The following is a 72,089-nucleotide window of genomic DNA, read 5'->3' as shown; positions in this document are numbered from 1 at the left end:
GCAGGTAGTGGCGGTCACCCACGAGGTAACGCGCCTCACAGAATAGCGCCGCTCAGGGGAGCAGTCCAGGGCCCCTGCGCAAGGCAGCCACGCAGCCACAGCACATACGATAGTGCGTCCAACTCCTGATGTGATGCAGGGGTCTGCAATGAACAAATGCGGCTCGTGATGGCGGCGCCTGATGCTATGAAGCCGGTCACAACTCCCGGTCAGCAGACCCGACAGCCTGCGCCGCCCAGGTCAGGATCAGCAGCGAGGTGGAGGGCCGGTACAACAGTCCGGGGGACCTGCAGTCTCTCCCGTCGTGCGAGGAGCAGCCCCCCCCCCCCCCAGTGCCAGCAACAAGAACCAACGGTAGCAGGGGGAGGGGGGGAGACTCGCGGCAATGATAACAGCAGCCGCCTACCTGCGTGGCAGCCCCCGCACAACGTTGCAGCAGGATCGCAGCAGCCGCGGTGTGATGCGGCCTAAAGCCTCGTGACAGTCCCCAGGGTCGCGTGAACAGCAGCGACCGGACACCCGCTCACCGCAGCTCCAGAGCGAGAGTCGGGCAAAGTTCAGCAGTTTGTAGCTCCGGTCCTGAAGCACGCAGAGCCCTCAGAGTAGGACCGAGTGCGGATAACAGTGTCCTGAAGCAGAATCCGAACTTTGGGGGTGTTACAGCACCCCGTGGCGCAGGATGTATGGAGGATTATTCACCAAGGAACGGGAGCTGCGTATCTAGGCAGCCATTCCGCAAGCGCGCCCTCTAGCGCCCCCCGATAATGGTATGTTTAGTAAAATATCGAAGTAGAATATATCGAATGTTAAAATATTGTAGTGTGAAAATATCGTTACAGTGTAGTATTTTGTGATTGTTATTTTTGGGAATTTTTTATATACAAGTGTTTTAAAATGTTATTTTGAATGTATTAAAAAGGTATTTTTTATATATTAAATAATTTTTTTGTATTTCATATATAATTTTAGGGGTGTTTATAAGGGATAAGGGTGGGGAGTGTTTTAAATATATATATTTTAAATTAAATACTATTTAACATTTTGAAAAAAATTGAATTTATTTATAAGTAAAACATTTTATTTTGAAATTTAAATTTGAAAGTTAATTTTAGGAGTGGAGTGTTGGGTTTATAGGGGATAAGGGTGGGGAGTGTTTTAAAAAATATATATTAAAATTAAATATTATTTAATGTTTAGTAAAATTCTGAATTTATTCATAAATAAAAAATGTAATTTTGTAATTTCAATTTGAAATTTAATTTTAGGAGCGGGATGTTGGGTTTATAGGGGATAAGGGTGGGAAGTGTTTTAAATATATATTTTCAATTAAATATTATTTATAATTTTGAACAAATTAGAATTTATTCATAAGTAAAAAATGTAATTTTGACATTTAAATTTGAAATTTAATTTTAGGAGCAGGATGTTGGGTTTATAGGGGATAAGGGTGGGGAGTGTTTTAAATATATGTTTTTTATTTAAATATTATTTAAAAATTTAACAAATTTAGGATTTATTTATAATTAAAAAATGTAAGTTTGAAATTTAAATTCGAAATTTAATTTTAGGAGTGGGATGTTGGGTTTATAGAGGAAAAGGGTGGGGAGTGTTTTAAAAATATATATTTTAAATTAAATATTATTTGATTTTTAGTAAAATATAGAATTTATTTATAAATAAAAAAATTAATTTTGTACTTTCAATTTGAAATTTATTTTAGGAGCGGGATGTTGGGTTTATAGAGGATAAGTGTGGGGAGCGTTTTAAAATATATATTTTCAATTAAATATTATTTAATTTTTAGCAAAATTAAGAATTCATTTATAAATAAAAAATGTAATTTTTAAATGTATTTTTAGGAAATTCCCCACCCAAATACATGTGCATGAGGGGTCCGACCCCTTTTGAAGGTAGCCAATGATCTCTCCAACTCGTTTACAACTTTATAGCAGGAAGAGTTAAACATATTATTATAAAAATTCACCACTATAAAGGGTTGGTTCTTTACTTTTATCAATATGACTATTTGGAAATAGGGAGAGCCATTTTTACTGCTTTCTGAGTACTATTGGTGCTGTGGTTGAAATGAAAATGGCCAAACCCCCTTAGCTCGTCCAGAGACTGATGGTATACCTGGGGTTAAGATGGTGACATAGCCATTAATATATGGCTCTTCAGTATGCCAGGTCTCCTGAGTGGTTTAATACTTTTCCTTATCTTTTAGTTTCCTTTTAATCTTGGCAATGTTCCATGACCTGATCTTTATTTCTGATGTTGTTTCAGTGGCTATATTTAGTTGTTCATTGTTAATATACATCTGCAGAGTTTCCCCCCCGAGAATTCGTCTCTCTCCCCCACAGGTCATTTTGTCAGCCCTGTTCGGCTAGGTTCGGCATTGGTGCATAACGGTTAAAGCAGGGAATTATAGGTCTCCTATTGGGTGTATGTAACAGATTCAGTCTTCTCTCAGTTAATGGATAGATGGCTGGGGGGGTTCTAGAAAAACCTAGTGGGACAGCAACTACTTGTTCAGCAAAATTAGATCTATACTGCTGTCTGGATTGGATCTTCCTAAGCAAAGAGCTTGCCATCTCTGGATGTCGAAAATTGACGACTATGCAGTCCCATATGCCCTTTTTTACTGTAGCTCCCACCCAGTTCACACGTCTCACCATGATAATCTCCTCACAGAGGAGCATCATGTTTAAGTTAAAACCTGCCATCCAATGTACCACTTTGTTTCTCAATTCTATTCAGGATTATTTCATTTGGGGGGCTAGTTTTGCTGCTCCTTTTAAGATTATAACATATGGAGTTACATCAGTGGGAAGATGTAATCTCATAGGTGTTTTACACCTTATTCTGGTTGTTATTGGGCTTTGATGTCCATTATTAACTGTCTTATTCAATAAAGGCTCCATTCTAAATGCTAGCGGTTCAAGGGATTGGTTAGGCCCAGGATGTGGTGTTTCCTTAATACACTGCTTATCCGAAAGTTGTCCGTCAGATGTCATATTCATCTTGGCAATTCCCACTGTTGGTACCCTCCCTGTATATATAGGGGCACCTTTTAATGCTTTTAGTCTGTCTTTCTTTGATATCATCATCAGTTATAGGGAACGTAGTATCACTCCCATACCAGAATCATTGCTGAAAATGCTGCATTGCCACAATTTAATCAATTATGTATATTTATTCCATTATTCTAATTTTCACTTTTTCATTCCATTTCATCCGTCACATGAAAAAACCAATACGTAGTCAATTCTGATGTGGTAGATATGCCCATCCGGGCAATTTTCTAAGGCAGGAAACATACATAACATCCTCAGTAGTACTTGTATCCCAATGCATTTGGGGCTATTTCATTGCCCTTCTGCAAGGGTTCACTACAAATATAAAAAATGACATTTAGACTTTATATTTTAAAACTCATATCATGCCAATAAGAACATTACTCATTGTATACATATTTTGAAATTCAATGCCTCAATCTGCGTTTTTTCTCTAATATCTCCCAACGCTAAACTAATCACAGTGTACTCCCCTCCTTCTTTATCACAGTTACACGCTAAGGAAAATGTGCGGTCTTATCTCTCCCACTGCCTCAGTTCACAAACCTCCCCATTTCATTCACACCAAACCTCGTGGAGTCCCTCTCATACCTGTGATGCGATACTTGAACTCATTCCTCCTTACTGAAAAACGGCTAAGAGCTCTCACGCACCTGATGCCCTTTTTGAACTCTTTTAAACACATCACCTTCGTAACCCCTCCACTTCATCACACTTATTCCACTTTACTACAAAACCCATAATACATCTAAGTGGCACCCACGTGGTAATATCAGAACACCTTTGTGTGAAACCTTTGTCAATCTCCTACTTTGGATAAACCAACCCCCACCACTGTATTAGTAAATTACTCCGCCCACCCTTACGATGTAAAGTACTATGCCCATCGAACTGATGTAACACTAAACATTGATCAAAAGAAATTACAATTTATAAAAAATGGATTTCAAAGTTGGAAACCAATCCGCCGAGTAACTATATAATATGAAATTGTTCTCATACCTGTGAATTTTAATCGTCCGTCGCGTCCATTCCCACTGGAGCAGTTTGAACTGGCTCCCCCTTATGAGGAAAGTGGATTGAACATGTGACCGTCTCTCTTATTCACTTTATTCATTGTTATCCGTGGATGCTACTCCAAGTTGGGCTGAAACAGTACATCTCACAAATTGATAGGTAGAGTGCACTCTACCTATCAATTTGTGAGATGTATTGTTTCTTTGATACCAGCCAGCTCACCTATGACTCTCTGCTCTACTTTCTCTAATTTGACATACATGTATTTAAGAGTCCCTCCAGGCTACCCAAATTGTTTACTTCTTTAACTCTGGCTACTGTCTTCTTTTTATATGTTATTTTTTCACCCAGATACACTATCACCTATTTTGTGGTTTAGGGGGGATACCATAGCCAGGTCTCCTGGTTGCTTACTTTTCTTGGTCGGAGGGGGACTTATATCTTGGGAGGTAGATATAATACTCGATTACTGCAAAGGATTGGCGGGTGTGGTGCGTTCTGTTTCTCACCAGGTTGAAGCTGTTACTCTAAATCTGTATCAAATGCAATGCCACGACCTCAGTCCCGGGGATTGGGTGCTTATTTAAAAGCACGTCCTGAAGACTTGTTTGAACCAAGATGCAAAGGCCCCGTCCAGGTGATCATCATTATTACTATTGCCATTAAGTGTGCTGGAGAATCACATTGGGCGTATGCATCGTATACTTAAAGAGTGGGAGATCCACAGGAAGAAATAGTGTTCTATGAACCAGGAACGAGAACACAAGTGACTGGATCACCTCAAGTTGAAAAATAGCAAAGAGTGATATCACAAGAAGCACAGCAGTACAGAAAGGGATGAAGAATTATAGGCAGTTGTACCAGTCCAGTTCCCTGGGATTTCATAGAGTGGTATTGAAGTCTCTGAAGGATAAGAAGAAGAAGAAAAGACAATAATGCAACCAGAGACTATTAGTGAGGCAATTCCAGAATCAACAGGCGATCTGGTTGAAGGAACAAGTACTGGATCAAGAGTTCCTTATAATGCTAAACGGCCACTGAGCAATAGTCGAAAGAAACTCAAATCAAGTGTGTCAGTTGAATGCATACTGCCAACAGTTTCTGCTGGAACAGAATCAAGCAGTATACGTGATGCAGAAGGATAAGATCAACAGACACTAAGGGCTCCATTAGGATGGTGGGCGGATCGCCCCCGCCTGGCTGGTGGTAGTCACCAGAGGGGTCTGCGGCGGACGGAAAGACCGTCCGCCGCTTTTCTGCCCGGTCGACAAGTCGACCGGGCGGAAAATGGTTCAATATGGATCCAGCCCATATTAGAATGTGTGCTGGGCAATGCCGCCACGGAAAGGCATGCGTAGTCTGACTACGGGGGCTCGTTGCGGGCCCCCAGGTACTCCGGGGGGTGGGGGTGCAAATGGGGGGGGGTACCTATGGTACCCACCTGCAGTTCAATGCACAACATTGCAGGCACCACGTGGTGCCTGCCATGTTGTGCATGGAAGTGCACGACATGCCTTCCTCGCATTGTGGTGGGCGGTGCTGAGTGCACCGCCCGCCGCAATGTCAGGAATGCAGGATGCGCCCACCAGTGTGGCGGGCACATCCTAATCTCTGCAACGGGACCCCCGCACCTATGGCGGGCAGTCCCATTCCACGGGATGCCATCCTAACGACCCCCTAAGAAGGTCAAAAAGAGCACCTTCTTGGAGGTATTCTGCACCTGACAGGACTTACTACATGAACCAAGCACTAAACACACCAATAACAGAATTGATTGATCTGAGATCAGAACTTTTCAAACCCCCATGACAGCATTGTAAAGAAAATGTGAATACATTATTGCAAAAAGCAGAGACTGGGAAAGAAAACTGACATTTAAATAAAATGAAGATTTCCCTAGGCCCAAGTTTGCTGTAGAAGAGTCAGAATAACACTGTGAGAAGAAAACAGAGCAGGGATAGGAAACACTCTACACATATTTCTGTAAAGTAAAACGTAAACTAACATACAAAAAGACATTGAAAAAGAAGCTACTCAACTAAAAACAAGAAGCAAACTGTTTGAACTATTGCTGCTACAATCGGCTGATATATTTTTTTATTCAACGTTCTGACCACAGACAAACATGTGTATCCTATATAGAGCTATGTGCAGGATCATTATGGGAATTACATTCTTACTAGTAGTATTAGTGGTTATAACAGCATTCCTTGTGCTTTACTTCATGGCAGTAAAAGAGTAGATTATCTCAACTATTACACATATAGCATCTGCACACACAGTACTTCCCAGTGGGAGATATAGCACAAGCCGCCAGAGATGAAATTATATCAAAATAAATTTATGTTGGATGTAGCGTGACCAGTGCGATCAGATGTTTGCTGTTTATTCCAAACATAATTGCTCATAATGTATATGGGTTATGTGTGTGTATGTGTCCCCATCTATAGGGCAGAAAACTGCATGTAATTACCCATGGTGTTACCCATCAACTTACATTGCTAATTGTATTCCAGTTTCAATATGAGTGACATCATGTAACATTCCTTAGTGAATCAATGGCGGAATTTGGAGCGGACAGGTGTGGTTCAGTATATTTCAAATGGCCATCCATTAGGATTGCATGTTGGGACAGTAATAGATTACATGCATCGCTACTGCATCTCCATCTTCAACAGGTCAAGCGGTGCAATAGGCTAGTTCTGTGCAATTTCAGGAGAGCCCAGGACCAGTGATTCAATATTTTGAAATTCATGCACTTGAGCCTTTCTTCTAGATCAAATCTTATCATGAAGCCAAACTATTTTCAGAATGTGATAATCTCTCTGTGCTCCCTCTACCAGTTTCTTACTCATACCATCAGTAATCTTCTTTCCACACTTTTTGTCTCACACACATGGTACACTCTATGTATCTCAGACTTTACAGCATGCTTCTTCACCAAATTCAAAAATATTGAGGCCACCCAGGACTCCCTCTCATCAGCCTTATCTTCATCGTCAGACTTTCCACGTTCTAGCCTCACTAAAGCCAACAAACTATAAGTCTTCTTTTTGATGTCCCCAGTGGAACATATTTCGATACTTACGAAGGTTAACCCCCTCATGCGCACCATATGACCGGTTATGTCTTGTAAACATTAAACTTCTTTCCTTAGTATCTCATTTAAAGTTCCACCTACTAGGCTTGGAATGTGGCAAAACTTATTCTTATCCATGCGCTTATACATTTCTAGGACTTTCTAACATCCCCTTATATAGATATGTTGATATATATTGACTAATCTGTGTAGTGTTTTAATGGTATGACTGTGTGTAGTCTATTTATTGTCAAAATTCACTACTCACCATGGTTTAGTTATTTATTTGCAGAGTTTTATGAAGCACGAACATGACCTATTAGATCTGTACATATAGCAGTTAGGTCATGCATACAAGAAAGTGCAATACAAGAGGGAAAATGCAGAGAGCAATGCAAATACAAACACAGATAAAAATATACCAGAACAGCTAGGTGGATCCATGATTATGAGGAGTCCACATGAAAATGACCCACCTGAAGTGACTAGAGATAATTAGTGAAGGAATCTATTCATCAAACTTTTTTTGACTTATTTTTTGAAGAAGGTAGAGGAAGGATTTGTCCTAGTTTCTGGCGGCTATGCGTTCCATATTCTTGGGGTTAAACCTGAGAAGGTGCGGTTGTCAGTCTTTTTTTTTGTTCTTACCTAAACACTTCTGTCCATCACCCGAATGCTTTACATCCTTATGCACTGTGCTTCTGTTGCTATGTAACATATTTCTTGCCAAAATACTAATTTCTTGCTCAATAAATAACTAAATAAATAAGGAATAAAATAAATAACATGATGATGAGTGTTGTAGAGGAAATAAAACTGTGCCCATGGCTAAAACCACTATGATGGCAAATTCAGAAAACCTAGAACAAAATGATATGGTATCCAATGCAGTACATATGCAGAGCACACAAGGTCCATAAATGGCTACAGCTTGTGAAGCTTGAAGAGGGCAATGTAGCGAGAACAGAGAATCACAATTTCCTGCCATAATCAGACAATTAATGTATATTATATCAAGGCACTCTGGCAACTACCATGTGACTGGAACTTGCAAGATGAAAGGGGTAATGTTTATGAGTGTGTTTGCTGACTTTGCAAACACCAGGGAAATGCACTAGCCTGGGGGTGTTGTTGACACAAAAGACCAGATACTGAGAGCACACTACTGGTCACAAGTACTGGCTTGCCAAGCAGTTTCAGGATCTGCTCACTCAACACTTCAATGGAGCAACAAAAAATAAATGAAAATAAGAAAGTTGGTCGAGAGAGCTGTGCTCACCAGTCACAATTGTCTCACCTGCACATGCAGAGGGTGTGGCTTAAGGGCAAAGGCGGCCGACCTTGGCGCTGGGCAGTGCCGGCTTTAGGGCAGTATGACAGGTGCAGCCGCACTGGGCGCTGGCCTGTGGAAGGGGTTCTGACCTCAGGTGGGGGTGCTGTTTTTATCAATAACTTATGATTGGAGAGATGAGGGGCACTTTTGCAGAGAATCTGAGAAGGCGGTCATGGGCTGTCGGGGCGCCATAAAGGATTGTTGCACCGGGCACCACCAACGCTAAAGGAACCAGGTTCGAGTCTTGGGGAGGTCCAAACATCCTGTGATTCTGGGCAGATCATTTAATCTCTCTGTGCCTTTAAAAATGAATGTGTCTGTCTATAATGCAACTGATGCTCATGGAAAGAGCTCTGATACCTTCAGGTCAAGCTCCTTCATATAAAACTGCAAAAAAACAAAAAGCAGCAGAGTTTTGGTAGCCAATCTCTGCTGCTGATGCAGGGTCCATTGTGCACCAGAGATGTTCACAAACAGTAGTTTGATGCTTCCTCCGTCCCCGACCCAAACATCATTGACTTACGCGGATCTAGGTACAAAGGTTATAGTGGGCCTAACCGTGGTATTCTGTAGAACACAGACAGATGCAGTCAATACATATGTGCCTTTGTCTTAGTTTCTGTATCTAACCCACTTTTATTTATTGACTTTGCCTTCCTTCACAAACCTTTTACTTACCACTTGCAGTGTCAATGTAGGTGATTGGATTTTATGACTTCCTCTCCCTCGCTACCAACAAAGAGTATTTTTTTTAAATGGGTGTATTAGTCAATTAAAACCATAAACACTGCACAATCATATGAAACAAAGAATAAAAAAACCTCATCAAATATCAGCTTCAACCATTAAATATAATAATGAAGGATGTACGACATTACAACGCATGCTTTTACATCGCATGCTTTTACAACGCAAGTTTTACAACGCATACCATTACAACGTATAGTGCTTTGGGGCGCTGGATAGTGAATTATTTAATTTACTATTCCAACTCCAGTCCCCGTGGATAGTAGGGAAGATGTTGGATAGTAAATTAAATATATTCCCTATCCTAGAGCGCCCCCCAGCGCAGTGCGTTGTAATGGTTTGCGTTGTAAAAGTTGCGATGTAAAAGCATTGCGTGGTAAAAGTTGCGTTGTAAGTGATGTTTCCCAATAATGAATGATCTTTACATTTTATTTCAGATCTTCCTATCTAAAAAGATGAAAATGCCCACAACAGGAATTAGATATCACTGGATGGCTGATCAAACACCGACAAAAACCCTAGATGGACTAAAGTAAAAGTATGCGGGGGTGCAAATTATCGTGCTCCTAAAAGTGCTTATGTGGAGGATCAGGGAGCGGATATAAGTACCGTGCTAAATGAATAATGGATATCAACAAGATCAGATGCCTTTATGCGAAACTGGGCTTTATTAAAGTGCCAATGTGCAAGGCAAAAAGCCAGGTTGTGCAAGTTAACCATGGCAGGACGGGCTAGGGAACCACGACTATGGGGGACCCTAGCAGCCTGTTCTTGCCACCTACCTGCTCATGCAAATTCAACCTAAAAGCGAAGGGGGTGTCGTGGCTTGAAATCAAGTTCCAGGCCCTCCGCCCCCCTAGGTTCACTCAACACTCAATATTAATCCCTTTTCTTTTAAAAGATTTTTTTAAATGGCCAAAAACTGCACAAGCCTAATGTTCAACTTTATATTGACTGGTTCCAATGACTCCTACAGGATCTGATTCCCAAGTCAAGAAATTCTCGCCTTAATAGGCTTCTACCATAAACAGTCAGCATAGGGCAAATACATATTACTTGGAGCAGTCTTGATATCCCGATAGCACAAGCGATAGATCCAGACTTCAGATAGGCCAGCTATCCTCCATTTTGGCATGAGGTCTAGTGGGGTAATCTCTTCAAATCTGAGAGCCAGAAATGACTGTTTTACCTCCGAGTCGTAGTACTCTGCAAGCAAGAGCGATTCCCTGTTGAGATTGAATAAGATTTCAACACCAGCCCCCATGATGCCATTTGGAAAGCATTTCCTTATCTGCGGCCCAACTTTGCAGCCTGGTCAGTTTGTTTACCACTTTCTTAAAAGATGGTCCGGTGATATTAAAGTTCCAAAGGTTGCCCAACTCAAGTAGCCCAATACTATTATCAAGATGTTTCTTGTTGGAGCTGTTTCCCCGTTGTAAATTAGTCTCAGACCAGACTAGACTTGCCAAGGTGTTTTCAGCCGCTGCACGCAATTTATAACAGAGCTTTACAAATGCCGCCGGCCTGCAAAAGAGACTGTTTTGTGAGACAGAATTCTAGACGGAGTTGAGTGGGCAAGGCTGACCTTGATAACCTGAAGGTTTGTTTATAAGCTCTTATTAACAATTTGTCAAGCAGAGGAGCCTCGTCGCCTAGCATTATCTCTGATCCATATGTGAGGGTTGGCAACAATTTGGCTTTCATGAGTGCTCCCATAGATTTCATCTCATGACATTTAATGGATCTGGCCAAAGTTGAAAATCCATAATTAATGGCCTGAGCTTTTGCTCTGATCTCCTTCTTCTGATATGCAAAGGTGCTGTTTGCATTAGTTTTGACCCCTAAGTATATGTAGGAGGGAACTTCATCAAGTATGTTGTCATTGAGATGCCATTTGCGATTTTTGTTGGGACCCCGATTGCAAGCCCTCACACTAGTTTATTTATAGTTTACTTCCAGGTCATTCCTTTCTGTATAAGTACCAAGGGAATTAAGCAACCTTTAGAGCCCTATTCAAGTGCTACTAAACAACAGTAGCTCATCGGCATATAAAATGTGAGACATTGGTCGTCCTCCAACGCTCGGTGCATTCTCACTCTGCCCGTCTAGCTCTGCTGAGAGATCCGTAAAAATACAAATTAACAAGAAGGGGGACAAACACAGCCCTCTTTTAAGCCAATTGTCGTTTGCACTTTCCTTGATATATACGTGCTGTCACCAATTTTTATCTTTAGCCAAGGGTCCACATAAACCAGCCTAATTGCACATAGGCTGTTGGGTGGAATGCCCAATCGCTGAAGTTTGGTCCAAAGTTTGTTCTGTGGCACACAATCAAAAGCTGCCTTAAAGTCTACAAAACACATGTAGAGAGATGTTCCTGTGGCCTTTGCTCTATTGTGAACAAAGAGTAAGAACAGGTGAGTTTGACTGCTACGCATAGAGAGACATATTCTTCAGGAAACTTTAAAAAAAACTGCCATATGTAATGTACACATGATTATGCGTGTGGTCAATGGTGTGTTTTGGGGAATTTATAGGATGTACAGTGCTGAACTTCGCCAGCTCACCACTACAACTCCCTTTAATAAATAGTTTTCAATCGTACTTTCATAATTTCAAAATAGTTGATAAAAGAATGGGTTCTCTTACTAATATTCTAGAAAGTGACGCTTCTAAGATCATAGTGTGTCTGCCCTCTTTTGAAATTGGCTTGTAGACATAAGAAACCTGTCCATTGTCCAATTGAGGGTATAGCTAATGGTATTATTCCTGCTGTCCGTATTTCTAATTCTATAGCACGCAAAAGAAGACTTTACATTGATAGAATAAGATTGTGATTCCTAAAGGACCCTATAGATTGAAAAAATGCCCGGATTACCTTTTTTGGGCACTTTGAGGGCAAAAACATGTTGCCATTACATAGATAGGGTCCTAATCACTGTTTTTTTAAAATACCGATATAAGGGTGGACAAATAAAAAAAAAACATTACACAGTTTTAACGTCAGGCCCCAGAAGCAGAATCTAATAGAGTACTAGGATGTATGGAGTACCCCCTTTCTTATAGACACGCAAAAAGACACTGAATAAGGCTTTTTCTGAACTTGTGCTGAATGAAGAGCGGTCCGATGATGAGGCATATCTCCTTGGTTAATAAGGGCATTGCATTTGTTTTTAAACGCAAGACAAACATATAAACTACATCGGTATTTTTGTACAACATTTACCACCTGAACTCTTTGTCATTAGGCTCTGAGGCTCTCATTCTTGTAATATAACTAGAGATTTATCATTGATACATCCTATTCGCCCCCATGTGAAATATTATTATGTACACACATCGTATGGAATTACCTGTTGCGTTCAATCACACAGTTCATTTTGCGGGATTTAGGGGTAATTAAAATAATTAAGTAAAACTGAAGGTATGGTCTATTCAGTTCAGAAGGACATTAGCATTCGTATTTATTTCGAGATTTTGTCAGTAATTTTGTGTCAAAACTTAATTAGCTAGCCTGGCTGATGAAGGGTGATGCCCTGAAACCGGTTCCAGGGTGCTTGTTTCCGGTCCAGGGAGGACCTGGCTTGGCAGTTCGATCTGGACTGTTCCCATGAGGCACAGGGTCAAGACTGATTTTGGATATGGCTGGGTCCAAACTGGGGTGGTGTGGTGAGCAAACGAATGATGGATTAAACCCAGATCCTTGTGACTGGGGGTGAATGTTAGCATAGTCCCGCATTCCGTCCATCCATTGTTTCTTTTGCAAAACTTCATTTGATGTCACAAGTTATGCAAATCCAGTTCCATGCTAAACTAGACAAATCATGATGCTTTCCTGGGCTGCTTATGACTTCTCAGTCTGCCCCTGTCGAGGCTTGCAGGCTTCAGTCTGTAGCTAGTCCACAAATCTTTAGAAGAGCTACATGGTCCATTCCTTACACCTTTATCACGCACTGCAAGCCAATGGTAGCAGAGCAATGGTTTACCAGGTCCCTCAATGAAAAGTTTCTGTTAAGTTTACAGATTTCATAATAAACCTAGGAGTGTGAGAAGCAATCAGATACAAGTGTCAGCAAAGGCATTTGTCACATCTAAGTACATCTTCACTGATGAAGGACTAGGAAACTGCATGATGTGATCAACATCATCACATTGAGCCCTTTCTTTCTCATCCCATTTCCAGTTCCTTTCCTCTCCCTCTAAAATGTCCAATGATCTTTGTATGGCAAAGAGAATTATTTATGAGTACAGCTTAGTGGGAACTATTGGAGCAGGTGTTTGATGGCCTGTACCCTCCTCTTACAAAAGGGAGTGGTGATAAAAGGCCCACCCAGGCTCTTTCCATACTGTATAGAATAGATATATACATTTTGTACATATGTATACACATTGTATAGAAAATAATCTATAAAAAGTGCTTTAGATAAAATCACTATATATAATTGCACATTTGTATGCGAGGTGTCTGTGTGGAGTTGGATTCTTCTCATTAATAAGGAACAGGGAAGAGCAATCAGTGTCATGAAATGAAACCTTCGAGTAACCCGAGATTTTTCTCTCAGACCAGTTATTTAAGTCGTGATCCCGCTTGGCGTTAATAGGCTGCACTCGCATCTCCGATTTTCTGACTGTAGGGGAACCGTGATAAGCCTGATTTTAACATATTTGCCCTATAACATTGGATTTAAAGTTTCAAAATAGTATCCATAAATTTAGTTGTCACTCCTCTGATGGGATTTGCAGCAGCATCTCAGTAACACTAATATGCCTGGTAGGCTGCTTCGCAGATACACAGACCAGCATTAGCGAGGAGGAAATAGAGACAAGTTGAGACAGACATTAGCCTGTTAACAATTAAGATGGAACTCCTTAGTGGATGAGGTCACTTTAATTACCGAAGCAATGCGCGCGGCTAAATTAAAATGAGAAGAAGGGGATTAGAATAACCTCTGTTGGTCAGAGTGAACATTGCAAGGCATCAATGTGCGGGCACGTGAGCGTGGTTACTATGGTTACGCACGCGAGGAATCCCCGTGCAGGGGGAAGGGAACAGGGTCCAGGCAACCTCAACAAATATATCATAAAATGTTTTATAAAGGCAGGACGAAAATGATGCTTCGCAACAGCAGCCAGCTCGATGCCGCTGGAGATTGCTGTTGTGAAGGCATTTTTTTTTTATTGCGGCCAGTGCACAATACAACTGTAAAAGTATTTTTACAATGTTTAGTAATTCGAAAAAATAACAGAAGCTAGGGGATGCTAAACATCGCGTTTTGTGTCCAGGAAGCTGTTCCTTCGACAAGTAAGAAGGTTTCTCGCCAACTCAGTGGCCCTTTATCATGGAAATGAGTCAATTAGTTACACAATCTGCTTTACAGGGCTGCCTATACGTGTCATGTTACCTAGATTTTAATTTGCACACCGATGCAATTTTATGGAGAAAAAAATCCTGGATAAATTATTTTTGACTGTCAGCTATTTCATCAAATAAGCGACTGCACTTACAGTGGGCAACTAAATTATTAAACCAGCGGGCAAATAAATTGCTTTATAACCACGAGCTATGCCTGGGGTAAAGTATACTTGTCGAGAAGATAGGTTTGGAAAGATGCACAAAGAGAAGGAAGTGTCTGATATTTGAATTAGACCCTGTAGTTTCAACCGGTCTTAACTGTGGGTAAAATTTGCAGATGCGCTCGGAGGAGGCAACTTTTTAGGTTGAGGAGGTCTGATCAGGATATTACTTTAAGGAGGTGGTAACTGCAACGCTACCTCAGGCTGCTATGTACTGGCCTAATCTGACTTGCTGCGGGGGCAAACAGAATACAGATGTCCAAGGAGTGACCACTACACTAAAAGCATCTGCCTCACCAACCATCCCACTGAAAAAAAGGTTTTCATTACAGTGAGCTCAGACCTGCTACTGTTTCCTGGTACCCTCATTAGGTATGGCGTGACAGGACAACTGACTGTAAGACCTGCTGTTACCATTTTTAAAGTGCATCTAGCATTAGGTTTGGCTCTGCCCAGAAGAGTATTTCTTTCTCACCCCTCTTTTGGCTGTTTGGTGTACCATTCCACCTCCTTTTGAGTACTTGCACTACAAAGCATGATAGACTTTTTTACATAAGAATTCTTCGGGTCTAAGTGCAAAACTGTACAAGAAAAGAGACGGCAAAGATTATTTCAGGGTACTTCTGGGGGAGTTCCTTAATTAGGACGAAATCACATCACCCATCAAGATGGCATGTTTCATCATTTGGGATTCTCCTCTTGACGGGGACACCTAGTCCCGCCAAGGGCTACAACCCCCTCACTGTGAGGGAGGAGCACAGGGATGTGTTTATTCCTACTCTGTAAAGGATATACTCAGTGGTGGCTGGTGACATTTGAAAGTGGTGAGGCGTAAACTTGTCATTCTGCACCGTAGCGAGCGTGGGTGCTGGTAACCAGTGAGTGAGGGCTGCGGGGGAACAGAGACTCATTGGACAGGCTACCCAGAGAGCCGTAGAATGATGTGGTGCTGTGGGAGCCTGAATACCAGATTTGCCTCTCTGAAGGACGAAAAAGGAGCAAGCCAATACCTTCTCTCAGGAGGTGGCAGGCCCTACTTGCCTTACGTGAAGGAGACACCTGTGATGAGACCTGGCCCCTACACCAGAGCACCCTCACACTCCACGGGGGACGTGCCCCTGCATCAATGGATTCAGTTGATAAGCAATGAGTGCGTCCTCCCAACATGCAACCTGGGCCACCCGGGGGGCACCCCTTGCGCATTCTGACAATACTGGCAGGACAAAGCATAACTCAACAAAAATCTCCGAAGGTGACCATTGCAGAAACAGCCAAGAAGACCTTAATGCCATCGAGGACCCAGGCTGTAACTTGCAGTATTCTGCGCATTTCTCATTGCAGAAGAACTGCACCAGCATCAGATATGAGGGCTGTGCTGTACTTTCTAATCCTTGGTCCGAGTGGCATTTCAAACTATAGACAAGACCAAGCAAAACAAGCCCCAGCACGGAGAGCTGCACATGGAAGGGTGGGAATCACTTCAACAACAGGACGTGCTGCTTAGCTACATGGAGTGCACTCTGGACGTGCACACCAGCAGGTTTGTCAACTTCCTCCTAAGTACCATACAGGATGCCAAACTGTCTTCCGGCAAACATATCCACCATGGTGTGCAACGTAAACCTGTTATCAGCAGATCACAAACAGTTAGACTAGAGAATCGATGTTCCAGTTTCTCACATTGTGGTCCAGGTTGAATGTTTTTTGTACCTAGCTTTTGGAGCTCGTTTCCTGAAGATGTGGCAGCCGGGATGAATAAAAACACTAAAAATCTACAAATTCAGTTCCAGTGCGAGGGGCACGCTATGCTACTTAAATACCAAGAAATGTAAGCCAACTTGGCTGCCTTCCCTTTCTTCCACCAAATGCATAGTTTGGAAGAAGGTTAGTCAGTGCCAGCGAACTAGGCCATCGTTTTAATTGAGTTATTTGACAGTGATAAGTGGGGCGCCATGATGCAGAAAAGTGCAGACTCAGAGCTTGTACGTGGCGGCGAAAAAAAAAAACCTGTGTCCATTTACATTTCTAAACGCTGGCTTCTAAAATAGATAACATAGTTCTGTTTATAAATCGTTATCGTCGCATGAGCAAGGAGGATGAGTCTAATTCCAAGTCAATAGGGCAGTGTGTCTCAGATATCCCTAGAAGCATCGATGTTTAGCCATTTGAAAAGCTAAGGAGGGTTTCACTCTGGATGGAACCTCGCAGCCGGCATGACTCATGGGTACGCGCGGGAGGGGGGTTGGGGGGGGGGAATAAACCTACAAGGATAAGGCATGACTCGGAAGGGGGAGGGGGGAAATAAACATACAAGGATGAGGCATGACGCGGGGTACGCGTGGGGGGATCAAATACACTTACAAGGATAAGGCATGACTCGGGGTAGGCGGGGGGGGGGGGGGTTAATTATAAAACAAACAAACTTACCAGGATGAGGCATCTCCTCAGCCGGTCCCGCGTCGGACTCCGAGTCCTCTCATGGCAAGTGGCAAATCATGAGACTGGATCCGACTGGGGGCGGCTACTCGGAGGAATCCTGCCATGTGACAGGGCATGGGGCGACTGTACGTCACCGCCCAAGCAGGATCCTATCTTCAGGCTCCTGCACTACACTAGGCATGCGCAGCATGCCTTATGTAATGTGAATGGAGTAGTAGTGCTAAATAAAAAGCGCCCCTTGCAGATGCGCAGTAGGAGTGCTGGCTGCTCTCGCCTGCGTGCGTGCGTGCGTGCGCTTGTTGAATGACTGTCATGCGCAGTACAGGCTGTGAAGCAGCTGCCAGCACAGGCCAGAAATGTAAACAGACGAATTGCGTCTGCCGTCTGCTTACATTTCTTGCTGCCTGTGAGCAGTTTTTGTTGTTTATTCTGTCTAGTGGGGCGCTGCCCCGGCGCCCCTATGGACCAGCCGCCACTGGATATACTAAATCCTGCAGATGAGGAAACATTGAACTAGTTGGGTAATGGGCGCAGCGCAAAAAAAACTAATCTGAAATGTGAGGATAGTGATGCTAAAACTACATACCAGGAGCGATTGAAACTTTATTGACCCGTTCCTAGTGCCAGGATTAAAAACAATGTATGAAACAAAAAATAGGCTTGGTCCTGTCACTATCTGGCCTAGACCACTATTATATGAGTAACAAGAAAATGACCAGATAGGTTGTTCAACAATTATTTAGCACTACCTAGACAATAAATCATAAGTATGAGTGATTTATTTCACATTAATTTTCAAATTCAGAACATTATACATGAAAACATTTCATCATGTCCTCCACAGAGACACAAATTGCAATATAACACATTTACCAACAAAGTGTCTGTGATTACTAACGCAAAATAATTGATAAAGACATATACAAAACATACATACCATACAAAATATGATTTGCCTCCAAAATTCATTAGAGGGCACCAGTCCTTGTAGACCATATCAAGGAACAGAGCACCTGCAGTGTGAAATAATAATTCCATGTGACAGACGAAACTAGGTCTACATGTTTCAGCCTTAGCTTTTCCCGCTGTGTGCGGCAATTTTCGAATTACCGCGTTACATGACGAGCTCAGCTCGTCATCCGCGTACGGCAGGTTACGCTGATGACGAGCTGAGCTCGTCATCAGCATGGAAGGGGTTAAAGACCCAAAAAGGTGTCACTGATTTCATCAGGACCTTGGAGAAAAGTGCTACTGTGAAAAATATGAAGTGAACAGTGATAAATAATGAAAGGTAAATACACCACCAGTTATCCCTCTCTTGGTGTGCTCGATTTACTGGTTGTACCCGTTGTTTACGGATAAGAAACCTCACCTCATCCTGGCAATAGCTCAGGGGAGAGGCACTGCTCTCTCCGTCGGTACCCCAGGTGGTCTAAGAGTCTGAACCGGAGGTTGAGGTGAGGCTTCTTATCCGTAAACTACGAGTACGACCAATAAATCGAGCACACCAATTTATTTTTATTGTGTATTTTATATAGCACGCAGCTACCCCAACGAGGGTGATCACTGATAACTATAACTTACGCCCCACATTACACTGTTTATGACCTCACATATTGCATCACTCATGACATGGTCAGTGATATCACTGATGACATCACTGATAGCATCTCAAATTGAATCACGAATGACATAATTGATTACATCATCCAGTGATTGTGAGTGTTTCGTAACAGTTTCTGAGTGATATTGATCTGTAGTAAGATACTACAAATGTTAAATTAGCAAACTTTGTGTACTACTAATGAATGATACTATTTGTAATACATAATATGTGAGTGGTTGTGTGACTGTGTATACCCATGTGTGAGTAGGTGTCTGAGTGACTCTATGGGTGTGTGAATGGTTGTGTGGGTGAGTGAGTAGCTGTATTGGAGTGTCAGTGGGTGTGGGCGTGTGATTGGCTGTATGGATGAATGAGTGACTATGTGTGTAGCTGTGTGGGTGAGTTAATGGGCGTGTGAGTGGTGTATGGGTGAGTGAGTGGGTATGTGAGAGGCTGTATAGGTGATTGATTGGGTGCATGTGTAATTGTATGCGTGAGTGAGTGGGTGTGTGAATGACTGTATGGGTGAGTGAGTGAATGTGAGAGTGCTTGTGTTAGTGACTGCATAGTACATGTGTTAGTATATGTATGATTAAGTGAGTGGGTGTGTGAGTAACTTTATGAGTGAGTGAGTAGCTGTATGAGTGAGTGGATTTGTGAGTGGTATTATGGATCAATTAGTGGGTGTGTGAGTGCTTTTATGGGTCTGTGAATGGGTATGTGAGTAAATAATCTTTACCTGACCTGGTGTTTGACTTGGCACCATTGGCATGGGTCTCCCCTGCATTTTTTGCTTTTGCCTCCTGTGTTTTTGGTGTGTTTTGAACTCTGTTAGGTTGGTCTAGATGCTTTGGGCACTTTGCCACTGCTGTTCAGTGCCAAAGTGCAAGTGCTCCCTTTGTAAATTGTTGTTAAGGATTGGTGTTTCCATGATTGGCTATTTGATTTACTAGTAAGTCCCTAGTACAGTGTACCGTGTGTGCCCAGGGCCTGTAAATCAAATGTTGCTAGTGGGCATGCAGCACTGATTGTGCCACTCCATTGCAGAGCCTGTGTGCAGCCTGGGACTGCCATGTCAACTTGACAAGTGCACACACTTGTCAGTCTCTAACCTTCCCTTTTCTTACATAGTCACTCCTAATGTAGGCCCAAGGTACCCCTGTGGGCAGGGTGCATTGTATGTGAAAGGTAGGACATGCTCTGATGTGTATTGCATGTCCTGATAGTGAATTACTGCCAATTTCGTTTTTCACTATTGCAAGGCTACCTGCTCCCATGGGATAGAATCGGGAAATTGTTTATAACATCTTATAAACATATCTGCCCCTGGGAACCAGGTAGAAAATAAAGTTTGATATGCCTGAACTCAGAATGTTAAAATGCATCTTTTAGTGAGGGTGATTTCAACATTCATTTCTTGCCTAACCATCCAGTGTGCCTCTGCTAGGTTTGTGTATTGCATGCCTGGCTTTTGGATGACAGAGGATGGGGAGGAGCAGTGGCTCCAGAGATCCTGATGAATCAGGGTTGGGCTGAATAGACCTGGACTGCATTTAGAGTAGGGGGAGGAGATTTCCTTTCACTTGAATGGCCCTGGTCTGCCTTCAACAATGCTGTCCATACCTCCTGCCAAGAAATGGCACCATTGAGGATGGAACTGGTTTTGCCTCGGTACAGACACTCTCTGCCTTTAGAGAACAAAGGATTTTTGTGTATAAAAAGTGGGGTCCAGACCCCAGACTTTTAGATCAATTCTGGGAAATCAAGAGGAACCTTTGCCAAGGAGAAGAGCCGGAGTAGCTGAGTAGGAATACTGCCACAGTGCCGTTTGCCGCCTGGGGTTGGCCTGCAGTGGCTGCTTGCTGCCATGGAAAGGAGAAAGAGACTTTGCTCTTTGCTTTGTCACCTGCTTGAAGAAAAGATCTCCAAGGGCTTGAAACTGAGCTTGCTTTCCGTTCTGAAGTCTCAGGGAGACAAAAACTTCACCACCAGCTCCCCTGAACTTCCTTGCTGGGAGTTCTGACCTGCAAGAGGTGTCTGCTGTTGTTTTGGGCCTCTAGAGAACTGTTCTCCACTGGGAGCTGAGAAATCAATGCAACATCGCAGAAGCGTGATGCATACGTGCCATTTTCCTCCGCATCGCTGAGGAAACTGTTGCAGCGCCTGCCACGTCATGAAGAATCGCCGCACAACGCATCGGGTGCAACGATGTCCTAAGTCCGAGATCACCGCACCAATCCCGACACAAGCCCTGCAGTGTGGCTGCAAGAATCCATGCATCATCCTGGATTGTTGCATTGCATCGAGGTACCAAGTCTGCCACATCGTGGGGGAAGCAGTAAGAAACCAACACATCACCACCCCATGCAGTAAGAAACCGATGAATCAACTCCTCTCCGGTAAGAAACTGACGCATCACCTCCCCTGTGCTGTAGTAAGGAACTAACACATCACCTCTCCCGGAGCAAGGAACCAACACATCACCTTCTCTGAGTGTAAGGAACTGATGCAACACCTTCTCTGCTGCCCGTTTTTTGTTGTTTGCATGACCCATCCAAGGAACTTTGTGTGAAAAGTGTTGTACCTGCAATTGGCTTTGAACTGAACTATTTCTACGATCTGAAAGTCATATTTTTTTTACTGTAGTGTGGATTTTTGTTGTTTGGTCTTGTTTTCGTTTAGATAAAGATTACTTATTTTTCTAAACAGGTGTGGTGTCCATTTGTAGTGTTTTCAGTGTATTACTGTAGGTGTTCACAAATGCTTTACACACTGTCTCTCAGAGAAGCCTGTCTGCTCATGCCAAGCTACTAAGGGGTGAGCAGTGGTTATTTTAGAAGTGTATCCCCCTTACCCTGACTAGAGCAAGGGTCCCTATTTGGACAAATGTACCTAACTCTGCCAACAAGAGACCCCCATTTCTAACACCTGGTTAGACATTCGCACCACAGTATTATAAAGAAGTCAAACATAGCAGACACATCCTCGGGGGCCCAAGCCGGCCAAAGGGAGAGGTTGGTCCTCAGCGCCCACCCCCGAATCAACATCAAAACTCGCAAGAAAGTTGGGGCTCCTAAAATTCTTTTATTTAAAAGATCCAATTGCAGCGATCTACACGCCAACAGCTGAAGCCAGCAACTTACCAAACCCAATTTTCCCAATAAATGTTCTATCATCTCTGGACAAAAACAAGCCAAGCATGAGCGACGGGCCAAAGCCCTGCACACAATCTAAGGGTCCCACACCCAAGGGAAGTACACTGACTATAACCGCACAAGTACACCATCTAAACCCCCACTCAGTGGAAATTGACCACGCAGAAACTCGAAAGCACACCTCGGCGGATGCCACCATAAAGGACTGCAGCCGGAAAACTCCTGACAGCACAACACTTACCGATGTGGTGGAAGTAAACGATCCTAAATGTCCAATAAGACCCAATGAGGGTCCAACAAGCCTTGGTAACCTACACGCAGAATCCCCGTGCGATAGTGACCCATGGCACAAACCATTGTTTTTGTCAAACGATTCCGAACTGGAAGAACTGACGGAAAGAATATCAATGTACCTAGAAACTCAAGGCAGAGCATTATGATCTGAGCCAAGTCCGAAAAATCTCCACCCAAGTCTAGTTCTGGCGATGTCTACTCTTCGAGGGCCAGTAGAAAAAAGAAACCATCAAAACCTTACTATAAATGACAGTAACATCTTGACAATAAATGATCCTTACGTAAATTAAACTGCACCAATAACCATCTCGTCGGGCAGCTCGATGGACATTGATACTAAAGCTCCAAACAAGACTCAAGGAGATCAGTCGTCCAATTGGATTAAGACCTTACTAAGCTCTTTAGATCAAGCCATAAAAGTTTTGAACTTTCAATCAAATAAAATGGAGGTGCAAATCGACCTCATCACCCTAGTGGCAGGCCACATTGCAGGCTTAAACTCAAAAATGGACGCACTTACCTCACTTTTAAAAAATCAGGGGAAATTAGAGGCCCAAACAGGCTCTAATAAACAACAGCTTTGTTGTGGTTGTGGCTCAATAATTGAAAAATTAGCAAGCTTGCCGGCCATTCTAATGGACGGGAGGTAAGACACCCTCACAATCCAGCTGAAAAAAACACAAATCTTACCCCGGAAAAATCACACTCTTCCAACAGGCCTATCACAAAGGAGCACTTAACCAGTAACTACCTAAAGGATTTAGAACATTTCCCGAGGGAAGCGGGGCTAGAAATATCAGCACAAGACCAGGAAACTTCATCGCCCCCCCCCAAATATCAGTTGAAGAGGAAAAAATTGCCGATAAGAGGAAAAAATAGCAACCAAGAGACAAAAGAAAAAGGCCAGGAAAGCCAGATTAAAGTACAAGCAGCAACAAACTACAGACCCAGGCAAGCTGTTTCCGATCTTCAACGCAAACTCCGCTCAGGACTCCAACTTCGATTCTCCTACCATGCCGCAAGACGGCAAGGAGGGCCCAACTCAGCCGCCAGTAAAACGAGAGTCCCAAATCCCCTTAAGGGAGGACAATCCAAGGCAGAAAGCGACAATAACATCTGTCAACCAATCCTGCACAATGAACTTGGTACCAGCGAAAGTTGCCAGCGACCCAAAGGAAAAAACACCAGTACCAAAGAGTGTCCAGATTCACAGGGAAGGAATTCTTAACTTTACCCGGATTGCCGAAAAGGGAGGACCAAATAAGGACCAGAGAAAACACGGGAGCCCACATAGAGGGACAATGTCCGTCAAATCTGGTCGACAATAACAGCCCGAACTCCACCAGAATACAGTCCAGCCGCCTGATACCGGTATCCCTCCAAAATGAAAAGTCAGGAGAAAATCTAGGACCACAGTTAAAAATTGTATCCACCCGTATGTGCGTTACCGTTTCGGAAAATGAGCGGACCTGTGCCTTATTACAAGCTCGGCAAAACTCTTTTTCAAAGGAGCATCATAACCCAGGTCTAAACCAAAGTCCAACTAATCAGACGACGTCAGCAAAAACGGACCGGGAACGAGACCCTCCCCTCTACAATTCCCAAACCTAATGAATTTATGAAGCCTCAACAGTCTGAAGATTCCAACGATCAACTGGAAACTATACACCACATCCTAACATTCATCCCGGAATACCCATCAGAGGGGCCTCAGGATTTCTTAAACCGAGGTAACCTGCTAAAACTGTTCCAGGAAATAGAGGAGCTAAATGAGATAACATCACAGGACCTTCTGACAGTCGAATTTAAAAGAATCCCCCATCATACAGAGTCTGAAGTCACCATCACAACGTGGGCCTCAAAAGCCATCGCTGACAAGATATTCGCCATAAAAGATCACTTCGAAACATGGGGCATCTGGCTTGTACGAAACACACGCCCAAGATATCCATTTCCGTTACAAGTAAACATCCACAACGAATCAAAGGGCAACGGAAAAAAACGTCATCCGTTCTCCTGTTTATTAGGAGCACGTGCTACCTCACCAGCCGCTGCAAGCTTGGCGGATGGGGAAATCGTGACAGACACCAAGCAACCAACCAGGCAACACGGCCGGGATATAACAGACTGGTCCTGGGTCCCCACGTTCCTGTGTAAAAAGGGACCCTAACACGGAGAAACATATCTCATCGTCTTCATGTAGGATGGAGGAAACGCAGAGTGCTAAAACAACCTCAACAAAGATCTCAGTATGCGCATGGAACGTACACGGATTCCAAGAAATGGAGCTGGACTATGATACACAATTCTTTTTTTCCAACCAAGACATAATACTGATTCAGGAGTCATGGAAACTAGCACCAAGCGTAATACCAGGCTTTAAGACCCACCACATCCCGGCAGAAAGACATTCAAACTTTGGGCACCCCGGGGAGGTCTATCAACTCATATAACTCAAAAATTTAACTGGTCATCAGAAGTACTGGATGTAGGCCTCAATTGGGTACAAGTGACCAGAATCACTGAATCCATGTCAGTTGGGCCCAAACAGTGGCAAATCATAACCCTCAATGTTTATATCCACCCGGACCGGAAGTTACAATAAGAAAAACAAATTAGCCTGACGTCGCTGATTAAAATGATGCAAAAAACCTATCTAGGATGTCCACTATTAATCGCAGGGGACTTCAACTGCGACCTAATTGGTAAACATAGGGCAAAAGGAATCATGCGACAGCCCAAAGGAGGCCCCAGGTTAGCCCTCGATCTAAGAGACCTGGGTCTGACAATCTTGAACGGTAACACGTCGGGGTATAGGCCGGCAGGTATTACGTACCTGAGTGGAAGGGTCCACTCAATTATAGATTACACAATAGTAAGTGACGACTTAATTCCAGGCATTGAGTCCTTTAAAATTGTCCAACGGCCAGAAAGTGACCACTTCCCCCAAATAACTTCCCTAAACTCTGCGCCCAACGTGGCACCGAAAATATCAAGTTTACTACACCAAGCCTCTAAATTCAATTTAAAGAAACTAAAATGGCGAGGAGAAACGCTGGAAAAAATCCAGCTCGCCGCAACAGCTCGAAAACTCGAGTTAGGGCTACAAAAAAAGGAGGACCTGGTAAAAAATTGGGAGCAATTGGTCCTGGACCTTCTCCACAAATTTCCAGCAACTTCAGGTGTACCGAGTAAGTCTACCCTTAAAAAGGAGCCCTGGTTTTCCAACGAATTAAGAACAAAAAAAAGGAGGGTAGCGAAGGAGGTCCGACTTTTAGCTCGGCAAAAAAACTGGGGTTACAAACAAATAAGGGGGACCTGATAGAAGCCAGAAACGCTTATAGGAAGTCACTAAACATCGCAAAATCTGCCTATAAGGAGAAGCTATGGAATAAACTACTAAGTGCAGGAAAACACCCCAACAGTCGAGAATTTTGGGGTATCATTAACGACCTAAATAAAGGACCAAAACTCTTCCAGGAAGCGGGAGTAGGAGCGGACTCTTGGACCCAACATGTGCAATCCCTCTACAGCATAACAACAGCAGGCCTCCCGAACAATACACGGGTAACAAATCCAGTAGAGAATGGCCAGTTGGGAAATTACAACATAGGTACAATAGGACCGGGGTTAAAGAACAGCTCAAAAGAGGAGACGACAGTCCCAGATCTAACCACCAGAGGGGAGCTCTGTAAAATCATCACAAGGCTAAAGGCTGAACGAGCACCAGGCCCGAACGGGCTGCCCAACGCCATCTTTAAACACGACCCGGAATTCTGGGCAGAAATCCTAACGCCACTTTTTAATCAAATCTATCAAGACACACAGGTACCTGCATCTTGGAAGGGCAACGTGATTCATCCAATATTCAAACATGGCGACCATGGCAACCCAACAAATTACAGACTTATATCGCTGAAAGACGTCGAAGCAAAGCTTTACGCCTCTTGTATTCTCCTAAAGCTGCAAGACTGGATCGAAGAATCTCACAGAATCCCCTGGTTTCAGACAGGCTTTAGGCGGAATATGGGGACAATTACCAACTTAACTTGCCTGTCACTATTAATGGACAGAACAGCAGCAAAGGGTGCACAATTGTATGCCTGTTTTGTAGATATTAAATCTGCCTTCGACAGAGTTAACCGAGAGCGTCTATGGGGTGAATTGCAGCATTGGGGGACGCCAACAAAACTAATACAAGCAATAAAAGTTTTACATGAAGACACATGGGTAAAGGTCAAATTGGGAAATGGAGCTTACACAACGAGGAACATACCAACACACCAGGGCCTAAAACAAGGCTGCGTTTTAGCGCCCACCCTTTTTAACCTTTTTCTTTCCGACTTCGCAACAGTGCTGGACACAGATGAAGTGCACCCACCTTCATTGGCAAACTTGCGAATTCCCTGCCTGCAATACGCAGATGACATAGTCCTGCTGAGCAAAACCCCAGTTGGTCTACAAAGAGCCTTAAACATACTATCAGCGTACTTAAAACAAGTAGGTCTGGATCTAAACAAAGAAAAAACCAAAGTGGTCTGTCTAGTTGACCCAAAAAAACTTAGATACACATGGACGTACAACGGGACGAAGGTGAACGAACAAGGTTCGTATAAATACCTTGGAGTTACAATTTCCCAGGGAGCAAAACAAACGGAGCATATAACTGCAATACGCGCCAAAGCCCAAAGCCTAATTTTTGCTTATTGGTTGCTAAAAACAAAAATGGACTGTCCGAACCACAATCACCTCCTGAAGGTTATGTCGGCACAAATTTTACCATCCTTGTCTTACGGTCTCGTCACCTGGTGTGGCAAGGAAATAGACCTACTAAATGAGTTCCAAACCAAAATCTATAAAGCAGTTTCTAACCTTCCAAAGTGTGCTTCAGCCTCGCAAGTTAGGCTGGAATTTGGTCTGCAAAACCAGAAATATAGGAGCATGAGCGGCTTCATAAAACTGTGTCACAAGTTAAGATCAGCAGATCCGGATTCAATGGATTGGTTAAACTGGGAAGCTATAAAAAATCAAGGAGCGAAGGGAACCCTGTGCCCTTGGGGAAAACATCTGAAAATCTGTGTAAAAGAGCTGGGGTTGGAAGGCACATGGGAGTCCGTGACGGACAAAGCAACCATAAGTAGATTAGCCAACAAGACAGCAAGGAGGAAATCTTTTCAAGATGACAAAGCGTCACTTCTCAAACGGCGACATGGTTGGACCATAATCAACTCCTTTAAAGCTGGACTACCGCATGCATACTTATCCTCTCATTTCAATGTGCACTTAAAAAGAGCCTTCACAGACTATAGGATGGGTATGGACATTTCGAAGGATCTAGCACCATCCTGGAAAGGTAACTACCAGACGGAGAGTTGTAGACTATGTGGATACAAAACAGAATCACTAGCTCACTTTTTGTGTGTTTGTCCGGCTCTCCTGGCACTACGTCGTCGATTCTTAAAACAGATCTGCAACAAGTTAAAAATCCGCACCTGTAGGCAAACGGTAACTTGTTGGCTGGGAGGGAGTTCAACTATTTTGGCTTGCCGGGGAATAAAATTCTTGGCAGAAGTGAAAAAATGCCTGAGTCTTGTGGAAAAAGGACAGGGCTAATGAGGCGGGTCACCAACGCTGCCTCGATCCTAATGACTGGTAAACCCTGCACAATTCACATAATAACATTTTGACCCTAAAGCCTGCGGGAGTATCCCCGGATGAAAATTTTTTAAACTGTGTTACGTCATTTTAATAATGGAGTAGTCTAATTTTTTAGCAAGCATTTTGTCTTTTTGTACCATAAAATTATCATGTGGAAATTGTAATGATTTTAATTAATTATGCAATAAATCTTTTTGACTTTGACTTTTGACGCAGTATTGTCTCATGGGACTTATTGTATTATCTCTTCCCCTCCCCTCTTCCCCATTGATCTTTGTAGACTTTGACAATTGTTGTATTGCCTTGGTTGAGGCTGAAGAAAATAAGGTAAGATTCTGACACTGAATGACATTATGGTAATATGTGTTATGTTAAAAAATGTATAATATATTTATAGAGTTCTAAATTACATGAAGGTGAGCTGGCGCTGACTCAGAGTTGGACAAAAACGAAAAAGAAGGAACGTAACTGCAAACAGTGGCCATGTCATTGTGCCATTTGCTGATACAATACAGTAGGAGCAAAAAGCATTGTTATTTACCTGTGCTGTTCTGCATCTGTGTTGGAAATTGGGTTACTGTTTGAGGGGAGTAAAACCCTACCCAAGCAGCAACCACAATCCTTGTCAGGGTAAAGTCACAAGCAAACCCCAAATTCACCTGTGCTCAACCCTCTGGTAGCTTGACACTTAACTTAGAGGCAATATGTAAAGTATTTATGCAGCACTTCAAACAGTAATAAAATGAAAACACTACACAAGAAAACTCCTACATCAGATTAGAAAAACAGAGTATGTTTTAATAAATTAAACAAAATCAACATGACAAAAAATCAATCAGTATAACCAGGGGTCTGCAATTTTAAAGATTTCAGTGAATGTTGGTTGCAACAGACCAGGCCGAAGTCACAAGGTCAGGCCGACTGCAATGATTACAGGGTCACAGTTAGGCCTGCTAATCAAAAGAACCTTAAATCCTGGTTGTGGGAATTATGAAGTCTTTGCATTGAGTTGCGCTGGCCGGCGTTGAGAAATTGTCAACGTGGAACTTGGGATGCTAGGTCCTGCACTAAGATGCATTCTGCAGCAAAGCCAGTAACCGTCAATCGTAGCTTGCATTGTGAGGTCCAGCGTCATCATCAAGGAAGCTGCTGGGGCTTGATGCGTCTGTACTGAGGTCGAGGTGTGTTGCACTGGGCCAGTGAAGCCGTTGGGGCTTGTGGGGACTTACATTGAGATGCTCGATGCTGCGTTGTGCTGGGTAGGGTGTTGGCATCGAGATTCATCATGCTGGGTCAGGCTGGTGGAGTTGTTGAGGCAATGTCAGGTCCTGTGTTGGAGCTGTGAGGAGTTGTGGGGATAGTTGCCGGTTACAAGATGCACCACACTGGATCAAGCTTGCGGAGTTGTCGAGGCTTGCGATGTCCTGCATCAAAGATGCTTGGCACAGAGAAGCTTGTTGTGTCCCTGTGGCTTGAGAAAAGGAAGTCATCTGGTCGATCCTTGGAGATCTTGGAGTCCTGGGCCACACAGGCAATCTGGTTTCAGCAGGGCACCTCAAGCAGACGAATCCTGGTGCATCAATAGCAGTCCGTGAGCAACAACGCTGGTCAGCAGGGCAGACTTCATAGCTGGACAGTCCTTCTTCCTGGCAGAGTGTACAGGTCCTGAAGTGAGTGAACTGAAGAGTTTGGGACTGAGGTCAACCTTTATGCCACTTTAAAGTAGGAGAACATTTTCTAGAGTTCTCCATCCCCCAAAGGGACTTGGACGTTTCTGCCTCCCTGCCCTGGCCCCATGTTGTCTTGAGTCATGATACATTTGTGCAAACACCTTTGTTTGCAGGGCTTTGTGAAGTGTGATAGCTGACAGGTCCACCCCTTTGTTAACTCAGAGTGGCCCATCCTGCCAACTTCTATTTTCCCTTTGTCTCACTGTCTGGTAGCAATACACAAGGACCAACTGTCAACTACACCTAGTCATGTGCCCAAGATGCAGGCAGCAGATGCCAAATGTTGGGACAGGAAAATGCCAAGTTTCTAAAACCGGTATTTTCAGAACTGTGATTAAACATCCGACTTGACCAATAAAGGGGGTTTTTAATTGCAAGTCTATAGACACCAACGTGGACTGTCTACCTGCTCCCAAATGAAAGTTATCACTTATTAAATGTAATAAGGGAACCTAATGTTATCCTAAGGAAGAGGTAGGCATTTCAGTAGTGAAAACCAAATGTAAGAGTTTTTCACTATCAGAACACATAAAACTGAAAAGTACATGCCCAACTTTTTTAATACACTGCACCTTGCCCTCTGGGCTGGTCAGGGGGCCTACTCTAGGGATGACTTATAGGTATTAAAAAGGAAGGTTTGGGCCTCACAAAATGTATATTTTGCCAGGTAGAAATGGCACTTCAAAACTGTGCATGCAGGCTGCAATGGCAAGTCTGAGACAGGTTGGGAAGGCTAATTAGGTGTGTGGTACAACAAGTGCTGCAGGCCCACTAGTAGCATTTAATTTACCGACCTTGGATACATGAAGTATTACTTTACTAGGTAAATTTGATATGCCAATTGGGGATAAGTTAATGTTACAATGTTTATAGGTATAACCATGTGAACTTTAGCACTGATTAGCAGTGATAAAGTGCACAGAGTCCTAAGGCCAACACAATGAGATCAGAAAAATATGGAGGAGTAAGGCAAAAAGTTTGGGGGTGAAAATGCAGAGAGGGCCAGTTCCAACAAACACCTAAGAGCATGTTCAAAGCCAGTAGGTCCCAGACCTATTAGCTTTGCCAATTCTTGTTTTTCATTTTGTCAAAGCTAGCACCTGCTTTTGCGCATTGCGACTAGTGAGGTTGCACAGGTGCCAGATTCTCGGGTGAGGGGCACTGCATTTAAAAAATCTTACGAGGTTGAATGCAGGTCTTTGTGTGGCATCAATTTTCAGGCAATATTCAAACAAAAATTAACTGGTAATTAATGTAGTTGCTATTGAGATATGGATTTTGTCTAACGACAGCTTTGACTCATCATACGCAATGAGGGTTTTTGTGGTTGCTGCAAAGCACAACATGTGACATGTAGATCACAGATTTGTATTTTATGTAGATAGCCCAGTGTTTCACTGCTTTTGCCCTAGAGAACCTTTTGTTACTCATATGGATTACAATCCCTGTAATATAGAACAGAAAGTTATGAACCAGCATCAAACAGCTGAATACAAACTTCAAAGCATAGACTTAGCACCTTATTTTTTCGAAATCGTTTCATTACATTTTGACATCTGAAGTACCATGACACTGATAATGGCAAACAAAAGCTTAGTTTCCAACAAAACACCCGTTCAAGGCCTGCTAGCTCTGTCATTGTCTAAAAATGTTCAATTCTCAAGACACATATGGATACGTTACTGGCTATGTAGATATCAGCGGGTCCACTCCCAGCAGGAAAGTACCCTGAATGGCCCACTCTATTCCGTGACCCTGATGTTCCCCCCTCTGGGTCCAAGTCCTCTACGAAGGGTTCTTGAGAGATCTCAGAAGCCCCTGTCCTCCACCGCCTGGCCAGGGCCCCAGCCCCTCACCTGGTACACCAGTTTCTCAGCCCTCATGCTCCACTATGTATAGTCAGGACCATAATACTTCCCCATCTCTGGATCAGATCATACAGCGATCAAGGCGCCAGTACAGAAAAGAAGCATGTAGAGATTCAGAGTCTGGCCCCCCAACCTCTCAAGGCCACCAGCCTTGGGGTGAGGTCTATTGTTATATCCAGAGTTGCTGAGATGCTACCCTGCATTCCCTCTAAGAAACCCCAGCTCTTCGGTCATCCTCAAGTCATGTGTAGTATTTATTTTATTTATTTATTTTTTAAACTTGTATGGTGCAACAGCTACCCAAAAAGGGTTTCCCGGTACCTCTTTGCCCACAACCCCACACACAAAGGTCTGTCCCAGTTGTACCCAAGCTTAACAACCTGCCCCTGATGGCAGCCCCTCGCCTGGCAAACAGGTATCTGGGCCCTCATGAACCAGTCCATACTGATCTCCCATTCCTATATCATCTGGACCTCAGTACTTCCCCATCTCTGGACAAGATCACACAGCACCACCATTAAGGCAACATTACAGAAAATGAATGCTTAGTGATCCAAGGTCTGCCCCCCCCCCAAACTCCTAAGGGCCGCATCTTCGGGTGAGTGCTGTTGTTGTATTCAGTTGCTAAGATGCTAATATGACCCTCTCCCAAAACCCCAGATCTTCAGGCATTTCCAAATCATGTATAGTAGTGTACCTCTTTGTCCACAGCCACGCACACCAAGATCTGACTCAGTTCCATGCATGGTCCTGGTAAAGTACGCCTGGTGTAGAATCTTCAATTGTATCAGCTGAAATGCTGCTCTTATTGCCACCTCACGGGTGTAGCGACATGCCACACCCCAGTTATCATTCCCCAACCTACCCAGACCATTCTCCCATTTACCCATAGGACAGTCAAGAGGGGAGAGACTGTTGTCTAGCAGTGTTGAATATGGTTCCTTTGGATAGTAATACATTCTTATTAGTTTATAGAACAGCAACCAGTGCCTTACATTTTACATTCTGCTGCTCTGTTTCTCCAGGCCAAGTACTCAACATTCAAAGTGAACCAGAACAGAGGATGTCGGAAGGTGGAGTGTTATGTGGTGTTGCTGGTTAGGCTTCACCATTCAATACTCTCACAAACCCCAAAGGTGGTCATTGGATTCACAATAATAAATCCTGTTAGAGTGGCAAAAAGTAGTCAGGCTTTACTAAAGGAACATGTATTAAGCATTTCAGGTTACCAACATGGATGATAAGTAATTGACAAGAGTCGAAAGAAACTTGACACCAATTTATGAAAATAATGCAGATTTTTGACTTAATTTAGACACCAAAATAAATGAGCTCAGATACATATAATCGGAGCTATGGGTTTTAGAAGAAAGCATAAATCACAGCAATTCACTACTGCAAAACATTTGCATTGCAGGCAATGGGAAAAATGTAATTATAGAGATAATTAGCCACTTACAGGTTGAGTTGTATGAAACCCAAGGAGTTTAGAGGTGATGCGGGTCCCAGGACCAAGCCAAGACAGTCAAGTTACCTGGCTTGAGAAGCCTCAGTGCAGAGTTGTCCTGACTGTCTTTGGTATTGGCACAGGAGCCAAAGGAGATCAGGGTTTACAACTTACACAGTGCTGGTTTGGAACAGGGTGCGAAATGTTAACAATGAAGCCACTGCTGATGTCAGATGAAGGTTTTGTGGATTTCCATTGAGGTGCAGCGTAGAGTAAAGGTGGCAGTTGTCGGACTGGTGACCACTAAGCCTTGGCAGCAGTAAGCACAGCAGAAAGTTATTTCAACATCCGGAGGTCTGGGGGAACACGGTATCTGCCTGAAACTTAGTGAAGGTAGGACTATGTTTCCCACAATGCACTGTACCATCTACTTCTGGGCGATTCTTCGGAGGGCCAGATGGCCAGCGATTCTTCGGTTCCAGTGTGTTGTTTTTACCTGTGGCTGCAGGGAATTAGTGCCATTAATCCAAGGGAGTCCGAGGTTGCTTCTGGCTCTTACAGGGGTCCCTCTGTCTATAGGACGGAACTTTAGCCTAGGACGAGCCTTAAGCGTGCAATTCCAGGAGTGTTGCCTCAGGTGCAGAGTCCCCCTCTTTTTGTTTGTACAAGTCCTTTTGGTGCAGACTCGGGTCTCTTCTTTATCCTTTTTGATGCAAGTTGGATCAGAACTTAGGGTCTGGTGGCCCTCAAACTCTGGATTTAGGAGCGTTAGGGGTGTGAGTGCAAGTGGCCAGTGGGCTACTGGCCCTAGGAGCTAATTTGCTCCTGAAGTGACCACATCCGGGGGTGCAGCTCACCTATTTATATCCAGAACCCACTATTCTACCACTTTAAAAAGGCAGATGTTTTCTTCAGCCGTACAGACCAGATAGCCCACCCTAGTGGTGTTGCTAGCCTTCTGGGGGTGTACACCTCCCGAATACCTACTTTTTCCACCTGCCTGTTTGCAAACTTGCCTGGGGGCAGGGGAAGGCCTGTTTCCTCCTTTTGAAGGCAGCCTACTTGCATATCACAGGCGTTGCAGCCTTTGTAGGTCACAGCCTTGATGTGCCACTTCATTAGCCAGCCTGTCATGAGTGGAGGTGTGACCTCCTTCCTGTTAAGGCCATTGTGTCTGACTCCTGGGAGAGTCCACACCTCCTGGCAAACGATAGATTCCTTTCTTGGGGGCAGAAAGCACTGACTGGCAGCCAGAGCACAGCCAAGCATGGGGCAACCTCTAAGTTAGCCACCTGGGTGCATGCCCTATCGTGCTCGACACAAGATTCATGTCAGGGGTGAGGAGGCACATTGGTTGAGATCAAGCATGACATACTTAGGCGTTCCCATAATGAAGCTGCCAACCTCGGCTTTGCCTGGGTGCCAGCCTGTGTTATCCTATGGACCGTCTATCACTTATAGTGTCCTATAATGGTAAAGGCCGCTATAGGGACATATAAGCTTGCACTTACATGTACACCCCTGGGCTTTAGGAGCTTTCTTAGGGGTGACTGGCATAAATTCAAAATAAAGCATTGACTGTGCCATACATGGTAAGGGCAAAGTCGAGTTCGAGCAGTTTACACTGCTCTGCCAATCCGCAATGGCAGGCCTACTCTCAGTAGTTTACTTGGGTCACTCGGGGTGGCGCAAACAGTTGTTCAGGCCCTGGTGAACCCCTTTAATACCCATGCTCTGTGCACCACTAGTACCATATACTAGAGACTTAAAAGGGGGTTAAAGTCCTTGTCAGTTGGGGTTACTAATTCACATATAACAGTTTAAGGGAAAGTGTATTGGCACTGCCGCCTGGTTAGCAGTCTTCAGTGCACTCTCAGAGTCGAAAACCAGCATCTAATAGTTCAATTGAGGGCAAAAAGTAGGGGGCATCTGCAAAAAGGCCTGTTTCTTACAGATGAAATGCGATTCCTACACCTTGTAGTCATCATTTCCTAAGCACTGATTTACCCATTTATTGTACAGAGACAATGAAACATATACATTTGTGTGATGTAAAATGCTTTGGCACCCTACCTTAGGATTAGTAGCACTATAGGATTAGTAGCACTATAAAAAAATGTATATGAGAGAGGGAATAAAAAGAGACGAAGGACGCTATTGCTGGTTGGTAGTGAGGGAATCCATGGAGAATAAGGTCATTGTCGGGTCGCCAACAAATATTGTCACCCCAGGCGCCACCAGCCCATGAAGCCAGCCCTGCTCACAGTAACTCTAGGGAGGTGCTCGTATCCGGTAGGAGGCTGCAGACAGCTCTGTATTAAACAGAACAGACTTAAACCCCAGCAGCATGAGTTTGAGACCACACTATCTTAATGAATGTGCCCCGAGGTGTCCTTACAAGAGAAGTTCAACAATATTGCTAATGCAAAGGCTTTTAAAAGGTTCGGCAAATTAATTTTAGATGAAGCTTGCGTTTTATCCTCCAGATCTGAGCGGCGTGATTTCAGCAGAGGGCACTCCAGACACGCTTCTCAGACTCCAGCCGCAACGAGCAGGCTACAGACACCGGGCGACGCAGCTCCAGTCAGACACCAAGATGCAAACCGAGGGCAACGCACATCTTCCGCCTCAGTCAAATTGGACATTAAATGGCAATCTACCCGCTGCCAGCGGAGTGAAGGCCAATTCCAAACACTGACCTTTAAATGACATATAAACCTGATTAAATATGCGTGTGAAATAACTGGGTAATCGTGCATCCCGCACTGATACTAATGACTTAAAAAAAAAATACAAGAGTAAGCATCAATTATAGGAATCCCACTCCCAATAAATAGGACATTTCAGTTTACTTAACTTTAATGAAGGGCGTTTTTGTTAAATAAATGCGAAGAAGGCCCATCACCACTGTGTACTGGTTAGCTTCACCTTTTACATTCTTACTAACTATGTGTTAAAAAAATGTGTACAATACATGATCTTTGTTGCCGAAGTATACAGCCTGACTTGCATGGAGCACGATAAATTGCTCTAGCTGACTGCGTGACTCAGTTCATAAAAATGTATTGGCTGCCTGCAGGACTTCTCGAGGTGCTGAGCAGTCACACATCGTAGTTCTTTTGAATGTGAACTATGCCTGTTCCTCCAATAGGCGCCCTGTTTTAGAAATACATTTCTCTCTTTCTTGCTGAACAAGCTATTCCTTCGGGGTCTATAAAAGTACAATCCATACTAACGCCTGCTTAATCCTATCCAAGCGACTTGCACAGGCCACCACCAGGTCGAAGCAGGATTGTGGGTCAATACTACTGTGACGAGACAGCGATGTCTCGCAGGGGCGTAAAACAGGCATCTGCAGCCCCTGTGGTGTAGTGGGGCTCCCAACCCTTCAGGCAATCCCATTCAGGCCTGAGACAAAGAATATCTGTGAGATATGGGGGACCTGTGGGCCCCTCGTGACAGTCTGTTGGGGTGGGGGCATCATTTTGGACCACATGTACTAACCATTGTTTAGATCGCAAAGGGCCCGATTCTACAATCGGGCTATTTGCGTCTGCAAAAATACTTTTTCTGATGTTGCAAAGCCCAATTTGTGATTTGGTAACTTGTTACGGAATTGCAATCTAGGTTTTACCATTCCATATTTGGAAGGGGGGCGTTGAGAGTTTCACTTTCTTATACCAAATTGGAATGCTAAGTATGAATGTTTAATCCATTTGCAAATAGGACCCTTTCCGATTTGAGAATGGTTGAAAAAATATTTTGAAGGTGTCCATTCCTGAACATAAATAATGGCACCTGCAGCACAGGCATCCTTACAACATGGTGAAAGGGCTCTGAGCTGGCGCTAGGCAGATTTTTTAGCACCAGCTCTAGGGAAAACGCAGGGGTGGCTGTATTTTTGTAAATACAGCACATCCCTGTGTTTAAAAAATATCAAAGCACAGCATTACCAATTTTGGAGTAACACAGTGCTCCGACATTTTATTGTAAATATCCCCCTCTGTGTTGGAATCAATGCCCAACTGATAAGAAGACTTCAGAGCATACAAAACCTTGGTCCCACCTACCTCAACAATCGCATCAACATCCACACCCCTCCAACACCTCCGGTCAGCCAGACTCCTACTCGCTCACACCCCCTGCATATGTAGAACCAGAGCCGGTTGCCTGGCCTTCTCCTTCCTCATGCCAAAATCCTTGAACAACCTGTCTTTCAAATCAAATCAGATGTTTGTTAAAGCACGACTACTCACCCGTAAGGGTCTCAAGGCGCTGGGGGTGGGCGGTGCAGGTTCCGGTCCATCAAGGGGGGGTCTTTCGAAGAGTCAGGTCTTGAGGTTTCTTACGAAGATGGGAAGCGATGTTGTCTGTCTGAGGTGGAGCGGAAGGCCGTTCCAAGTCTTAGCCGCTAGGAAGGAGAAGAAACGGTCTCCCAATCTGGTTTTTCTGGTGCATGGGACTACAGCCTAGGAGAGCTGGTCTGATCGTAGGGTCCTTTGGGGTGCGTGGAATTTGAGTTGGCTCTTCAGGTACGCTGGTCCGGTGTCGTGGAGGGCTTTCTGTGCGTGTGTGAGCAACTTGAAGGTAACTCCAGCCTCGATCGGGAGCCAGTGGAGTGTGCGCAGGTGCTGGGAGATGTGGCAGTGTTTTAGCAGGTTGAGGACCAGTCTTGTGGCAGTGTTCTTGATGTTCTGAAGCTTGCGGTGAGGTTTTTGTTTATTCCGGCATAGAGTGCGTTGCCGTAGTCGAGTCTGCTGGTGACCAGGGTGTGAGTGACGGTCTTTCTGTATTCAATTGGGATACATTTGAAGGTCCCCCTTCAAATGGGCCCATGATGAGTACTTCCATTTTGTTGGTGTTAAGTTGTAGGCAGCTGTTTTTCATCCATTTGGTGACTGCTTCCATGCCTTCCCAAAAGTTGTGTCTGGCAGTGTTGGGCTTGTTGGATAGGGAGAGGTTAAGCCGGGTGTCATCTGCATATGATACAATGTTGAGTCCGTAGGTTTTGACTATGAGGGCGAGTGGAGCCATGTAGACGTTGAAGAGCGTTGGGCTGAGGGAGGACCACTGAGGGACTCTGCAGGTGCTTGGTGTAAGGTCCTAGAGGAAAGGGGGGTTCTGACCCGCTGCGTTCTGACAGAGAGGAAGGAGGTGATCCAGTCAAGGGCCTTGTCCTGGATCCCTGCCCCGTGAAGTCCGCGTAGTAGGGTGCGGTGGGAGACTGTGTTGAATGCTGCTGAGAGGTCGTGGATGATGAGGGCTACTGTTTCTCCTTTGTCCAGTGGGGTGCGGATGTCGTCTGTTGCGGCGAGGAGGGCGGATTCCGTACTGTGGTTTTTACTGAAGCTGGATTGGGATGTGTCGAGGATGTTGTGCTCTTCGATGAATGTGGCGAGTTGGCTGTTGATGGCTTTCTCGATAACTTTCACAGGGAACGGGAGCAGGGAGATGGGTCTGTAGTTTTTTAGGTCGGTGGGGTCCGCCGAGAGTTTCTTCAGGAGGGGGTTGACCTCGGCATGTTTGCAGTCATCGGGGAATGAGGCGGTCGCCAGGGAGCAGTTGATGGTGTGGCAGAGCATGGGTGGGATGGTGTTGGCGGCTCTGTTGAAGATGTGGTGGGGGCAGGGGTCTTTGAGGGGCCCAGAGTGGATTGACTTCCTCGTCTTCAGTGTGTCTTCGGTGGTGAGGCCTGTCCAGCTGTCAATCGTTGGCTTCCGGGTGTCGGGGGTGGTTGGTGGGGGTTCCGTGTATTGGCTGTCTTCGTTGAAATTGTCATAGATGGTCTTGATTTTGTGGTGAAAGAGGCTGCTGAGTTTGTCGCAGAGGTCTTGCGAGGTAAGGTTGTCCGTCGACTCGCTGGTTGGTTGGGAAAACTCCTTGATGATGTTGAAGAGTTCTTTGCTGTTGTGTGCGTGTGTAGAGATTCTGTCTTCAATCACTTTTTTCCTTGTTTTTCTGATGAGTTGGTGGTGGGCGTTGGTAGCGTTTCTGAAGTTGTTGTGAGTTTCTGTGGATTTGGTGTTCCTCCAGGCCTTTTTCGAGGTGGCGGCAGGTGCATCTGGACTCTCGAAGTTCGGTGGTGAACCATCTGGCTTTCTTGGCGTGGGTGTTGTTGTGTTTTTTTTAGGGGGATTATGGTGTTGGCGCTGTCAGAGATCCATCTGTGAAAGGTTCGGGCTTCTGTGTTGGGGTCGTCATTTTCAGCAATTGTTGGGGTGGAGTTGCTGGGTGATGAGGTAAGCTGGTCGTCGGTGATTATGGTGATCTAGTTTTTTCGTGGGAGTAGGTGCTGGTGTCTGTGGATGATGGGTGTTCTAAAGGTGAAGTGGACCGTCCATGGGAGTTCGGTGGTGTGGCTGAAAGTGATGGAGTTTCCTGTTGTGAGGAGGGGGGTCGAGGGTGTGTCCTGCTGAGTGCTTGGGTTCGGTCATGATTTGGCAAAGCCCGATGTTGTGGAGGTTGTCCAGGAGGGATGATATGGTGTTGGGGTCCAGTTGGTTGTCGATGTGGAAGTTGAGGTCTCCCAGCAGGGTGTAGTTGGTGATACGATGGCATGCAGGGAGATGATGTCCATGATGGAGTTGGTCAATGGTCCGCAGGATCCAGGGGGTCGATAGATGAGGGATCCTCGGAGGGTGGTGGTGGGGTTGGTCTGTATCTTGAAGTGTAGATGTTCCACCATGTCTGTGGGCTCATTGGGGAGTGTGCTCAGGCGGAGGGTGGATTTGTGGATGATGGCGATTCCTCCTCTCGGGCGGATGTGGTGGTCCTTCCTGGAGATCTTGTGCCCTTGGGGAATGGCAATGGCGATGTCCGGTCCTGAGGTGGTGTTGGTCCAGGATTAGGTGAAGAACGCTACGTTCAGGGTGGTGCTGTTGAGCAGGTCCCAGATTTCTGTGGTGTGTTTGTGGAGGGATAGGATGCTGGGGAGGATGCATTGCAGGGTCTTCGGTTCGGTTGTGTTCTTGCATGTGGGTTGTGCTGGGTCCATGTTCCTGGTGGTGCTGTAGGTTTGACGGCAGCGGTGGCAACTGAGGGGTTTGTGGGTGTCGGCCGGTGATGCTAGCTCACAGTTGTTGTTGCGGCCTGGGTTGAGTTCGTGGAGCTGGATTGGTTGCGCTGGTTGTGCTGGGGGAGGGGCAGGGAAAAAGTGGGCAGGATGGAGACGCGCGAGCCAAGATGGCCACCGCGTGAGAGTCTCTGAGCGATTTAAGCCTGTTTTTTTACCTTAAACGCCGAATTTCTGTCAGAAAATTGCCCTGGAGGAGGCCGCTGCATTTATAAATCACTTACTAGTGCTGTGGAGCAATTTCAGTGGATTCTGCACAACGGAAGTGGGTTTTTTCACCTCCTGGTTCCTGCTCCCTGCACAACATTCAGGTATAGCCAGGATTTCTGTAAAGGGGACGGAGTGAGCTTTCAGGAAAGGGCCTGGCTTGGGCATAGCCACTCTCCCAGCCCATTTTAGCTGCTGCACAAGTCATTTCTTGGTTATTTCCACAGAATTAACTTGTTCACGCAATATTTTGCTTCTGCAATTATAATTCTGACTCTTTTTACTTGAAAATGAAAAATAAAAGTTCTATTAATAATAAAAGGAGGCAGCAAGTTTCTCCTCCTGCTAAATCTAAAGTAGTGGAGTCTTCTGAACCCTCATTATCTTTAATATAGGAGGAAATTCAGGCACTTCATATCAATACAGACACTATTGCATTTGAAGTAAAAAATGTGCGTAAATAAATGGGCAGCCTGTCAATGAACATATCGGATAATTCCATCTAAATACAGGATAATAAGGTCAAAATTGACACATTTACTCCACTTGTGGCAAAAATCTCACCTATGTGTTCAACATTATTGGACTTGGAAAATCGTAACAGGCAATATAATCTACACATATTTAATTTACCTGAAGATGTTGAAGGAAATAACTGTAGATTATATTTGGAGAACTTATTGCCGGGTCTTTTACAAATTACATTTTCAGGAAAGTTTGAAATTGATAAGGCTCATAGGATTCCCTCACATAGGAACCCTCAACACACAAAACCGCGACAAATGATTTTTAAAGTTCTTCGACACCACCATTTGGTTCTAATAGAAAAGCAGCTAGAGAAATACCTTCATTTATGGTAAATGAGCATAAAATATTTATTCATCAAGACTTCGCCAATGAAGCTGTCTCAATTCTCAAAGAAGTCACTGCTCTTCGTCCTCAACTACGAAGTCTAGGCTACAAATATGGTCTCTTTGATCCATCGACGATGCGCATTTGGTAGGATAATTTCCCGAAATGTTTTCAGCGTCCAGAAGATTTGAGACATTTTTTGGATCATCTGTCACAGCACTCAATGGATACCAATGACTCTGCTACTTGATTTTTGCCAGATATGCATTTTCTGACACAGTAATGACATTTCTTTATAATGGGCTCCAGCGGTTCCGGTCATGCTTGTAAAGCATGTGTGCGTTTCACTTTTCACATTTCACATTTATGTCTTCTGTTTGTCGTTTTTTCTATGTTTTTTCATTTTTCCTTTCCTTCTTCCTTATCTGGAGCTACCTTTTTCTTATTCTCTTGATCTTCTTTTATTTTCCTCTTCTTGAACTATTTTTTCCTTTCTTCTATTATAGCTAATATACATAACATTAAAGTAGTTTCATTAAATGTTAAAGGATTACACCATCCAGTTAAGCGTACAAAGATTCTAGATTATCTAAGTGGTTGCGAAGCTGATGTTTGTTTTATACAAGAGACTCATATAGATAATATTTTAGATTATATGAAGAAGAAATGGGTAGATGCTATTGTCTCTTCTCCTGCTAAGGGTAAAAAAAATGGTGTAGCTATTTTAATTGCAAAAAACTACGTTGTCAAATTCTGAGTAAAACATCTGATAAGGATGGTAGATATATACTCGTTAAAATTAAAGTTCATGACTCATTTCTTTTTTTTATTAAATGTTTATGGGCCTACAGCTGATGACCCAGTTTTTTGGACTAATCTTACAACAGAGGTTCTAAAGGTCGGTAATGCCCCTTTAATTGTTGGAGGTGATTTTAATGTCATTTTTGACCCTTTATTAGATAGATTATCTCTTACTAAGTTTTACCCTTCTAAAGTTTATTTTGCTTTCAAATCATTTGTTCAAGCCACTACGTTAGTTGATAATTAGAGATTACATTTATCCTACAGAAAAATGTTTTACATTCTTCTCAAATCCTCATAATTCCCATTCTAGAGTTGATTGTTTATTGGTATCCAGGCAACTAATTAGTTCAATAACTACTCCTAATATTGGTAACATTGACATCTCAGATCATGCTATGAATTCTTTGGTTTTGAATTTGGAATCAACTTACACTAAACAGTCTAGATGGCGAATGAACACTGGTACAATTTTAAATGAGCACAACAAGCCTAAACTTTTAGCCGCCATTCAAGAATATTTTATACTTAATCCTGAAGGTTCTACTGCTATGATTAATAGATGGGATGCTTTCAAACTTATATTAGGGGTGTAACAATATCTATTATGGCTCACCAAAATAAAACCTTTCATGCTAATGCTAAAAATATACAAAAACAGATTGCGAAATTTGGATTACTTTTTATTACATCCAGCAATCCTCAATATAAATTTAAACTACAAAAATTGCGTTATGAATTTAATTCAATCCTTAGTAAAAGAGCAGGTATTCAAATCTCTAATGCCAAAGCCAGATTCAGCATTAATGCCAATGGATCCGGAAGACTATTAGCTAATTACTTACGCATAAAAAAAAAGATAAAACTCAAATCAATTCAATTAATGGTTCACATGGTAAAATTGCTCTCTCTCACAATGAAATTGTTAAGGATTTTTTGAATTTCTATTCGGCATAATATAATAAACCTGATTTTCAGGATGTTTCCTTAATTGATTCCTTTTTAAATTCCTGTGAGTTACCCAAGTTTTCACAAACAGATAAAATTGGACTTGATGCACCTATTACTAATGATGAAATCTTATTAGCTATAAAATCTCTTAAAAACAACAAATCTCCTGGTCCTGATGGGATTCCAGCGGAATTCTACAAAGAATTTCAGTTACACCTTTTACCTTTTTTACACCAACTATTTACATTTTTTGGATCCACATGAACTGCCTCTGGTTCTTTTACAGAAACCTTAATTATAGTACTTCTGAAACCAGATAAAGATCCCACCCTTGTGTCTAATTATCGTCCTATATCCTTAGTTAATCAAGACTGTAAATTATATGCTAAAATACTTGCTACTAGATTGGGCCCCATATTAGATTCTATTATACACCCTGATCAATCTGGTTTTTATGAATAACTAGCAGCCCGTCCCTACGTTGTCCGGGTATGAATTGCTCCCGGCCAGTAGTATATTGTTTTGTAGGATTTCGTTTTGATAGCATTTCTTATCTGTGACAGGCCTGTGAAACGCTCCGATTCACAGTGCACTGCTGATGCACTTAAGAGTACGCGTTCAGTAGTGTGTGAACTCGAGTTTCCCTACTTTATTTTTCCTTGCAATATTATATAGCGCGAACTCGACAACATGGCATGAGCACAATTTACATCACGGAAGAACACATTCATTTGTGGTAGGCACGGGGAGACAAAGCGATTTGCCTGGAATCACAGGATATTGAGCTGATGCCGAGATTCGAACGTAGCTCCCCAGCTCTAAAGTTCGCAATTCTAGAACTTGTGGCGGGAGGTGTGTCTAAAAGTGTATGTCGGTGCTGGCCATCAATGAGAGAGACCTGTGCATTTTTCAAATCGGTGATGAAAAAATATGAGTATGTTGCTGGAGATGTGGGCCGCCGTGCCACCAATGTACTTACCGGGGGAGGGTAAACCCCCATTATTCCGCAACTTTCTTTCCTCATACCATCACTCTGCATACTTTCGTTACAGAGTACCATGACTCCGCAATGCCATTATAAAGCATGGCATTACATATTATATGCTTTTACCACGCATACATTTACAACGAAATTCGTTGTAAATGCATGAATGGTAAAAGCATGTTTTTTATTTTAATGTTTGGATAAGGTAAGTATGGGTATAGGGGTATATGTTTTGGGGTGCTGAGGTATATGTTTTGGGGTGTTTGGGTATTTTAAGGGTTCAGATATCGTTTTGGGTTATGGGGTACAGGGGTAGTTTTAGGGTTTAGGGATAGGTATGGGTTTTGGGGTACAGGGGTATTTTTAGGGTTCAGGGCTAGGTTTGGGTTTTGGGGTATAGGGGTATTTTTAGGGTTCGGGGTAGGTTTGGGTTTTGGGGTACAGGGGTATTTTTAGGGTTCAGGGCTAGGTTTGGGTTTTGGGGTACAGGGGTATTTTTAGGGTTCAGGGCTAGGTTTGGGTTTTGGGGTACAGGGGTATTTTAGGGTTCAGGGGTAGGTTTGGGTTTTGGGGTACAGGGTTATTTTTATGCTTCAGGGCTAGGTTTGGGTTTTGGGGTACAGGGGTATTTTTAGGGTTCAGGGGTAGGTTTGGGTTTTGGGGTACAGGGGTATTTTAAGGGTTCAGGTCTAGGTTTTGGGGTACAGGGGTATTTTAGGGTTCAGGGCTTGGTTTGGGTTTTGGGGTACAGGGGTATTTTTAGCGTTCAGGGCTAGGTTTGGTTTTTGGGGTACAGTGGTATTTTTAGGGTTCAGGGGTAGGTTTGGGTTTTGAGGTACAGGGGTATTTATAGGGTTCAGGGCTAGGTTTGGGTTTTGGGGTACAGGGGTATTTTTAGGGTTTAGGGATAGGTTTGGGTTTTGGGGTACAGGGTATATTTATAGGATTAAGATGGGTTAGTGTTTAAGGGTGTTGGGGTATCTTAAGGAGCACGGGTGGGTTAGGATTATGGGGTGCAGGGGTATTTAAAGGGAGCAGGGTGGACACCCTGAGCTGGAATGTACAGAACCTGGAAAGAAAAACTATGAAATATTGGGCACAAAGCTCGCTTTTTTTTTTCAGTAATCCCGCACCCCGCACACGCCCACGCCCCCAGCACACGCCCACAGCACACGATATGAGACATGGTATGAAGGGCGGAACGTACCACACGTCCCCAACGTTTGTCACGCCCCCAGCACATGCCCACAGCACAACGCAGACACGCCCACAAGGGACTACTTTGCTGGCACGGTTCTTTTACCTTTTAAATGTATATGGTGAGCGTCTGCATAGCCTATGTCCTTCTGCTGCAACTGCCCTTTCCAACGGTGTATTGGCTGTTGTGATTGGTGCTGTGGTTCCTGAGATTACCCGCCTCAAAGGTTTGGGCTCTCTCTTTATTATATTAGTAAGGATAGATATTCTGCTAATAATACAAGAAATTTGCTACATTTTATTGAGCAAAGTCCTACTTTAACAGTGCCATCTGGAATTTTAGCCTTAGATGCTGAAAAAACATTTGATAAAATGCATTGGCAATTTTTATTTCATACGTTATCCTCATTTAATTTTGGAGATACTTTTATTCGCATGATTTCAGCTCTATATTATGCTCCTACTTCTCGTTTATTTATTAATGGCCAAGTCTCAACTCAATTTTTGTTTTCTAGAGGTACTAGACAAGGATGTCCTCTTTCTCCTCTATTATTTTTAATTGGCATTGAACCTTTTCTTACTTCAATAAGAAAATGTGATAATATTAAAGGAATCATTATTAAAGATGTTACTGTTAAAACCCTTGCTTACACGGATGATGTGCTTTTATTTGTTAGTGATCCTATATCTTCATTCCCCTCATTAATGGATATTATAACAAATTACTCTACAGTTTCTGGATACAATTTAAATACTAACAAAACTGAATTGTTTCCCTTAAATGTTTATTACACTCCTGATATGCTTCCCATGCATGAAATTATTTGGCAAAAGAATAAGTTAAAATATCTTGCAATTTTATTTTTTTCATCCATAAAATCCACTATAAATTTAAATTGTGATTTCATCCTCAAATATATTAAAGAGAAAGGGCCAGATGTAGGTAATCCCCGATTACCGATTCTTAAATACCGAAACATACCGATTCGGTATTTAAGAACTGGCAATCGGGATGTAGGTATATTTACCGAATTAATTACCGAATCGGTATGATTCGGTAATTAATGAATCGGTATTTACAGAGTCTGTAACTGCCATTGTTTCCTATGGGCCTTGAGGCCCATAGGAATCAATGTCAATTACCGAATCGGTAAATACCGATTTGGTAATTGGGTGAAATATTGAAGGGTGGCAGGGTGTCACTTTGATACCCTGTTGCACCCCTCAATTGTGCATGGGTGCACATGTTGCTGACATACATGCCCTTAGGGCATGTATGTCTGCAACATGGCACTGTTTAAAAAGGAAAAAAAATGCTTTTTAAATGGTTTTCTTAATTTACCACCAACTACTAGTTGGTGGTAAATTAAGAATTCTTAAGCCCTTGTAGCACTGAAAACAGTGCTACCTACATCTGAAATTACAGAATCTGTAATTTTACCAATTCGGTATTTTACCGAATCGGTAAAATTACAGAATCGGTAAAATTACCGATTCTGTAATTTTACATGCCTCTACATACCAATGTCCAAATACCGGTCGGAAACGGCCGAAAATCGGTATTTTTGGCTGTTTCCGACCGGTATTTGAACACCTACATCTGGCCCAAAATGTCTAAATGGTCATCATTACATCTTTCATGGTGGTGGGGTAGAATGGATTCTATAAAAATGACTGTAGCTCCCAAAATCTTTTATACCCTTGCCATGGTTCCTACCCAATTTCCATTAAAGTTTTATAAAGATGTTGATACATTTTTGTCAAAGTTTTTATGGAACAACATATCTCCTTGTATTAGTTATAAAAAATTAAAAGTGCCTAAACGTAATGCTGGATTCGGTATCCCAGACTTTTTTCTTTATCATAAAGCTTTTATTTTAAAACAAAGTTCATTATGGTTTAATCACTCCTTTTTAACCAATCCTCCTCTATGGCTCTGTATTCAGATATCAATAGTAAGTCCATTTCCGTTACCTACTTTGGTGTCCATGCTTAACAATGCTACAGTTTAAAAAAAATCAGTTATTATTAAATCTAGTAAAATGTTATTTAATAATCCTGATTTAATTTTTCTTTTTCCCATGAACAATGCTGATGAGTTATCATTATGGTATAGTGATGTTATTAAATTAAACAGAAATATTAGTTTCTGGTATTCATGGATTAAGACTGGTATTTTTTTATCTCAAAGATGTTTATTCCAATAATACTTTTATTTCTTTTGAAATGTTGCAAGCAAAATTTGGTTTAATTAAATATGACCTTATTAAGTATCAATATTTGTGCAATTCCATCTTAGATTCCTTCCCCAATGCTATTCCTTCTAATATTACAGCTGATTTATCAATTTATATTCAAACAGTTTCTAAATCGTCTCATGGAGTTTCCATTTTATATAAAAAATGATCAGATACTCTAGGTAGCAATATAGAGATGATTTCAACTTGCACAGGCGCTAGTAATTTTGCTACCAAGACCCGGGAGAGACCAAATGGAGATAGCAAACTATCGCCCGCTATTGTTATTGCCCACTGAATACAAAATACTGAGTAAAGTGCTGGCCAATAGGTTATTGCCATATCTGGCACAATTGGTCCATATAGACCAGACCGGGTTTTTGCCAGCACGGAGCACATCGCTGAACATTAGGAAATGACATAATTTAATGACTGAAGCGTCAAAACGGTTCCCTCACGCGGGCAGTATCTCTTTAGATCTCAGGCAAGTGTTTGACTCGATACACTGGGAATATATGTTTAAAGCGTTGCTGAAATTTGGGTTACCAGAAGGGTACATAGCATTGCTGCGCCTACTGTACAAGGCCCCGACAGCGCGAGCAAGAACGGGCGGGCATATATCGGGAGTATATACGATACATAAAGGGACAAGACAAGGTTGTACGCTGTCGCCTCCCATATTCATTCTAGCGCTGGAACCCCTGCCAATGACGCTGAGACAGAACTTCCTGGGATGGGGAATACCGATTGAGAACACAACACACCTCTTCTCGGCCTATGCCGACGATATTATTCTATACATAGGAGACCTTCACCTGCCCTTGGACCCAATATTTGACTTGTACAAAAAAAGAACTGTCAGGACTCGCTTTAAATACTGCAAAATCACACGCTTTTTTCTTTCTGGAACATGCGGAAGTTGGGGACATAGAATTCGGGGATACCATACTTTAGGTAGCACCAACCACGTTTAAATACCAGGGCATCCAAATGTATAGGGCACAGGCCGATATGGTAGAAGGTAACCTTAATAGGGCAATTAGAGCTTTACGATCCAGTGTCACCTTTTGGACTGCACTGCCATTATCCGTTATGGGAAGAGCTGCAATAGCAAAAATGGTTGTTTTGCCACGCTTGCTGTATTATTTTACGAATTTGCCGTTAATAGTGCCGCAGTCCACCTTCAAAACACTGAATACTTTGCTAATAGATCTTATATGGGGTACGGGTAGACGACGTATAAGTTTGAAGAAGCTGCAAGTGAGCACTAGTAGGGGGGCTGGGAGTTCCGGACTTCCGTGCTTATTACTACGCCTGGCAGTTACAATGGTTGTCATACTGGACGGCGGGTCGCAGCCTGCAGGAAATAGGGTACACTTACATGGACATAGACAATGGCACATTACACGCTCTGTTATTACCAGGACACAGACCCCAGAAGGACTTGCCCCCCTTGTTAGACACTGCGATAAAATGTTGGAAAGCGGCATTGCGGTATGCGAACGCGCCCTTCACATACGCTGGCAATATTCCACTGTTAGGTATTCCACTAGCAAGCGGCAGACTCACCAGTCGTAAATTAGCGCCCTGGACTGAAGCAGGTATTAGCACAATAGCGGACCTATTTGGGAATGAGACGTTGCTCGATCACGACACTTTTGTTAATGAGACGGGAGCCCCAGCACACCTATATTTAACACATGCTGCGCTGATTCAATACGTTAAAAAGTATTGGGCACCACAAAGAAGAGAACCTGCCAGCAACGAGCTAGTCAAGATGGTACATTATATGGGAAGGGAGAGACACTTAATCCGTTGGATATACACTGGTATTAGCGCACACACTCACAGGTCTCTCTGGATACATTGATGATCACATGGATGAGGGAGATAGGTAGAGAACTGACAGACAAGAAATGGATGGCTGTAATTGAGCATCCCCGAAAAGTATCAAGGATTTCAAAATGTAAATTTATACAAACTATGGTATTACATCGTGATTATTTGACCCAGTGCAGTTTGGATAAAATGTTCCCACAAACATAACATATATGTCCCAGGTGTAAGTCAGAAGGGGCGGATCGAATACACATGCTATGGGCGTGCCCGATGATAAGGGGCTACTGGAACAGGATTCGGAAGATAACTGGGGAGGTAGCGCATCATAGACTCCGAGACACGGTGGAAGAATGTATTTTGGGTTTGCACAGCCACTTATCCAAACACAGGACACAATATCGATTCATAGATCTTGTACTGATATTGGATATTAGAAATATTACCATGCGCTGGAAGTAGAGTAAACCCCCAGAAGTGTTGAGCTGGCATGCGGAAATGATACGCTGGAGCTGTGCAGAGGGTGCAGCGTTGCGGAGGGAAGAAATACTTGTGATTGCGCAAGACACCGATAGCACTAGAATGGGAAACTATGTTAGAAGAGCTAAAGACAAATGATATAGATATAGTTGTTTAAATGTGTTGTATGCCAACTGGTAAGATGTGACGCCCATGCCTCGACCCCTTGTGTAATACAGAATTACTGTGTGTTTCATCGCATGCACATTGTGACTTTGTTATGTTACAAATGGTTCGGAAATACTGTAAGAGCTGAACTGTGACCGGGGTTTGGGGAGGGGGGAGTTACGAGGGTTGATAGTCATCATGTAGAGTACATATTCCATGCTCCGTTCAATTGTTGGAAATGTTATATGTTCATGTATGGCGCTGACTCAGACGGGGGTCCTTGTATAAATAATAGGAAGTATGAATATGTGAGATGTTTAATGGATATTGTGGGACACGATTACATGAGACGGAAATGACATGAGAAAGAAACATTATATGCAAATATGATACAACTGAAAATCAATAAAATATGTTTAAAAAAATAGAGATGATTTCAACTTTTTGGAACAATGAACTTTCATTTTCTTTATCTATGGACACATGGAACGATATTTGGCTTAGTAGTATATCTGGTGAGCTACCTGTTTCAATCTACCAAACCAATTTTTAAATCCTATACAATTGTTTATGGACTCCATCACGTTTATTCCATGCTAATCTTCTTCCCTCTGAAGATTGTTGGCATTGTAAATTACATCCAGGTACATTACAAAATATCCTTCTTGATTGCCCTTTAGTTTTCAAATTTTGGTCTGAAGTTTGGGATATCATAAAAAAGATTTTAAAATTTCAAATTGATGTTTCCTATTAATTAATAATATGTAAATCTGCTATTATATCACAAAATTTGCATGATTTAGAAGGCAAACTTTTCAAATTCCTAGTCTCAGCAGCTTTAAAATCCATCACTATCTGTTGGTAAGATGTTTCTATATTATCTGTCAATGCTTGGTGGTCGTGGGTTATTTTTTCTAGAAGAGGTGCTCAAATATCCATGAATGGGATTACTCACAATTAATTATCTTATCAATCTTTTTGGTTACCTGTTAATGTATAATTATCCTGTTAATGTTGTATTAATAGCTTTAATTTTGATTTTAACTATACCTGACTATTCTTATTATGAAATATAGTAGCTCTGTACATCTTATGCATTAGTTGTCATATTTGTTCCCTCCCTCCTCTCCTTCCTTCTCCTCTTTATGTATATTTTGAACGTGTAATATCTTACTACCTATTGTAATTTTATAAAGACTTTGGTTACTATATGAATTGTTTTTTAGGTATTTTTGCTATGCAATAATGTTTTATGTATTGTCTTTATAAGTTGTATATAAACAAAATTCAATAAAATATTTTGGACTCAGAAAAACGGGCGGAAAAAGGAAATAGAGGAAAAAGGGAGAACAGTAAGGGCGAATAAAGCAGAAATAGCTCAGAGAAGAGCAGAAATGCAGAAAAAGCAGAAAGGTGAAAAAAGACGGTAGACAGAAAACGAGTGAAAAGCGGGGCAACAGGAAGGAGACAGAGGTCCACTGGACTGCCAGGGATGAGGCGCAGAGAAACCTGCGGGTGGAGGAAGGGCTCGAACCAACACTCGAGTGCAGGGGCAGGCCTCCCTTAATGGTGGAGCTGCGAGGGTGGGAGGGCAATTTCACTGACAATCAGTCAGTGGCCTTGCTCTTTTTCACATCAGAGCTGCCTTCTCAATACTTGAGTATTGCAATAAACTGGAGACTAGACTCAGCCTAGACACGGTTCTTGTAGCACCTGCTTATCTGGCCCAGGATAGTTTCTGAGTGAGTAGTAACTTTACAAACACCCATAACATGAAAGAAGTTACTAATGTACCATCAACAGCTTTAGCTGCTTCTGGAACTTCTTTTTTCCCTCACTGGAACTTGATGTTCTTGTGCCCAACAGATGCTGATATAAATAGTTGATGCTCTGTATAGCCAGGTTGCCTTTTCTTAATGGTGACACCAGATTTGTCACCTTTTTCCTAACCTTAATTTTGCAGTCTTTAGGACGCTGTGTACTTTACCACTACTGAACAGTACTAAAATTGCCTGTGCTTACTCTATAAATCAAGTGCACCTATAGCATGGAAATTTAAATGTGATATGTAGGCTGCATTGTGTATTTTCACCACGTAAATATGTTTCTTCCAGGAGTACCACTGTGCTCTGATGGGCCGCAGTTTTAAGTGATACATGGTTGGTAAAATTGCCTTTGCCATGTAGGAAAATCTTTTTTTTATATATTTAAAAGCCACCCCTAAAAGTGTGGCATGCAGGCCCACATGTACCTGACAATTATTTTCCTTATCTTAAATTATGATCTCTCTTTTGCCACCCACCTGAAATATAGTCATATATTTACTAGCACATATTATATTAGTTATAGATATCTGTCCCTTGTTAGTCTAGGTATGATCATATACCAATGAATAACCACAACAGTAAACACAATCTTGTTCACCACACCTTTTGATTTTCTGCATCCAATAGGCATACTCTTGGCACGGGGATCTTACTGTTCAATTCGTCTTTTCGATAATTCCAGCTATAAAAGACACAGTACAACATTAAAGTGTCATCTATAAATAATAAATACCGCCCTAAGAGCATACAATACTCACAAAATTTAATATCAACATTATCAAAAATTGTGAACTATATAGTAATATATTGTATTAAAAACCCATAAAACAATTTAATAAAATTCAAACATGGGAGCTTTCTTAACAGGAGCATAATCAAGGTACACATGGAATTCCCAAACCAGCCTCCAGGTTTTTCTGTCTCAGAGCCCAGGACCAGCTGAGAAATTTCGCCATAGCGATAACAATATCTGGGCGAGTGTTCAATACCAGAATACGAAAAGCTGTCATACATGATCTGGTACCGAAATTAGAACACAGTGGCTTGAGCCACCTGCAACGGCACGGGGATCTTACTGTTCAATTCGTCTTTTCGATAATTCCAGTTATAAAAGACACAGTACAACATTAAAGTGTCATCTATAAATAATAAATACCGCCCTAAGAGCATACAATACTCACAAAATTTAATATCAACATTATCAAAAATTGTGAACTATATAGTAATATATTGTATTAAAAACCCATAAAACAATTTAATAAAATTCAAACATGGGAGCTTTCTTAACAGGAGCATAATCAAGGTACACATGGAATTCCCAAACCAGCCTCCAGGTTTTTCTGTCTCAGAGCCCAGGACCAGCTGAGAAATTTCGCCATAGCGATAACAATATCTGGGCGAGTGTTCAATACCAGAATACGAAAAGCTGTCATACATGATCTGGTACCGAAATTAGAACACAGTGGCTTGAGCCACCTGCAACGGGGGCCCTTGTAAGCTGGACACACAAAAAGAACATGGGTTACCGACACTTCCTTTGATCGACACGAAGGGCAATTGATATCTGTAGCCTTGTTCCATTTTGCAGTGAAAGATCTTAGACGAAGAGTACCTACTCTAAATTGGTGGTATAGTTTCCTGTCACCAGGTTTGGTGATCAAGTTACAGCAGGCCTCTAGTTCCGTCACAAGTTTATGCTCCATGAAGATGCCTGTGAGCGAACTACTGCTTACTATCAACAGGGTCTTCCTAGAAATCATGGCCCAGTAGAGTTCTTAATACTCATTTTTACTGGGAAATGAATTCCCTACTAGGTCTTCCCACAAGTGGCGGAGCCCCATATCAATCAGGTTCCTCTTGATCTTCTGCAACCATTTAATCTTTGAGGACTGGGCGGCGTGTCTAATGTACATAACGGCATTGGCATAAGACGCCGATTCTGGTGTGGTCCAGATCCTCCTCCAATAGGCTAAGGGTCTAAATCCCGCAACTTCATCAATAGAAAGACAGCCTAGGTCTAACAACAGGGGCTTGATGGGGGTGGATTGAGGCAGGGCGGTCAGTGATCTCAGAAACGTATTTTGCGCCAGTAGTAGGGATGATAAATTTTCAGACCCCCATAGTTCTGTGCCATATATTATAGAAGCTCTGATCTTCCCATTATAAATCCATAAAGCTGACCCCACTGGTTTAGTACTAGAAAGTCTATATTCTTTAAGTAGGACTCCTGCTAACTGGTTGTGCCTAAGAACGAGGACATCTAACTGTGGAGTCCAGTTCATCCTCCTGCCCATAGACACACCTAAATAAGTAAAGGTATCCGTTTGCTCCAAAAGGGCTTTGTTCATTACAACTCTGCTTTTGATATGTTTGTATATATGCAGCACCATGAACTTGGTTTTGTCAACATTTAATACAAGTTCGTGGTCGTTGCAGAACTCTGTAAATCTGTCAAGGGCACGTTGCAGACCAAATTGAGTTTTAGATTAAATTAAAGTGTCATCTGCAAACATTAATAGAGGGACCCTTGAACCGGCAAGAGTTGGTGCATCTGTTGGAAAGTTAGTGTAATGCGAAATAACCTTATTAATAAACAGGGAAAAGAGGGTAGGGGCAAGGACACACCCTTGCCGCACCCGTTTATTTACTGGGAAGCGATCTGTCAGTTCACCCTGCTGTCCCCACCTAACTTGGGCATAGTTTGCCTCGTGCAGTCAGATAACAAAGCTTAATATTTCTAGGGGCATCCCAGCCTCCTTTAGGACGTCCCATACCTTGTGACGAGGGACCAAGTCAAATGCTGATTTTAAATCAACAAATGCTGCGTAGAGAGTACCCCCCACAAGGATGACTGTACTCCAGTATATCAGCATGAATCTGAAGACTTGGTCAATAATACTGACGTGGGGTCAGAAACCCGCTTGGTATATAGATAGTACATCCTGATCCACTATCCATTCATTGATTCTACCTAGGACAAGTCCAGCAACTATTTTCTGATGTGTGTTGATTAGGCTTATTGTCCTATAGTTGCTAGGATTGGCACGGTCACCCCTTTGATATATGGGAATAATTTCAGCCCCACGCCAAGTATCTGGAAGCTGCGCGCCCCTACCAATAGCATTTATAATGAGACAGATATACTCGGTCCAGTTCCTCTTATCTTCTTTAAAGATATCGGCCGGGATACAATCTGGGCCCGGAGCCCTCCCCGATGGAACCCCATCCAGGACCCGTTCTATCTCCCCTTTATCAAACATTAGAACACCCTCTGTGATGACCTCAGGATAGACAGTTAAGCCGCTCGGAGAAGAAGCATTGGGCCTGGTAGTGTTCCACCCACAATTCAGGAGATACGTTGTTCACTGGAGTGGGCCCAATCGCACCACTGCCCCACTTTACTAATTGCCAGAGTATGGTCCAGTTTTTCCTATTACTGGCATTAGTTAGGGGCTCCCATCTGTCCTCATCAAAACCCTTCTTTGCCTTTAGTTGTGCTTTTTTATAATTTGCCCTCGCTAGTTTGACTTCTTGGGAAGTTCCATCCCTAATGGCATTCGTAAGTTGCTTGAATGCGGCTCTACATGCCTCATTATACCATTTGGACAATTTCTTATGGTGTGCCTAAATGGTCTCTTGTTTTTTATGAACAGGGAGTTCAATTTAACAAATAGATCTTCATGCGCTTTCTTATCAGCCGTAAAAGAGTTATCAGAGGGATCTAGCGAGCCCAATAATAATATTGATTCTTCAACCATAGCCTTAATCTGTGCTACCGAGGCCTTATCTTCAGAGACCTTTGACCATTTGAGCCAGCGGCAATCTTGAGACATGATCACTTCTCCTACTGCTAATTCCATTTCTGCTCCTGTGAGGTCCAGTCCCCCACCAAAGTTAATACCAACGGATCATGGTCACTCCCAGGTCTTTGGTATACCTGCATGTCCACAAGTCTCGGCCAAATCTCTAAGCTAATAAGGATATAATCAATTCTACTGCTTCTAGACCCATTGGAAAAGGTGTTAATGCCTTCCATATCGGAGGGGGATTTTCCATTTAAAGGCCTTATCCCCCTCCCGAGGGACATGCTTTTTTAGTTGTGAGGCCGCCTCAGTCCATTTATTAATCGGCGGCAGCGATAGGGATGGTATCTCCCAACTCTCCTCTTCCTCCATGGTATGGCTGTAGTCGTCAAGACCTAAGGGCTCGAATGTACAATTGAGATCACCTGCGATTACCAGGGAATTTGGGCCGTCTAAGTCGTTAATAATCGTATCCAGATGGGCGATGGTTTGTGACGCTTTCCCTCCCACAATCCCTCTCGCATATACATTAAAACATATAGAGTCAGTCTCTCCCTCGACAAGTACTTTGATAGCAAGAATATCTGGGCTATCTATTGGCAATTCCTCTACTTGGAATGAAGTCTGTTGATTGACCCAAATAATCAATCCCCTGCTAGGTCTCCCCTTTCTATTAGCAATTGCTGCCTTGCCAAAAGCCAGATAACCTGGGCGATGGATCGTATCTACTGACCACGTCTCCTGAAGGGCAATGAAGTCGTACCCTTCAATGAAACATGACCAATCAGATGACAAGGTCTTTGGCAAAAGACCAGCAATATTCCAGGATAGCAGAGAGTGTTGGGGGGGGAGTGGTACCCGAGGGTTTTAAAGCACATAGTGCGGATTCCAAGCCAACCGGGCTCTCAGCTGATAGTTGTTGGAGTCCCTTCCTTATGCTAAGTGGGGGAGTAGGTGGGCTGTCAAAGTACTCATCCCTAACAGAAATGGTGGGAAGGAGTCAATCGCATTGGTCTAGATCAGATAATGGGATGTATCTATTAGTCAAGGGGACCTCTATTGGTCTATTTGCTTGGCTTCGTGTAGCCCGGTATTGCCTGCTCCCCCGTGGGAATTCAGCACATTCGGAGGGTAGGGCCCAGATCTATAGAAAAAACGTAACGGTAGGATAAACACCTTATCCATATATCTGCCTTCCATCCCTCCCAAATTTTCCAATAGAAATCTAGTTATGTGCACGTTATTGAAATGAACAATTAAACAGTCACCATTTCCTTCCTTCCTCGAATAGCCAACCCACTGAGTTCGTCTGGCCATGATCATGTGCTTATCCACACCCTCCTCCCAGATCCCAACATCCTTTGATCATGTGCTTATCCACACCCTCCTCCCAGATCCCAACATCCTTTAGTCGGTTGGTGAGCCAATGCAGAGCTTTTAACATAAACTGATCAGTCGTTTCAGTCTGCATTGCCTTCAATCAGATATTGTCAAAATATTTGGGACTGTGAAATTTAGTCAGAAGCAGATCATCTTTGAATAATGGAGACATGGTGGCTTGGAGCACTGCTGGTTCTCCAGCTATTTAAGATCTCCATGACTTTCTCAGGGGAAGACACTTGCTAATTCCTCGATTTTCCTGGTGCCCATAGTAAAGATGGTTTTTAATTTTTGAAAGAAGTTGTAAAAATAAGGCTCTTCCTCAGACTGGTGAGATGAAGGCACTATGTGATTTTAAAATACCCCTCACACACTAAGAACCCCTTAGTGTCATGCTTCATCATGGGGGTCTTCCCGTCCCTCTACGGGGCGGGGCGTGCTACGACCTACGAGCTACGCGGGAGCACTGTATTAGTGATGAAAGACTATGTGTTTGGTGCACTGTGAGTGAAATTTATAAAGTGTAGGGACCTTGTGATGTGAATAAAAAATTTAAAATTCCCTGGCTAGTGGAAAAAATAATTTTAGTCGCTTCCCTGGCTGGGAATGTTAAGAAGGGGTTGTGAGGTAGGGCTGTTGGCACCTACCAGGTCGACATGTTTCGCAGACAGTCCCCTACTGTCTGTTCATCAGGACCTCTGATGGTCCCGAACTAAAAGGTACTCAGTTCTAAAGTATGCCTAGAGTCCTATAAACTAACAGCAAAAATAAGCTGTCAGCTTGTGCTTCGGGGCATGAGTTGGCCCAGGGTGAAGCTAGAAAATAAATATAGTCAAAAAAAGACACAGTGGTCTCTGTAAAGAAAGAAGGAAAAAATAACACCATTGATATATTAAGTTGTAGCACATAGTTCACAGTTAGCTCATTTTTCGTGTGTTTATACATAAGCAAGGAATCATGCACACGTTATTCGGATGTATCAGCAATGCCACTAAGATTTGGCCATAATCCTTTATCCGAAGTGATGTGCTCCATCCTTTAGAGCATGTCCGTTTCTATATAGAAAAACACACATATAATCTCGACAAGACACACGTACATATATGACGCCAACATAAAGGCAGGCACGTTTGTTCCCTGGTTTTTGTAACACTTAGTGTTAAGTGTTAGTATTATGCAATCGGTTTACTTGTTGTTTGAGTTGCGAATGCAAGTGGTGATATCAACAAATAGGAATGAACATAAATATATAGATATATACATGCTTTCCAAGTTCTGATTACGTGCCTCATGAGCCGGCAAAACAGAGGGACGGGAAGACCCCCATGATGAAGTATGACACTAAGGGGTTCTTAGTGTGTGAGGGGTATTTTAAAAGCACATAGTGCCTTCATCTCACCAGTCTGAGGAAGAGCCTTATTTTTACAACTTCTTTCAAAAATTAAAAACCATAAATTTAACACTTGCACTTTTTAGGTAGAATCTTTTTGTTTATGCGGGTCTATAAGGAGGGTGATTCTCCCAATCCCTCTACACTTCCTCTACTGTTTTGGAGTTTATGGCAGCGTGCAGCTGCGGGAGTTTATAAGACACTTTTTTCATGAAGCACACGTCGTGACTCTGCAGTTGGTAGGCACCCATCCAACAGACAGATACAAGGGAATAAAAACTGTGTATGAGGGCCGACCTGGGTCTCGCTTTCACTGAAGATGAAATCTCGAACCTAATGGCAACATTAGGGACTTTTGAAGGCTTAAATTGTGGAGATCCTGGCACAAAAAACAATGATTGGGATGAGTTGAAAGAACTGAGAAGAACACAAATCAAGACAGCAATTCATGGGCATTTCTAGCTTCACCCTGGGCCAACTCATGCCCCGAAGCACAAGCTGACAGCTTATTTTTGCTGTTAGTTTATAGGACTCTAGGCATACTTTAGAACTGAGTACCTTTTAGTAGGGACCATCAGAGGTCCTGATGAACAGACAGTAGGGGACTGTCTGCGAAACATGTCGACCTGGTAGGTGCCAACAGCCCTACCTCACAACCCCTTCTTAACATTCCCAGCCAGGGAAGCGAATAAAATTATTTTTTCCACTAGCCAGGGAATTTTTAATTTTTTATTCACATCACAAGGTCCCTACACTTTATAAATTTCACTCACAGTGCACCAAACACATAGTCTTTCATCACTAATACAGTGCTCCCGCGTAGCTCGTAGCACGCCCCGCCCCGTAGAGGGACGGGAAGACCCCCATGATGAAGCATGACGCTAAGGGGTTCTTAGTGTGTGAGGGGTATTTTAAAAGCACATAGTGCCTTCATCTCACCAGTCTGAGGAAGAGCCTTATTTTTACAACTTCTTTCAAAAATTAAAAACCATAAATTTAACACTTGCACTTTTTAGGTAGAATCTTTTTGTTTATGCGGATCTATAAGGAGGGTGATTCTACCAATCCCTCTACACTTCCTCTACTGTTTTGGAGCCCATAGTATAGATACCAGGACAATGGTGCACCTGTTAACCTTTCTTTAAGAGGAACTAACCCATTAATAAATGCAAAGATTTTGTTTCAGAAGTCAAAAAATGATCAAAATGTAGGCTGGTGCTAAAAGACCATTTAGTTCTTTTGAGCTGCTGCAGCACATTTATGGCCATGGTGCCTTGAGACCCTCACGGGTGAGTAGCGCGCTTTATAAACCCCTGATTGATTGATTGTTGGCAATGATTGTCAAATGTTTGTGGAAAATGGTAGCTCCACGCCCTGTGCAAGATGGCAGAGTCATAGATATTGGGAAATAGTTGAAGAGAAACAAAACAGCAATAGAAAACATCTGCAACTTGTTTTGAGATATGTGGGATCCTGATGTGTGAATCCGCAGGAAAACTCCAGTTAATTGTTTTAAAGCTAAAGCCGTCAAGTGCTTCTAAGAATTGGATCCTGACACTATCCAAATTATGTGGCATCCCATATATGAATTTTTGTCACTGGACTGGACTTCTGATAGTGGACGTCGGAATGAAAGTTAGATTTAAACTAAAATCTCCCATGAGCACAAAGGCTAAGCTGCCATTCTGCACCTTCAACTGGCCCACGCCATCCATAAGTAGTTTTTGAGCTGCAAGTTTCCACTTGTGCGCTTGATAAATACAACATGAATACACGCTATTTTGGCAGCCCTTGCCTCCATGGTCATTCCTTTGTTTTTAATAGCCAACATATAAGGGGGGCAAGTCGTCAGTTATATGACAATAAGATTGTCTTTCATTAACACACACGCTATCATTCCCTTGTTGCCCTATTTATGACTGGCTGACCTTAGAGCAGGGGCACTGAAAAACTATATAATCTGGTAAGAGGCAAGAGCTAGCTACCATGCGTCCTGGAAACATAGCTTGTTGTATTTTGAAACCAAGTCTATTGCATCTGTGTCTTTAGGGACCAAACTTATGATTTAGAAGGCTTTATGCGAACATTATGATTCTCCTGAGCTTGTGTTTTCTTTAGTGCTTCTGCGGAAAGCTGATTCATAACAAATCCAATCTTGCTAAATTGACGTCGGATCAGGGCTATCATATTGCATGTTATTTTGATGTCATATTCTCAAGTTACTGTAACCATGTCATATTCCACTCTGTTCTTTCAGTCAGGATATTGTCCCTTCCTTAGGATGGGATTTCGATTTTGTAAGATCTGGCCTCTTTCTTCAGGAAAGGTAGTGTTTAAGAGGGTGGATATTATTCTAGAATGATCCTTTAAACGTTAACTAAATCTCTTTGTGCAAGATAAGGTCTGCATATTCTGTTTTTTTTTGCTACTGCATTGTAGTCCTAATGCTTTCCTCCTTGGGTGCCCTAAACGTTACACTGGTGATGGCTAATAACAAGATGATTGAATGGGCTTGCAGTATTTGAGGTGTGAGAAATTAGGTCATTGGCTGAGAGGGGTGATAGCCCCACTCAAGTAACAACCATAATCCTTGGCATTTGTGAACCACAAAAGTCACTATATTAACCAGTGTGTAAACCTCTGGATGCTTGGCACACAATCAGTTAGGCTGCATATTGACCTACAGACAATATGCAAAGTATTTATGCATAATACAAACAATAATAAAGTAAAAACACAACACAAGAAAAATCCCTAAAACCTTTTGACAAATAGAGTACATTTGAATAAACAAAATTATGACAGAATGATAAAAAACCAATCAGTAGAACCAGAGATATTGATTTTTAAGGTTTTTAGTGAAAATGGTACTAAGAAGCAGAAAGCCCCACCACGATGGAGTGTGGGTTGGGCACACAGATCAGGTTAGTCAAGCTGAAAAGTTACCTTCTCAAGTCTAGCATGAAGAGTTCCATTTGCGTTGGAGGGGATCATGAGGGGGCTTTCTAAAAGTGGCATTTTAAAAATTGTAACTTAAAATATGACTACACCAGTAAAGCGGATTATAAATTCCAATTATTTTGAGTGTAAACATATTTTCTCTATTTGCTCGTAGTCCGAAGTCAGCACTTATTAAATGCAATACAGTAACTCAGTGTTAGTTGATGAGAGACCTAGGACCTATAACAATGAAAAATTACTTTAGAAGTTTTTCACTGTCAGGACATGTAAAACTTAAACACATATATCCTACCTTTTAAAAACCATGTACCCTGCCCTGTGAGCCTTTAGGTACACCTTTAGGGGTGACTCATAAGTAATAAAAGAGAAGGTTTAAGCCTGGCAAAAAGTTTATTTTGGCAAGTCGAAATGGCAGTTTAAAACTTCACTGCAGGTTGCAGTGGCAGGTATGAGGCATGATTTAAAGGGCTTATTTAGTAGGTGGCACAATGAGGGCTGCAGCCCACTAGTAGCATTTACTTTACAGGCCTTGGGTATATGTAGTACCATATACTTGGGACTGGCAAGTAAAGTTTTCATATGACACTGACTGAGAATGTCAGCTGTCACTCTTGAGGCATGCTGGTGGTAGAAAGATACTTTTATGCTATGATACTGCACTCTTGGTAACTTAGAATTATTTGAATTATTACCCCCTCTAGAATCCAGCATCTGCAGGGGATGGTCATCTGGTAATCTACCTCTACCTTTTGTGTGATGACATTCTGCTGCCATCCGACTACTTTATTGTGATATCCTGTTTCTGCACCCAACTCCTAATGGGTATGGCTCTTAGTTGATTTAGATTCACCACAAGCCGTAGGGCCATTGGATGTAATGCACTTTTAATAAGGTGGATGGTCTATCCGTCATGTTTTGATGGAGTATCCCATCTGCCAAAGTCTAAAAAAGGTCCTTAGTCTTTTCTATGGGATTGTGGGCATTTGAAGCATTAATGTATGCTGATAGTCGGCAGAGTACTTTTTTTATTTCTGCACCAACCCTGATTTAACTGGAAATGTTTCATTTTGTGTTTCTGTTGTAATTCTAGGTTTCAATTAATTGCTTTCAGGTTATTTAAATAATCCAGTTTTTGCATCCCTTTGAAGGCACTATGGGCTCAGTGTGAGGTGGCTGGTAATTGGAGGTGAATGCCCGGGCTGAAGTCCCTCATTCTGGCTGGTTTCTCCAACCTAGTGTTGAAAAGAAACCAAAACGCATCCAAGAGCCTAAAGTCTAACTTAAAGTAAAATCGCAAGCAACACTGCAACCTAATTCAAGAGCAATTGTAATCTCAACTGACCAGAGCTCTCTCTAGAAAAGGGACAGTTGCAGAATTGTGCTGAAATGCATAACATTTAGGACAGTTGGTAGAGGTTTTCCCTCAATACAAGTTTGTGGAACCTAATCACATCAGAAATGCGCTATTTTTTAAATAAAAACACATCTAATGAGAAGGAGGCAGAATTTTCTTCCAGAGAAAGTGCAAGATGTCCTTGAGGAGGAGATGTCATTCATAAACACAATACTGAGCTCATTATTCTCCCAAAATCCTACTTTAAGTTTTTCAGAACTGAAGGCAATGCTAAGGTTTGCACAATGTGTCAACTTTGAATAACATAGCTTCTGGGCCTTCTGGAACTATGAAACATAGTAAGAATATTAGACGTCATTAGATAATTCAAACCAACAAGAAAATAAACACATATGTCCTCATAAATACATTGCTGCACTCTTTGTTATTCATATATAAAGCAATACTACTGTAATACATATAGGAATATATGATTATGTTTTCACATCTGTTGCCACCATTATGAGTTACTATGCCTGCCAATGGGCAAAACATGCAAGACATGGAAGTATTGTGTCCAGTAATACATGCATGTTAGACTTGAACCCTTAGTGTGGTTCTCTCCTAACTTTTTGCTTTCAAACCTCCTGTTTTACTGACTTTGTTTTTTCTGGCTTTAGGATTTTGCTCACTTTAACACTGCTAATCAGTGCTAAAGTGCCTGTGCTCTCTCCTTAAAACATGCCAGAACTAGATTATACCCAATTGGCACATTTAATAAAGTCCCCAGTAAAGTGGTACTGCCTGTACCAAGGGCCTGTAAATCAAATGCTAATAGTGGGCTTGTAGCACTGATTGTGCCAGACACTTAAGTAGCCCTTTAAACATGTCTCAGGCCTGCCATTGCAGCCTGTGAGTGCAATTTTATACTGCCACTTCAATATGGCAAAATAAACTGTTTGTCAGGCCCAAACCTTCCTTTTTATTACATATAAATCACCTGTCGGGTATGACGTGAACAGCCCACAGGCAGGGTGCAGTGTAATTAAAAAGTAAATTCTCTTTTTACTACTGCACGGCCTACCTCTCCCATAGGATAACAGTGGAGTTACATTATTATATTCAATAAGCTATAACTTCCAATAATGAGCAGCTAGACAAGTCGAGGTTGGTGTCTAACAAATTCTAATTAAAAGCCCTCTTTAATGGTATAGCAGATTTTTTGTTGCAATTCTGAAAATACCACTTTTAGAAAGCTGCCATTTTCTTGGCCTAACCATTTGGTTCCTGGGTCACATGACTAGGTGTAGTTGGCAGTTGGCCTTTGTGTATTGCTGTGAGACAGTAAGACAAAGGGAAAATACGTGTTGGCAGGATGGGCCACTGAGGGGTAGCTGTCACATACCATACTTGTTTATTTTATCACACTTGGAGCTCAGAGGGAACTAAGGACTCAGGTACCCTCCACTCATATCATCTTTATTCACACTAACCTGGTCCTGATCTGGATAGGCAATCTATTCTTTAACATCCTATGCTGACTACTGGGTGTCGTTATTCTTAACCTAACACCCACTCTCACAGTTACAGCAAGGTGTGTCTACTTTTAAAACATCCTTGTGTATGTCTGTGTGTGTCGCCACATGTGAGTCTGTATTCCCTTCTCTCATTTAACACTCAAGCTGGTCCATGCAAGGAGAAAGAGAGAAACCAATTAGGAAAAAGTTGGGAAGAAAAATGTGTGGATGGCAGGAAGGAACCTCACGGGAGCAACCACCAGGGAACTACTGACAGGTTCTCGTCAGTCTGTTCCACTTCTCATCATTGGCTCCTTCTTGCCAAAACAAAAACAAAATTTCAAATTAGGAAAATTGTGCAAATAAATCCTGAATAAACTCAAAGGTGTATATCCCTATCACACTCATGTGCATGTACCCCCGAGGTGTCACCACCGCTACTCGGTGTGTTCCCCTATTTAAAAGTGGAGTTAGATAACCCTAGCTACTTAATCTACTTTATTCCTTGCTGGGTATCTACTCCCATTAAAACCAAAACACTACCGTTGTGCTTCGTTTTGTATTGTATGAAGCCAACATGTTTCGTTGCCTGTCTGCACTGGTCCGCAACTTCTTCAGGGCAGGGGGTATTCTTATTGCCACACAAAACTGGGCACTGCCAGCATTCAAATCTGTATACACATAGGTTCATCAACACAGACAAACACATAAAAACATAGAGTGACACTCATTAGTTAGGTGCCCAGATCTTAAAGTGTACTTATTATCCAACTGTTTCAGGGACATAAGTTACATTATTACCTTTATATCAATGCCTACCTGCATACCTAGGGTTCGTCGTATCCCCTTACGTTCTTCTAGTCCATCTTTTATTTATATGTAGTGGTCGCTTCTCGTCGACCTGCAATGGTATGCTCTGTTAGTACATCCATCCATGTCCCCTCTATTATCAGTGATTTCAACCTGTCTTGGGATTACTAGCTTGCTAGTGCTTTCCTCTCGCCCATTCACTAGGGGTTCGTACCTCCCTTGTCCCCACTGTCTCTCCCTATTTACGCATGGTTAAAAGGGCTGGAAGGGACGAAGTGCTAACGATGCTTGCTTCTGGTCCCACATGTATCCCGCTCGAGATGCGGGTACTTAGGATTTGGTTATAAACCCAATCTCCCTCCTTACCGTCCGCATTTGTGGCTGCCGTGGCTACTCGGGGTCCCGTTCCCGCTCCCAATGTCAATATTCAAGCCGGCTAATTAAAGATCGGCGTCTGACGTGGCGCGTCAAGTGACCAAGTCGGGCGCGGCGGCCATCTTGGAGTGGTGTCAAACTCCCGGGATTGCCCAAGTTCAGTGCCATCCCTATGTTTGAAGGCATAGTCCTCCGGACTTTACACGATATTATACGTGTTGCTCAGTGTAGTATCTTATTTTTACCAGAAGACAAGCCAGACTATGTGTTTCGTTTTACTCGGAGATGTCTCATGACACTGTATGGATCTAAGTATTTATTTAATGCATGTGCCCTACTCTTTTAAATGAACCTCATAGATAGTTGTTTACATGGGTAATGTCATTCTCGGTTCATTCCGTATATATTACATCTCCTCGGGGTGTCCCGTCCCCATTTAATCAATATTAATCACAGGACCCTCTTATCAGTGTTCAATCATCGTGTAGATATTTTATTCCATTCTATGAGATCATTGAGACCGTTCTTATCGGCACCCTCCTGATAGATCCAACGTGCTTCCTTGGTCATCAGCCTGATTTCCATGGTCCTTGGATCCCCTTTCATTTTTTCCAGGATCACCCAACGCATCTCTTTCGGTTGATGTTTCAACAGCTTATAATGCTGTACCAGCTTGGTCGTCAGTCGGCCCGCTCTCAATGTGCTGAGGTGTTCTTGTATGCGGATCTTTGCTTTTCTAGTTGTTAGGCCGATGTAGTGTAGTCCGCATGGGCATGTCAATCAGTATATCACATTGGCTGTGTTACAATTTGTCAAATTGTTCAAGTTCCATGTTCTCCCATTCACCAATTGGACGCTCTTAGTTTTTTCAGTGAGACCACACACTGAACAGCACCCACACGGGTGGTGTCCGGCAAGTGTCTCAGGTGCCGGACCTTCCTGTCTAGGACGTGAATGCACGAGTCTGTCCTTCAGATTTTGTGATCTCCTGAAGGCGAATCGCGGGGGAGGCATCTTAAAGCTGCTGGTACTCAGGAGGTGCCAGTGTTTTTTTAAAACCAGACGGATCTTCGAGGATAGGGGGTCGAACGTGGTTACCACCGGTAAGCACTCTCCTGTTTCTTCAGGAACTTTTTCCAGAAGTACTTCCCTGGGGGTATTTAATGCTCGCTTCCATGCAGCCTTCACTGTTCTTTTGGGGTAGGCACGTCGCTCCAATTTCGCCATCAAGTCACTAGCTTCTTTCATGTACTTCTCTCTAGTGCTGCAGTTCCGTCTGTATCTCAAGAACTGCCCAACCGGTAAATTATCACGGAGTGCATGAGGGTGAAATGAGTTGTAGTGAAGCAAAGAGTTTTTATCTGTAGGTTTTTTATGTACTTGTGTGGACAGTGAGTGTTTCCGGGCTATTATATCAAGATCCAGGTAGACTACTGTCTCACGGTTGTAGTGCCACGTGAATTTCAGACAGGGGTCCAGATTGTTGAGCATTGTAAGGAACTCCTGTAGCATTGTCTCCGACCCATTCCACACACTCAGGACATCGTCAATAAATCGTCTCCATAGACAGATGTTCTTCCGGTATTGGTTTGACGGATGGTAAATATAGTGTGTCTCAAATTGTCCCACATAGATGCATGCTAAACTTGGGGCAAATGTAGCCCCCATCGAAGTCCCCGATACTTGTAGATACAGTTGATCTTTATACTGGAAGAAATTTCGGGTAAGTGCGATCTCGATGCATTGGAGGACAAAGGATGGATGTGTGTCAAAAAACCACTCCCTCCCCTCCAGTGCCCGCGCTGCTGCCACCAGCGTGGCTTCCTGAGGTATACTCGTATATAACGACTCAATGTCGATTGTTACCAAAAATTGTTGCTCAGGGTTGTATTCCATATCCGTGAGTATGTTTAAGACATCGGTCGTGTCCTGTATGTATGATTCTTGGGTGATGACACATTCCCTGAGAAAGAAGTCCGCAAATTGAGATAGTGGCTCCAGTATAGACTGGATGCCGGACACTATAGGACGTCCCGGGGGTGGAGATTGGGCCTTATGGATTTTCGGCACAATGTAGAATGCTGGTGTCCTGGGTTTAGAATTGATTAAAAAATCAATTTCCTTCGCTGTGATCCACTTCTTCTCTTTCGCGTCTGTTACTAATGCTGTGATGATTGTAAGGAGTTCAGCAGTAGGATCACGGACTAGCGGCTGGTAGTTCTGACGCATTCCCAATAGTCGAAGAATTTCCTTTTCATAATCCGCAGTGTTTAGTACCACCACCGCCCGCCCTTATCGGCTGGCTTGATGGTAATTAGGGTGTTGTTTTCCAGGGATTTAACTGCCATCCATTCCTTTTTGCTCATATTGGAGTGTTTCCGTTTAGATTCTGTCTGTTCCAATTGCTCAACATCAGATAAAACCTTGTCCTCAAAGACAGCTACTTCCGGTCCTACGGCACTCATTGCTGGGCAAAAGGTCGAGGGGCAGTGAAGATTCGTATTGAACACTGAGGGGGGTCCCGTGGTTTGTCGGCGAAGAACTTTTTGACTTTAATCTTTCTAAGGACTTCACAGATTTCACTCCGACATTTAAAACTGTCATGTGCAGGAGTGGGGACGAACCCAAGTCCCTTATTCAATACCTCGTGCTCTATTGGTGTGAGCACATAGTCAGACAGGTTGACCACAATATTGTTGTCACATGTTGTTAGAACTGAGGTTGCTTGTATCCTCTGCTCCTGGTGAAACGCGGGGAAAAGGTTTGGCATGTTGGATTTTGTCTGGGCCGTCCTCGTCCCCTCTGTGCCTGACCTCCCCCTCTGCCTCGGTCTGCCTGTTGCTGTCCTAAAAAAGACCTAAATAGTGCTCCTAGGTCCTTGTCACTTCTCCCTTGAGTATTAAATCTCACCCGCCCTTGGTTAGACGTGGATGGTTGAGCACTGGTGTCGTCTTCTTCACTGCTGGTGTTGTCGAAGGTCCAGTTCTGTGGTGTTCTTCTACCCTGATTGCGCCCCCCTCTGTTGCCCCCTCTCTGGGGATTTAGATGTACCTGTGGTAGATAATAGGCGTCTTCAGTGTAGGGGAATGCCCACTCGTGTGTGAATTTATCTAGGTTCCTTTTTAGGCCTTTTATTTTTAGATTCACCATATATGTTTTATACTCGCCCAAGTCACTTTGAATTTTTGCAAGCTGATCTTTTGTATCTTGCAAAGTGGTATCTGCCTTAATAGCCTCTTCGAGGTCCAAGATCTCTTTAAGGAGTTCCTCACTAAGTCGCTTGGCCGTGTTAATAATGAGGATCAGCCAGTCCAGAGTGCACTTGTTAGCAATGTAGCTCCAGTCCACTCGGAACCGCTTATCCTCTAGGAAGATTTTGGGCTCTAATCTTACCAATAGGCTTGCTGATGCTGCTCCTGCCCTTAGATATTCTGTCATCAATGCCCCATGGAGGGCCACCCTTACTTGGCGTTTTTTAAGGCTACTTAGTTTATCCCACTTTTCCCTGACTGTAGTTGTACTTGTCAGTGGTGCATCTGGGAGTAATGGTGGGCCTGATAAGATGGAAGCAATTTGATCTTCTGTGAAGGCTAAACAGTACTTATCCATCCTATGTATCTATGTCGGATGAAACAGTTGGGTGGGGCTGTGTCAAACTCTGTGTTGGTGAAGACTGGGGAATCCAGTCTTATAAAATGAGGATAATTACACTATGTCAAAGAACTCTCACGGCTGGTCCGCCGTTCTCATCAGTTTATCACACTTGGAGCGCAGAGGGAACTAAGGACTCAGGTACCCTCCACTCATATCATCTTTATTCACACTAACCTGGTCCTGATCTGGATAGGCAATCTATTCTTTAACATCCTATGCTGACTACTGGGTGTCGTTATTCTTAACCTAACACCCACTCTCACAGTTACAGCAAGGTGTGCCTACTTTTAAAACATCCTTGTGTATGTCTGTGTGTGTCGCCACATGTGAGTCTGTATTCCCTTCTCTCATTCAACACTCAAGCTGGTCCATGCAAGGAGAAAGCGAGATACCAATTAGAAACAAGTTGGGAAGAAAAATGTGTGGGTGGCAGGAAGGAACCTCACGGGAGCAACTACCAGGGAACTACTGACAGGCTCTCGTCAGTGTGTTCCACTTCTCATCATTGGCTCCTTCTTGCCAAAAAAACAAACAAATTTCAAAGTAGGAAAATTGTGCAAATAAATCCTGAATAAACTCAAAGGTGTATATCCTTGGATGGCAGTTAAATCACTGGAAAACAACACCCTAATTACCATCAAGCCAGCCGATAAGGGCGGTGCGGTGGTGGTACTAAACACTGCGGATTATGAAAAGGAAATTCTTCGACTATTGGGAATGCGTCAGAACTACCAGCCGCTAGTCCGTGATCCTACTGCTGAACTCCTTACAATCATCACAGCATTAGTAACAGACGCGAAAGAGAAGAATTGGATCACAGCGAAGGAAATGGATTTTTTAATCAATTCCAAACCCAGGACACCAGCATTCTACATTGTGCCGAAAATCCATAAGGCCCAATCTACACCCCCGGGACGTCCTATAGTGTCCGGCATCCAGTCTGTACTGGAGCCACTATCTCAATTTGCAGACTTCTTTCTCAGGGAATGTGTCATCACCCAAGAATCCTACATACAGGACACGACCGATGTCTTAAACATACTCACGGATATGGAATACAACCCTGACCAACAATTTTTGGTAACAATCGACATTGAGTCGTTATATACGAGTATACCTCAGGAAGCCACGCTGGTGGCAGCAGCGCGGGCACAGGAGGGGAGGGAGTGGTTTTTTGACACACCTCCATCCTTTGTCCTCCAATGCATCGAGATCGCACTTACCCGAAATTTCTTCCAGTATAAATATCAACTGTATCTACAAGTATCGGGGACTTCGATGGGGGCTACATTTGCCCCAAATCCAGCATGCATCTATGTGGGACAATTTGAGACACACTATATTTACCATCCGTCAAACCAATACCGGAAGAACATCTGTCTATGGAGACGATTTATTGACGATGTCCTGTGTGTGTGGAATGGGTCGGAGACAATGCTACAGGAGTTCCTTACAATGTTCAACAATCTGGACCCCTGTCTGAAATTCACGTGGCACTACAACCGTGAGAAAGCAGTCTACCTGGATCTTGATATAATAGCCCGGAACCACTCACTGTCCACACAAGTACATAAAAAACCTACAGATAAAAACTATTTGCTTCACTACAACTCATTTCACCCTCGTGCACTCCGTGATAATTTACCGGTTGGGCAGTTCTTGAGGTACAGACGGAACTGCAGCACTAGAGAGAAGTACATGGAAGAAGCTAGTGACTTGATGGCGAAATTGGAGCGACGTGCCTACCCCAAAAGAACAGTGAAGGCTGCATGGAAGCGAGCATTAAATACCCCCAGGGAAGTACTTCTGGAAAAAGTTCCTGAAGAAACAGGAGAGTGCTTACCGGTGGTAACCACGTTCGACCCCCTATCCTCGAAGATCCGTCTGGTTTTAAAAAAACACTGGCACCTCCTGAGTACCAGCAGCTTTAAGATGCCTCCCCCGCGATTCGCCTTCAGGAGATCACAAAATCTGAAGGACAGACTCGTGCATTCATGTCCTAGACGGGAAGGTCCGGCACCTGAGACACTTGCCGGACACCACCCGTGTGGGTGCTGTTCAGTGTGTGGTCTCACTGAAAAACACTAAGAGCGTCCAATTGGTGAATGGGAGAACATGGAACTTGAACAATTTGACAAATTGTAACACAGCCAATGTGATATACCGATTGACATGCACATGCGGACTACACTACATCGGCCTAACAACTAGAAAAGCAAAGATCCGCATACAAGAACACCTCAGCACATTGAGAGCGGGCCGACTGACGACCAAGCTGGTACAGCATTATAAGCTGTTGAAACATCATCCGAAAGAGATGCGTTGGGAGATCCTGGAAAAAATGAAAGGGGATCCAAGGACCATGGAAATCAGGCTGATGACCAAGGAAGCACGTTGGATCTATCAGGAGGGTGCCGATAAGAACGGTCTCAATGATCTCATCGAATGGAATAAAATATCTACACGATGATTGAACACTGATAAGAGGGTCCTGTGATTAATATTGATTAAATGAGGACGGGACACCCCGAGGAGATGTAATATATACGGAATGAACCGAGAATGACATTACCCATGTAAACAACTATCTATGAGGTTCATTTAAAAGAGTAGGGCACATGCATTAAATAAATACTTAGATCAATACAGTGTAATGAGACATCTCCGAGTAAAACGAAACACATAGCCTGGCTTGTCTTCTGGTAAAAATAAGATACTACACTGATCAACATGTATAATATCGTGTAAAGTCCGGAGGACTGTGCCTTCAATCATAGGGATGGCACTGAACTTGGGCAATCCCGGGAGTTTGACACCACTCCAAGATGGCCGCCGCGCCCGACTTGGTCACGTGACGCGCCACGTCAGATGCCGATCTTTAATTAGCCGGCATGAATATTGACATTGGGAGCGGGAACGGGAGCCCGAGTAGCCACGGCAGCCACAAATGCGGACTGTAAGGAGGGAGATTGGGTTTATAACCAAATCCTAAGTACCCGCATCTCGAGCGGGATACATGCAGGACCAGAAGCAAGCATCGTTAGCACTTCGTCCCTTCCAGCCCTTTTAACCATGCGTAAATAGGGAGAGACCGTGGGGACAAGGGAGGTACGAACCCCCTAGTGAATGGGCGAGAGGAAAGTACTAGCAAGCTAGTAATCCCAAGACAGGTTGAAATAACTGATAATAGAGGGGACATGGATGGATGTACTAACAGAGCATACCATTTCAGGTCGACGAGAAGCGACCACTAC

The sequence above is a fragment of the Lissotriton helveticus genome, chromosome 2_1 (genome assembly GCF_964261635.1).
Source record: "Lissotriton helveticus chromosome 2_1, aLisHel1.1, whole genome shotgun sequence".
NCBI lineage: Eukaryota > Metazoa > Chordata > Amphibia > Caudata > Salamandridae > Lissotriton > Lissotriton helveticus.
Note: the sequence above shows the minus strand (reverse complement) of the source record.